The sequence below is a fragment of the Dama dama genome, chromosome X (genome assembly GCF_033118175.1).
Source record: "Dama dama isolate Ldn47 chromosome X, ASM3311817v1, whole genome shotgun sequence".
Lineage (NCBI taxonomy): Eukaryota > Metazoa > Chordata > Mammalia > Artiodactyla > Cervidae > Dama > Dama dama.
Window position 1 is genome coordinate 63757560 of NC_083714.1, and position 72089 is coordinate 63829648.

Genomic DNA, 72089 nt, shown 5'->3' on the forward strand with positions numbered 1-72089 from the left:
TGACTATTTTTTAAAATTGAGAATCAGATGCTTACTCTTCAGTTAGTTTACATTATGCAACAGAAATGGAATTCCAGTATATTCTAGATGAATTGCATTGAATCATGTTGTTTTAGGTAAATAAAGTCCTTTCATCCCTTTTTATGTGAAAGTAGCATACCAAATACTGAGTATTTGACTTTTTTATCATATAAGGGTAGTATTTACTCCCCAATTTCTATAAAATGAATCTTCATGGAGGAGTGGGGATTACAATTATTTATCCTTCAGTTTTTTAATGGCATCATCATTCAGTTTATAACAATGAAGTCAAGAATTTTACAAAGATTTTTGCTTCACCAAATACATGCAATAGTAGTGGATTTAAGTAACCACAGCTATAACTTTAGAGAATGTGACCTTTGTCCTGAATTCTCTTCACAAGTTCCATTCAGGTCTTCATTACTGGTAACTGAAGCCTTTTCTGAAAAATAAATGGTTTGGTATCTACCATTTCTGATATCTATCCTAAATAATGGGTATTTGGAAAACACAAAATGGTGATAGAAATCTTGAAACATATTAATTAATTTATTGAAATATTCCTTCTGAACAAAGCTCAACCAATCTCTTCACCCCATTAAGTTCTGTACTTTCATCCATTTTCATCAGTTTTACTGCATTTGAATGGTACTCAGTTCTAATACTAATCCCCAGCTGCTTCTGCAGATGAGAAAGTTGTGTTTTTTTTCTTTGTTTGTTTGTTGGTTTTTGCTTTGTTTTGTTTTTTACCAATTGCCATATGTTTACTGATTTTCTTCTATGGGATTTCTTTGGCAGAGAGGGATGTGACAAGAATATGACTGGATTATTTTTTAACTCTATTACAAAGACATTTTATATCAGTCTCAACTCAAAGCCTATTTTTGAAAAGTATGGCAAAACTAATTGAATATGGAGTAGCCAAGAAATATGGTCAAAGGTCTATGTTTCCATTGAACAATAATTCCATCTGTCTAAAACATAAAACAATAGGAACTTCTAGGCTGGGGACATTCCTAATCTGTGCATAGGGTTTGAAACAATACAAGTAAGAAATGACTCAAACAACAAAACAATGGCATGTTCTAAAATTCTTCACACTTTATAACTATCGTTTAACTCGTGTCTTGCAGGTTCTATCACTCATTCCCCCTGTTCTATTAAATGTTCATAAAATTTTGTCTGAATTGAGAAAGGTTAAATGTTGATGGAAATTAATTTATTTTCTCTACTGCCACTATGTGTATACAAATTTTCAGACACACACACACACAGACTTATGACCCATATCATAACCCTTTGGTGACTATTCAAGATTATTTACATTACTTGCTTTCTAGCTCTCTCTCTCTCTCTCTCTCTCTCTCTCTCTATATATATATATATATATATATATATATATATATATATATTAGTATTTAATATTAGTATTTAAAGGCTGAGTTCAACTTAATAAAATTTGGTGTGGTTTGCAACATACTAAAAGATCTTTTCACTGCCAATCTATCTTGCTTCTCCTACTCCTGCTGCCACCATTTACTTTTTCAAATACATTTCCACAACAGTTAGTACCCACAATTAGTATTCGATTTGCATAAGTATAGTTACTAATCTAACTTGGATCATCACCTCTAGATGATCTTTACTAAGGTAACATACTTTATTAGGAATGGAGCAGCAGAGGTTAAGAACCTGACTGAATAGTAAGTTTTGATGGAGAAGAGAAAGAGGAAAAATTTTCAGATATGAGGCTTTACTGGCGTAATATAATGAGATATGATTGTGGAATCCATACAGAGTGAGTTGTGGTAATGAAGCCTTTAAGCATTCCAAAGTCACATCAAGATTTCATCATAAGACAGTTTTTATAGAGAAAATATTTGTTAGCAAAGTGCTCAGATCTTGAAAGTACCAGGCACAGTGAAACAAAATGAAGAAAATACTGTCTTTCTCTGTTTCTGTGTGTGTTATGTGTATGTATGTATATAGATATATATTTCTCTTGACTATAGTGCTTGACTCTAGTGATGCTTTATGTCTATTACTTCTGATTCTCTTGTACTACCCTGTGAGTTAGGCATAGGTCTAATTGCATGTTTTTTGTTTTCTTGCTATTTTAAAAATGTGGTAAGCAGAGCACAAGAGAGCCTTTCTGAAGTCACACAGCTAGCTTATGGTAGAGCCAGTACTAAGCCAAAATTCTGAGCATACCTCAGTTTTCAAATTGTGCTCCAAGGTATCCTAGTGTTTCTGGGAAATTTTAGTGGTTGTTGCAAGAGGACACGAAAAAAAAAAAAAGAGGACACGAACAAGAGACAGTGACTGGGTTTGAATAGTTCTTACTTTCTCTCTCTGTATATTGAGAGGTCACTATTTCTAGTTTGTTTTAACTCAGATCTCTTCTTGCTTTTCTCTAATGCCTTTTGTTTCATCCTCTTCCCCATTTAAACTCAACTTGGCCTTCATTGTCCAGAAAAGTAAGGCTACAGCTGAAATATAGAGGAAAAAAATATTTATGTTGAACTTCTAAGGTCCCAGGTCGTAGTATAAATCCTGTATTTGGGGAGAAAACAAACAACAACAACAACAAGAAAAATATTTAGCCATTTCCCCTGACACAAGAGGGGGAAAAAGAGAAAACGCTAGGCTGCAGAAGAGGCAATAAGAATTTGGAGAGAATATAAAGTTGAAAATAACATTGGAACCCTCTTTGAGATCTGGGGAAGTAAGGAATCCTTTGGGTTTGGATTTCCCTAAAAGAAAAATACCTGGACCTCTCTCTAGTGAAACACAGAAGCTCACATAAGGCTCATGCAAAAGTATTCCTTTGAAGACATCATGTTATGAGAATTAACAGTATGTCATGTCAAATAATTGGAATACTAGAGAGAGTTGCTTGGATTTCCTGAAGTTTTGGAGTCGCCAAATACACACATTTTCCGTGCCCCCAGGGGACAGGTGTAGTAGGTAGCTGAGTAGGAGAGAAAGTCAGCTGACATACAAAGGCTCTTTGGAAGATACGAGAACAAGTTATAGCAGAGGACAAGTGTGGATAATCTAACAAGGAGTCAGTTAAGGACACCATTACTTCAAAATGATGCTAGCAAACAAGAGAATATAGCCAAGTATTAGAAGTAGTTGCATATCAGAAAGCCAAGACAAACCAATATCAAGAGTAAGGTTAATGTAACATTTTTTATAACCCTCTATTTTATATATATATACCACAGAGGCCGCAATTAACGATCCCTCATGCTGGCACAAAGAACGAAGATCCCATGTGCCACAACCAAGACCTGGTGTGGCCAAATAAGCAACTATTAAAAATTTTAAATGACTGGGAAAAATAATAAAAGTGAATGGTTTGTATGAAAGTAGCTTAATAACTATTTCTACCTTGAAGAAAACAGAAGCTTCAGTTGAAATTAGTGTTAATACTTACACACCTAAATTTATGGTGTTATAAAATTTAAACATGGCATTACTATATCAGATTTCCATATAAAAATTTACTTTTAACAGAGATTAACATCAAGGAAGAAAAAAAGAATAAACAAACAAACAAACAACAAAAAAAAGGTTGAGTCTGCATGAGATCAGTAGTCTGCCTTCTAGGTAAGAAAATGCACACATCAGCTCCTAATAGTACTCGTATATTTTCCTAAGCATTACAAGGATGGTAGAAGGTTATTATGCTCTCAGGCTGAAAAGATTTAATGTTAAAATGAAGTTGGCCTTAAAAGTAACCTAGAGTTAAAGGCTTCTGTAAAATTAGAGCTGGATGTATCTTAAGGATCATCAACTCAAGTTTACTGATAAGAAAACAGATCAAGATCAGGGATATTCCTTGGCCTCCTTAACCCTGTGCTCTGAGTTTATAGCTATTGATAATGAAGGACTTTAGTTGAAATATAGAAATGTCTGGCCTGGATTATATTCATTTTTTTTTAAAGGTAAGAATAATATCCCAAAAGATTGTCATTGCTTTAGAATATTATGAGAAGTGGATAATTGAATATAAACTATTTTACTATTTTGAAAACTGTTAATCGTTATACAAATGTGAAGGATCTCTATTAATACCTTAAATAAAGTTGGAAAAGACTCTTGAGAGTCCCTTGGACTGCAAGGAGATCCAACCAGTTCATCCTGAAGGAAATCAGTCCTGGATGTTCATTGGAAGGACTGATGTTGAAGCTGAAACTCCAATACTTTGGGCACCTGATGCGAAGAGCTGACTCATTTGAAAAGACCCTGATTCTGGGAAAGATTGAGGGCGGGAGGAGAAAGGGATGACAGAGTATGAGATGGCTGAATGGCATCACCGACTCAATGGACAGAGGTTTGGGTGGACTCCGGAAGTTGGTGATGGACAGGGAGGCTTGGTGTGCTGCGGTTCATGGGGTTGCAAAGAGTTGGACACGACTGAGTGACTGAACTGAACTTAACTGAAAGTTGTATAATGATAATGCACCACAATGCCTAGTTTAGAATCTCTCAGATGGAGGAAAGAATCTTTTTGTCAGAGTTAATGGTGCAAAATGAAAGTAAAATTATTCCTTTAACATATGGGGGCAGCTATTTTAAACACTGCAGCATGACTTTGACTACCCTCTTCATTAGTTTAGCCTGTGTGAAATCCACAAACATTATTAGTGGTCATAAAATTATTAAGCACACCTCAGAACAGACTACAGAATTGGCCCCTATAACCTTCATCAGTCCAACAGTCTGCTTCATATTGACCATAGCAATAGTAATTTTTAAGTTATATCCAAATTTGTCAGCTATTAATTTCAGATGACACTTTGATTTTCATTTTACTGCAAAGAACCAAAAGGAGAGCTTGACAAGATTTTATTACCCACCTTTGTAACCTTGAAGATGTCAATCAAATCTTTCATAACTCATCTTTGACACCAATATTCCTATGCTCTACAATAACAATATATGCCATAGAGTCAAAGAAAAAGTTAATGAAGGCAATTTTTTTTCCCTTTTTTACCTGTCAAACATGCAATTGGTTTGGAGATTTTTTTATTTTTAATTTGCTTTTGTTTTGTTTTCCAAATAATCACTTTTATTATAATTAATTTTGTTATATCTGTGAGTAAACACACAAAAATCAAACAAAAGGACACATCTAAAAATAACCTTTCTAACAAATGGATTTTCTCCACACTGTGTCCAGATGTTACTACTATGCATTTATTTCTTAGCTTGCTAAGAATCCTATTGGCCCTGGCCCTGGCACTGCCAAATGTGATCATAATCCACAGTTGCAAGTACAAGCAGAAGTCCTCAGAACACCCATCACCTCTTGATTTTGATGACTTTGCAACTTCATGGTAGTGCGAAGTGTGCAACTTCAGGACTTGGTTGATCTGCACATTTTCCCCCTTTAGGGTCTTTGTCTATCATACTGTAAAATATCTTTGTATCCTGCACCTTACATTACCTGTCTTTGGACCTTTCTTGAGGCCTGCTGAAAGCCTAATTGTTTTTGAGATATTGGTTTACCCTGTAGTGTATCCTGGATCAAACTTAGAGCAATATTTCATATGGCAGCTTTCCTTGACATTAAAGAAGGAAAATACAGTTTGTCCAGGAATCTGCTGCTTCACTAATTTTTATTTCAGAAGAAATATTTATTTTCATTATGCCATATTGATTGCATCAGCAACTCATTTCAATTTCAAGCATCTCACCCTGTTATTTAGATACCTTTAAACTGTAAAAACAAGACTTGAAAAACAAAAACAAAAAATAATACTAATCTCTTCTTTTTGAGATATCCTTAGATTCAGGGATTGCTATACATATCATATCAAGAGTTCATTATGTCATTTGACAAATATTTTCCCTGCTTCCCTCTCCTTATCAATGTCATCTAGAGATCCCAACTCCCCAAGGACTCCTGAAGAGTGAAAATTTCAAGTTACCATTCAAACTTCTCTTGAAATATCATTAAGAGCTCACTGCTAATGAATAACCATTTTGTCTTCTGTGTATTATGTTCACTCAAAGATCTCAATCTTTTCCTGGATGATTCTCACTGTGAAATTGATCTGAGTGAGCCCTGGTTTGCAACTGAATATGGGTTGCAATTGCCTTTGTTGAATCCATTCAAAAAGTTAGATATTTTATCCTAACTCAGGTCTCACAACACATAGGACATAGAAGACTCTGGAGTGTCTCTTGGACTTCAAGGAGATCCAACCAGTCATACCTAAAGGTAATCAGTCCTGAATATTCATTGGAAGGGCTAATGCTGAAGCTCCATTACAGATCTTGATGCTGGTAAGGATTGAAGGCAGGAGGAGAAGGGAACAACAGAGGATGAGATCGTTGGATGGCATCACCGACTCGATGGACATGAGTTTGAGCAAGCTCTGGGAGTTGGTTATAGACAGGGAAGCCTGTCTATGTGTGCTGCAATCCATGGGGTCAAAAAGAATCAGACACAACTGAGCGACTGAACTTAACTAAACTGTATAGTAATCTTTAGTTTCAAGTTTGATTTAATAACAAATTGGAACCATATTCTCTCTGGCACAGGCAGTTACATATACACTGTGCTTAGTCACTTAGTCTTGTTGGACTTGTTGTGACCCCATGGACTGTAGCCTGCCAGGCTCCCCCATCAATGAAGGGATTCTCCAGGCAAAACTACTGGAGTGGGTTGCCTTGACTTCCTCCAGGGGATCTTCCCAACCTAGGGATCGGACCCAGGTCTCCCGCATTGTAAGTGGATTCTTTATCATCTGAGCCACCAGGGAAGCCCAAGAATACTGGAGTGGGTAGCCTATCCCTTCTCCAGAAAATATCCTGACCCAGGAATCGAACCAGGGTCTCCTGTATCACATGCAGATTCTTTACCAGCTGAGCTACCACGGAAGCCCCAGTTACATATAGCTAATTCTGATTCAGTTTACTTCTTGGTCAACAGATGAAACAAAGGCAAACTCAGGTCAAATTCACCAAATTCTATAAAAATTATCAAATCTGAATTACTGTTGGGAATATTTTAAATATGGATCCTTTATTGAAGGCTCATATATGACCTCCATTTTTTCAGATTTATTAGCTCACTTCAACTATATTTTTAGACTAGATCACTCCTTGAACTGTCACAGAAATTAAAGACAAATTTATAAACATAGAGAAAAAAAATGCCACAAGAAGCTACAGAACTGGATTTTGAAGCATTAAACTAGTTGAATCTAAAAGATTCTACCATTATTTCCAAGAAAAAATATATTGTAGAAATGATTTTGTAGTCAACTTGTTCTATCTGACATTACTATGAATTTAATCAGTATGTGAAAATAATTGAAATTGTAAATCCTGTCTTTGCTGCCATGCAAATTTTCAATGACCCAATTAAAAATCATATTTCAACAATCTTATTTTTTAATTAAAAATGTAAATCAGATTCATTAATACAATCTTTAGAAGTTTCATGAGGAAATCTGGCATAGATTTTTTTTTTAAAGAGTTGTATTTTATTGTGAATGTTGGTTCTTTGTACATAGCCTAACATATGTTGCCAAAATGTGTTATCTGCCTAGGTGACTCTTTAGTAAAATCTGGCAAATTTTAAGAGAATCTTGACTATTTTACTTCAAATTTTGAAATCTGATTCTGAACTTAGGGTATTATTTTATCCACTTGTATATAACCCTAGATATTTTCAATGGGGCATTTTGTATCTTAAATGTAAAACATTGAATCTTATTTGAATTGTGTTTTATTTTCCTTACTATACATTCATAACTTTTAAAATGGAAATATATTAAATATATAACTGTGAATTTAAGCTATGCAATATGATTTGATACCTTTTTATATCATAATATCATTGACATTTTAGTCATATTTAGAACTTTTATCACATTAGGGTGTTGTTTTTGTTTAGTCTCTAAATAATGTCCAACTCTTTGTGACCCCATGGACTATAGCCTGTCAAGTTCCTCTAGGATTTCCCAGGCAAGAATATACTGGAGTTGGGTGCCATTTCCTTCTCCAGGGGATCTTCCTGACCCAGGAGTCGAACCTGTGTCTCCTCTCCTGCATTGTGGTGGATTCTTTACCACTGAGTCACTAGGGAAGCTCTATCACATCACGTATTTATCATTTAATTTTTTGTGTTTGAAACACTTAAGATCTCATCTCTTTGCAATTTTGATGACTATAACACAATGCTATTAATATTCACTATTTTCTACATTAGATCCCTAGAAATTATTTACTACTCATTGTAAATTTGTGGACTTCCCAAGTGGCTCAGTGGTGAAGAATCCACCTGCCAATTTGATCCCTTGGATCAGGGAGATCCCTTGGAGTGGTAAATGGCAACCAACTCCAGCATTCTTGCCTGCAAAATTCCATAGACAGAGGAGCCTGGTGGGCCACAGATCATCAGATTTAAGAGTCAGGCATGGTTAAGTGACTGAGAACACAGCTAAATTTGTACCCTTAAACAGCATGTCTTTTTCCCCCATCTTCCAGTCTCTGGTAACCACCATTTTGCACTGCCTTTTTGAATTTGACTTTTTACAATTTCATATGTAGTATGATACATACATATCCTCAAGATCTATTCATGTTGTTGCAAAAGGCAGGATTTGTATATTATCTTTAGTGAAACAGATCACCAGCCCAGGTTGGATGCATGAGACAAGTGCTTGGGCCTGGTGCACTGGATTTCTTAATTTTATATGGTTGAATAATATTCCATTCCATATCTTCTATATCCATTCACTTGTTGATGGGCACTTAGGTTGTTTCCGTATCTTGCCTATTGTGAATCGTATTTCAATAAACATGGAGATGCAGACATCTCTTTGATATTCTGCTTTTCATTTCATTTTGGTATATACCTAGAAGTAGAATTGCTGGAATATATGGTAGTTCTATTTCAATTTTTAAAAGATACTCCATACTGTTCTCCATAATAGCTGCACCAATTTATATTCCCACCAACATTGTACAGGGTTCCCTCTTCTTCACATTCTTGACAATACTTGTTATCTCCTGCCTTGATAATTTGTTGTTGTTGTTCAATCCATAAGTTATGTTCAACTCTTTGTGACCCCTTGGGCCCCTGGCATACCAGGATCCTCTGTCCTCCACTGTCTCCCAGAGTTTGCTCAGATTCGTGTCCATTAAGTCGGTAATGCTATCTAACCATTTCACCTTCTGCTGTCCCCTTCTCCTTTGCCTTCAGTCTTTCCCAGCATTAGGTCTTTTCCAGTGAATCGGTTGTTTGCATCAGGTAGCTGAACTTCTGGAGCTTCAGCTTCAGCATCAGTCCTTCCAATGAATATTCATGGTTGATTTCCTTTGGGATTGACTGGCTTGATATCGTGAAGTCAAAGGGACTCTCAAGAGTCTTCTCCATTCTAATACATGTGAAATAATATCTCATTGTAGTTTTGATCTACATTTACAGAATGATAAGTGGTGTTAAGCATCTTTTCATATACCTGTTGGCCATTTGTATATCTTCATATGAAAGGTGTCTGTTTAGTTCTGGTACTTATTTTTAATAGATTTTTTGTTTGAAAACATTTTATTATCAACTATCATTACTTGATGAAAGATGTTGGCTTGTTGGCTTAAAGCTCAACATTAAAAAAATAAATAAATAAATAAAAACTAAGATCATGGCATCCGGTACCATCACTTCATGGGAAATAGGTTGGGGGACAATGGAAACAGTGAGAGAGATAATTTTGGGGGGCTCCAAAATCACTGCAGATGGTGACTGCAGCCACGAAGTTAAAAGACACTTGCTCCTTGGAAGAAAAGCTATGACGAACTTAGACAGCATATTAAAAAGCAGAGACATTACTTTGCCAACAAATGTCTGCCTAGTCAAAGTGATGGTTTTTCCAGTAGTCATGTATAGATGTGACAGTTGGATTCAAAAGAAAGTGAACACCAAAAAATTGATGCTTTTGAACTGTGATGTTGGAGAAGACTCTTGAGAGTCCCTTGGACTGCAAGGAGATGAAACCAGTCAATTCTAAAGGAAATCAGTCCTGAATATTCATTGGAAGGACTGATGCTGAAGCCGAAGCTCCGATATTTTGGCCACCTGATATGAAGAACTGACTCATTAGAAAAGACCCTGATGCTGGGAAAGATTAAAGGAAGGAGGAGAAGGGGATGACAGAGGATGAGATGGTTGGATGGCATCACTGATGCAATGGACATGAGTTTGAGCAAGCTCCGGGTGTTGGTGATGGAAAAGGAAGGCTGGCGTGCTACAGTCCACGGGGTCACAAAGAGTCAGACATGACTGAGTGACTGAACTGACTGAACTGATCTTTACTTGATATTCCAGTTCATCATTATTATCTATGCTTCCTCTACTCTTCTTAGATCCATAATGTTACATTTGTTTGTTTTATTTTGACCATTTGGTTTTAAGATAGTTTTGAACAGTGCTTAATAGGCTTTGCATCAAGACAGTATTATACAGGCACAAAGACAGAAATCTAGACCAATGGAAGAAAATAGAAAGACCAGAGATAAGTTCACACACCTATGGACACCTTATCTTTGACAAAAGAGGCAAAAATATACAATGGAGAAAGGACAATCTCTTTAACAAGTGGTATTGGAAAAATTGGTCAACCACCTGTAAAAGAATGCTTCTAGAACATTTTCTAACACAATACACAAAAATAAACTCAAAATGGAAAAAGAGCTAAATGTAAGAACAGAAACTATAAAACTCTCAGAAGAAAACATCAGCAGAACACTCTCTGACATAAATCACAGCAAGATCCTCTATGACCCACCTCCCAAATTTATGGAAATAAAAAAAAATAAATAAAATAAGCAAATGGGACCTAATTAAACTTAAAAGCTTTTGCACAACGAAGGAAACTATAAGCAAGGTGAAAAAGGCAGCTTTCAGAATTTGAGAAAATGATAGCAAATGAAACAATTGACAAACAATTAATCTTCAAAATATACAAACACCTCATGCAGCTCAATACCAGAAAAATAAAGAACCCAATCAAAAAGTGGGCCAAAGAAATAAACAGACATTTCTCCAAAGAAGATATACAGATGGCTAACAGACATGAAAGATGTTCAACATCTCTTATTATCAGAGAAATGCAAATCAAAACCATAATGAGGTGCCATCTCATGCCAGTCAGAATGATTGCCATGAAAAAGTCTATAAACAATAAATACTGGAGATGGTGTGGAGAAAAGGGAACACTCTTACACTGTTGGTGGGAATGCAAATTAGTACAGCCACTATGGAGAATAATGTGGAGATTCCATAAAAAACTGGAAACAGAACTACCATACGAGCCAGCAATCCCAATGCTGGGCATACACACCAAGGAAACCAGAATTGAGAGACGCATGTATCCCAATGTTCATTTCAGCACTGTTTACAATAGTTAAGACACAGAAGCAACCTAGATGTCCATCAGCAGATGAATGGATAAGGAAGTTGTGGTACATATACACAATGGTATATTACTCAGTCATAAAATGGAACCCGTTTAAGTCAGTTCTAATGAGGTGGATGAAACTGGGTCCTATTACACAGAGTGAAGTAACTCAGAAAGAGAAACACCAATACAGTATATTGATGCATATATATGGAATTTAGAAAGATGGTAGGGACGACCCTATATGCAAGATAGCAAAAGAGACACAGAGGTAAATAACAAACTTTTGGACTATGTGGGAGAAGGCGAGGGTGGGATGATTTGAGAGAATAGCATTGAAACATGTATATTACCATATGTAAAATAGATGTCCAGTGCAAGTTTGATGCATGAAGTAGGGTACTCAAGGCCGGTGCTCTAGGACAACTCAGAGGAGTGGGGTGGGGAGGGAGGTGGGAAGGGTGTTCAGGATGGGGGGAAACAAGTACACCCGTGGCTGATTCATGTTGATGTGTGGCAAAAAAACCCCACAATTTTATAAAGCATTTAGCCTCCAATTAAAATAAATGAATTTATTTAAATAAAAAGAAAAATAAAAGATTATATAGATTTTGGAGTTCAATGGAATAAGAGTAAAATCCTTAGGCATGGAGACAGGCTAATTATTGACTATGTTATTTATCTGAGGAAAATTATTTAAACTTACTGAGCCTCAATTTCCATATCTGTAAAATTAATATTACAAAGCTCAGTTTACAGGTGTGTGTTCTCAATCAAAGTAATTTTGTACTTTTCACTTAGAATAGTGCTTGGGGCATAAACGCATGATACATAGTAACTGTTAATTTTAATATTATTAGTAAAACAAGTATTGGGGACAAGATATATAATTTCCATTAATGAAGTATTATGTTAAATTATAAAAATACAATACAGTAAACACATATGGCTAGCTTAGCCAATGCAAGCAGTTTACCAAATAAAAATTACTTTCAAAGAATCCACATACTGGTGTATCAAGGATCTAAAATATAAATTATTTGCTCATTTTTACTCCAAAGAAATATTTATTGAAGTCTTAGACTTTAAGAAGACCTGAAAAAGATGGTAACATATTCCATGTTAGGGGAATTTTGCCTCTTTACTCTCATTTTACCTGTTCATTCATATTTGACCCTTTAGCATTAGTAAGGTTTTGTGTATGTGTGTGTGTGTGGGGGGGGGGGTGGATAGTTTAACTGTTTCAAGTAAAGAAAACTCAACACATAGTTTAGTAAGGAAAATAAAAGAGATAGAAAGTAATATATGGGTTGATTAACAAATGAAAGCTCCAAGGGCAAAACTGCTTTCAGGAATAGCTATATTTAGGATTAAATGATGTTATCAGGATTCAGTTCACCTCTGTGATATGACTCAGCTGGGTTGCCTTTATACTAATGCTCTATGAAGTCAGAAGGTAGTGACACTGTAGTATGTACATCATCTCTGGCTTCTATCCAAGCAAAAAGAGTAACAGTCTCTTTCCAGATATATCCACAAAGTTTTAATTGCATGTGACTGGCTACAGTAGGGCAAATACCCATCCTTAAAATGATCACTGAGAGCAGAGGAATGCTTTAGGCTAATCAGCCTATAAACTTGAAGGTCAGGGATGGCCTCAATCTCATACAGAGCCTATGGATTGAGAATAAAGAAGAGGATAGTCCTCAAAGGAAATGGTAGATATTTTTTATACAGAAAGGCATTGAGAAAAAAAAATAAGAGAGATGTCTATCATAGAATGTGGAGAATACAGTCAATTATTATATAATGCCTTGGTATGGTGACAGATTGGTAACTAGATTTACTATGGTGGTTATTTTGAAATGTGTAGAAATATTGAATCACTATGTTGTATATCAGGAGCAAACAAACTCATAGAAAAAGAGATCATTTTTGTAGTTACAGGGGGTGAGGGTTGGGGGAGGGGAAATTGGATGAAAGCAGTCAAAATATACAAATTTCCAGTTATAAGACAAATAAGTACTAGAGATGTAATGAACAATAGGTAAAATATAATTAACACTACTGAAAAGCTATACAGGAAAGTTAAGACAATAAGTCTTAAGGGTTTTCATGACAAAGAAAAACATTTTATTCATATTTTTAAATCTATCTATATGAGATGATGGATATTCACTAAAATTATTGTAATCATTTCATAATGTAAGCAAGTAAAATTATGCTTTTAAATGAAATTTTAAAATTTCATAAACTTATACAGAACTGTATGTCAATTATATCCTGATAAAGCTGGAAGAGGAAAAAAAAATATTTTTAAGCTGAAATGTTTAAAGATATACACAAAGATGACTAAAACATCTAATGATCATATTGTTGTTGTTGTTGCTGTTCACTTCCTCAGTGTTCAACTCTTTGCAGCCCCATGGACTGCAGCATGCCAGGCTTCCCTGTCCTCCACTGTCTCCCTGAGTTTGCTCTAACAAATGTCCCTTGAGTCGGTGATGCCATCCAGCCATCTCATCCTCTGTCACTCCCTTCTCCTCTTGCCCTCAATGTTTCCCAGCATCAAGGTCTTTTCCAATGAGTCAGCTCTTCACATCAGGTAGCCAAAGTACAGCTTCAGTTTCAGCATCAGTATTTCCAACGAATATTCAGGGTTGATTTCTTTTAAGATTGACTGGTTTGATCTCTTTGCTGCACAGAGGACTCTCAAGAATCTTCTCCAGCACCACAATTTGAAAGCATACATTTTTTGGTGCTCAGCCTTCTTTATGGACAAGTTCTCACATCCATACATGACTGACTGATAAAAAAAACCGTAGCTTTGATTACACAGACCTTTTCCTTCAAAGGGATGCCTCTGCTTTTTAACAGACTGTCAAAGTTTGTCATAGCTTTTCTTCCAAGGAGCAAGTGTCTTTCAATTTCATGGAAGCAGTCATCATCTGCAGTGACTTTGGAGCCCAAGAAAATAAAGTTTGTCACTGTTTCCAATTTTTCCCCAACTATATGCCATGAAGTGATGAGACTGGATACCTTGATCTTGGTTTTTTGAATGTTGAGTTTTAAGCCATCTTTTTCACTCTCTTCTTTCACCTTCATGAAGAGGCTCTTTAGTTCCTCTTTGCTTTCTGCCATTAGGGTGGTATCATCTGCATACATGAGGTTGTTGATATTTCCTGGCAAACTTGATTCCAGCTTGTGGGTAATCCAACTTAGCATTTCACATGATGTACTCTCCATATGGGGCTTCCCCAGTAGTTCAGGTGGTAAAGAATCTGCCTGCAATGGAGGAGACCCCGGTTTGATTCCTGGATTGGAAAGTTCCCCTGGAGAAAGGAGAGGCTACCCACTCCAGTATTCTTGGACTTCCTTGGTGGCTCAGACAGGAAGAATCCACCTGCAGTGCAGGAGAACTGAGTTTTATCCCTTGGTTGGGGAGATCTCCTGGAGGTGGGCATGGCAACCTACTCCAGTATTCTTGCCTGGAGAATTCCCATGGACAGAGGACCCTGACTGGCTACAGTCCATGAGGTCGCAAAGAGTTGGACATGACTGAGCGACTAAACACAGCACAGCACTCTGCAAATAAGTTAAATAGGCAGGGTGAAAATATACAGCCTTGATGTACTCCTTTCCCAATTTGGAACCAGTCCATTCTTCCATGTCCAGTTCTAACTGTTGCTTCTTGACCTGAATACACGTTTCTCAGAAGGCAGGTAATATGGTCTGGGATTCCTATCTCTTAAATAATTTTGCAGTTTGTTATGATCCATACAGTCAAAGGTTTTAGTGTAGTCAGTGAAGCAGAAGTAGATATTTTCCAGGAATTTTCTTGCTTTTTCTATAACCCGACGGATGTTGGCAATTTGATCACTGGTTCCTTTGCTTTTTCTAAATCCTGCTTGTACGTCTGGAAGTTCTCAACTCACATGCTGTTGAAGCCAAGCTTGAAGGATTTTAAACATTAACTTGCCAGCATGTGAAATGAGTGAAATTGTATGGTAGTTTGAACATTCTTTGGCATTGCCTTACTTTGGCATTGGAATGAAAACAGACATTTTCCAGTCCTGTGGCTACTGATGTGTTTTCCAAATTTGCTAGCATATTCAGTGCAACACTTTCACAGAATTATCTTTTAGGATTTGTAATAGCTCAGCTTGAGTACCATCACCTCCACTAAGTTTATTCCTAGTAATGTTTCCTAAGGCATACTTGACTTCACACTCCAATATATCTGGCTCTAGTTGAGTGATCACATCATCATAGTTATCCAGGTCATTAAAACATTTTTCGTATAGTACTTCTGTGTGTTCTTGCCACCTCTTCGTAATATCTTCTGCTTCTGTTAGGTTCTTACCATTTATGTCCTTTATTGTGTCTATCTATATGAAATGTCCCCTTTGTATCCCCAGTTTTCTTGAAGAGATCTCTAGTCTTTTCCATTCTATTGTTTTCCTCCAGTTCTTTGCATTGTCCACTTAAAAAGGCTTTCTTATCCCTCCTTGCTATTTTCTGGAACTCTACTTTCAGTTTGGTACATCTTTCCCTTTCTCTTTTGCTTTTCCCTTCTCTTCTTTTCTCAGCTATTTGTAAAGCTTCCTCAGGCAATACTTTGCCTTGTTGCATCTATTTTTCTTTGGGCTGGTTTTGGTCACTGCCTCCTGTATAATGTTACAAACCTCCATCAATAGTTTTTCAGGCACTCTGTCTATTAGTTCTAATCCATTTAATCTATTTTTCACTCCACTGTATAATTGTAAGAGATTTGATATAGATCATATTTGAATGGCCTAGTAATTTTCCTTACTTTCTTCAATTTAAGCCTGAATTTTGCAATAAGGAGTTGATGATCTTAGTCACAGTCAGTTTGAGGTCTTGTTTTTGCTAACTATATAGAGCTTTTCCCAACTTCGGCTGCAAAGAATATAATCAGTCTGATTTTTAGTTGGGTATTTGAACACTTGGTGATGTTCATGTGCAGAATCACCTCTTGTGTTGTTGGAAGAGAGCATTTGCTGTGACCAGTGCATTCTCTTGGCCAAACTCTGTTAGCCTTTGCCCTGCTTCATTCTGTATTGCAAGACCAAACTCGTCTGCTGCTTCAGGTATTTCTTGACTTCCTAGTTTTACATTCCAATTCCCTATGATGAAAAGTACATCTTTTTTTTTTTTTTTTTTTTTTTTTGGTGTTACTTCTAGAAGGCCATGTAGTTCTTCATAGAACCAATCAACTTCAGCTTCTTCAGCATTAGAGGTTGGTGAATAGACTTGGATTATCGTGATGTTGAATGGTTTGTTTTGAAAAAGAACCAAGATCATTCTGTCGATTTTGAGATTGCATGCAAGTACTGAATTTCAGTCTCTTTTGTTGGCTATGAGGGATACTCTATTCCTTCTAAGAAATTATTGCCCACAATAGTAGATATTATGGTCATCTGAATTAAATTCAACCATTCCCATCCATTTTAGTTTGACTCCTAAAATGTCGATGTTCACTCCTGCCATCTCCTGTTTGACCACATCCAATCTACCTTGATTCGTGGACCTAACATTCCAGGCTCCTATGAAATGTTGTTCTTTAGAGCATCAGACATTACTTTTGTCACCATTCTATCCACAACTGGGTGTTGTTCCTCTTTGGTTCAGCCTCTTCATTCTTTCTCTAGCTATTTCTCCACTCTTCCCCAGTAGCATATTGGACACGTACCGACCTGGGGTGTTCATCTTCCAGTTTCATATTTTTTTTCCTTTATATACTTTTCATGGAGTTCTCAAGGCAGTAATACTAACGGGCTTGCCATTGCCTTCTCTAGTGTACCACATTATATCAGAATCAGCTAGGGTTCGTGCATACTCAATCACGTCCAACTCTTTGTGATTCCATGAACTTAGCTCTTCAGGTTCCTCTGTCCATGGAATTTTTCAGGCAAGAATACTGGAGTGAGTTGCCATTTCCTTCTACAGGGAATATTCCCGAACCAGCGATTGAACCTGCATCTCCTGCATTGACAGGTGGATTCTTTACCACTGTGCCACCTGGGATACCCAAATATTTTATATTAACACATATGTGTGGAATCTAGAAATATATTACTGATGATCCTACTTGTAGGGCAGCAAAGGAGACACAGATATTTTGGACATGGGGGAAACAGCGGGTGGGAAGATGCAAGAGAATAGCATTGAAACATATACATTACCATATGTAAAACAGATAGCCAATGGGGTTTGATGCATGACACAGGGAACCCAAAGCCAGTGCTCTGTGACAACCTAGAAGGGTGGGATGGGGAGAGAGTTTGGGGGAGGTTCAAAAGGGAGAGGACATATGTATACACAATGCCAATTCATGTTGATGTATGGCAAAAATCAACACAATACTGTAAAGTAATTGTCCTCTAATTAAAAATTAAAATATAAAAACATATTCATAAATTAATATTTTTAGGACCTACATCTTGTTAACCAAAATGTGGAAATGTTCATCAAAGACTGATCCCTTGATACAATGTAAATTCATACATTTTCTAGAGAAAAACTGTAGGAAATAAGATAATCACCATTATTCTTTATGGCCTCTAAAGAAAAACTAACAAAAGTGAGTGATGAAGGATTTATGTGTGTGACAGAATAGTAGACTACATATTTAGCAACACATCTACTTTTACAAAGTAACCAAAAATGCTGGATAAATAAATATTTTTAGGCAGTTAAATGCATTGTGCAAATGTCACGAAAGTAAAGGTTGTGGTTAGAGGGCAAAACTACTGAGAAAACATGAATCACCAAAGCTACATTGAAGCCAAGAACTGCTCTTGTGTTATTTGTCAACTTCTGGTTTCATGGATCAGAAGCAGAGGTGAAGAGACAGAGCTTAGGAACCAAACAAGGTAGGAAGTTGAATTGAGGTCCTCATATAAAGAAGGTATATCTTAAGGGCCATATCCTCAGTTTGATTAAATAAGAAAAAAAAAAAAAAAACATTTCTCATTGTAAGAAACAGTTTAAACACCTGATTGCTTTGAACGTGGCTTTTGAGAAAGGGAAAAAAAAATGTCCCAAATATTCTCAAACACAAGATATCCCTCATGTGAATTTAAGGTTTGAATAAGACTGTATGATCTCCAAAATCAAAGATGAGAAGGAAGAGTGATATCATAAATGAAGGACCAGGAAGCTCCAGGATCTTGTTCGTCCACCAAGCTGGATAAAATAATCTTATAGAAACTCCGATAAGCAGTAAGCAGTCAAAGAAACAGAAACCAAGAAAACACCAATTAAAAAAATCCACATAAAAGATGGCAGGGAATTTTGTGGCATTTTTACTCATCCATGCCCCACACTTCCCCTAGCATGGTGAAGTCTCAATCAGGTGGAGACAACAACTCACTTCCCAATTTACTCCCTCAAACAGAAGGGAGTAAAACAGATCTTATTTTCAGGGAGACATCAACCCTGAAGAGGTACAGGTGATGCCAAAACTCAACTTCTCTGTACACTGGTGCCAAATCAAATATTGGAGACAGAGTTTGGGGTGAAATAGAAAAAGATACCCCATTGATGGGGAAACAGGACTTGGCCCCAAGGCTGCTCTTGATGGTTTGTTTCTCTCTGGCCTCACATACCCTTTCTTCCCTAATTAACAACTATTTGAGTCTACACATTGGAATTCAGATGGTCATGGAGACTGAATGAAGGCTGTTTCCTATAATTAAAAAATGGTGTACACAGGAGTCCCACAGGGCCCTGCATGGTATCACAGGCATCAGTTTCCACAGGTAAAGGCTCTAAAACAACTGTCTTAAATATGCCCAACAAGGTGAAGAAAAATACAAATAATGAAAGAAAATCAGAAAAATGATATATGAATAAAATTAAAATACTAAAAGCATATAAAATTATAAAAAGTAACTGAACAAAAATTATAGAACTAATTGAAAAAAATCACAAGAGAAGATCAACAGCAGACTCAAACAGCCAGAATAGAGAATCAGTACACTTGAAGTTAGGTCATTTGAAATTATTGAGTCCAAGAAACCAAAAAAGAAAAGAATGAAGAAAAGTCAGCAGATTTTAAGGAATTTACAGAACACCATCAAGTAGACCAATATACATATCATGGAAGTCACAGAAGAAGAGAGAGAAAGGAGCAGAGGATTACTTGAAGAAATAATGACTGAAAATGTCCTAAAATTGATTTTTAAAAAAATGAATGTATAAATAAATCAGTTCAGCAAACTCCAAGTAGGGAAACCCAGAGATCCATGCTGAAACACATAATAATAAAGCTGCTGAATATTGATTTTAAAAAATCTTCAGCTGGGACTTCTCTGGTGATGCAGTGGCTAAGACTCTGTGTTTCCACAGCAGGGGTGCAAGTTTCATCCCTAGTTAGGGAACTAAGATCCTGCATGCCAAGCCTAAATAAATGAATAAATATCCAGGAAATAAAATTTTGCAGCATATTGAAAAAACTGTATGCCATAAGCATGTGTTTTATTTTTGGAATACAAGGGTAATGCAATATATAAACATCAATCAGCATAATATACCATGTTAACAGAATTTAACTCAGCCGGTAAGAGAATTTGCTCAGATGGTAAAGAGTCTGTCTGCAATGTGCAAGACCCAGGTTCGATCCCTGTGTTGGGAAGATCCCTTGGAGAAGGAAATGGCAACCCACTCCAGTATTCTTGCCTGGAAAAGCCCATGAACGGAGGAGCCTTGCAGGCTACAGTCCATGGGGTCACAAAGAGTCGTAGATATCTGAGCGACTTCACTTTACTAACAGAATTTAGGGGAAAATAATCCACAGGATCTTCTCAATTGATGCAGAAAAGGCATTTGACAATTTCAATACCATTTCATGATGAAAAATTCATCAGATTCGTAATGAAAGAAAAATTATTCAATATACTAAAAGCTGTATATGAAAAATCCTTAGATAAGATCAAATTTAATGGTGAAAATTTGAAATGGTTTTCCCTAAAATCAGGAACAAGACAAGGATGCCCAATTCTGCTACTTTCATTCAACATAGAACTGGGAGTTGTAGCCAGAACAGAAAGGTGAGAAAAGGAAGTAAAAGGCCTCCAATTTGGATAAAAAGAAGTGAAATGATCTCTTCACAGATGAAATAATTTTATATGTTAAAATTTCTAAAATATGCCACAAAACATCTATTAGCACTAATTAAAAAAAATCAACACTCTGAAAGACCGAAAATAAATATAAAAAAATTCATTTCTATACACTAACAATAAAAATATGAAAAAAAATTTAAGAAATCAGTTTCATTTGCAATAGTAATAAAAAGTAAAATACTTAGGAATAAACTTAAGAAGGTGAAAGACATGAATACTGAAAACTAAAATCAGTTCTGAAGGAAATTAAATAAGACATAAACAGTTGGTAATACACCTCTGTCTATGGATTGTATGACAATATTTTTAAGAATGGTAATTTTGACCAAACCAATTGATGTATTCAATGAGATTGCCATCAAAGTTCCAATGGATTATTTTTTTTCAAAAGTAGAGAAATTTATTCGGAATCTCAAAGGACCTTGTGTAACCAAAAGTATTTAGAAAGAAAAGAACAGAGTTATAAGACTCATACTTCCTGATTTTAAAACCAAAGCCATGGTAAAAAAAAAAATAAAAATCTTGTGTTATTGGCATGCAGACAAATATATAAAGAGAAGAAAATGGAATAGAATAGAGATCCCAGAAATAAACACATACACTGCCAAGTGATATTCAACACGGGTGCCACACAATCCTATCGGGGAAAGGGCAGATATCCATGTGCAAAAAAATGAAGGTTAGCATTTTACCTTATACCACATATAAAAATTAATGCAAAGTAGATCAAAGATCTAAATAAAAGTACTAAAAGCATACAACTTGTAGGAAAATATAGGGGAAAATCTTCATGGTATTGGATTTGACTATGACAACAAATCCAATTGAATTGCAAAATTCAGACTTAAACTGAAGAAAGTAGGGAAAACCACTAGGCCATTCAGGTATGATCTAAATCAAATCACTTGCAGGTACACAGTGGAAGTGACAAATAGATTCAAGGGATTAGATCTGATAGACAGAGTGCGTGAAGAACTATGGATGGAAGTTTGTAACATTGTAAAGGAGTCAATGATAAAGCAAAATGGCTGTCTGAGGAGCCCTTACAAATAGCTGTGAAAAGAAGACAAGTGAAAGGCAAAGGAGAAAAGGAAAAATATATCCATCTGAATGCAGAGTTCCAAAGAATAGCAAGGAGAGATAAGAAAGCCTTCCTAGACATCAATGCAAAGAAATACAGGAAAAAAATAGAATGGGAAATTCTAGAAATCTCTTCAAGAAAATTAGAGATACCAAGGGAACACTTCATGCAAAAATGGGCACAAGAATGAAAATGTTTGCTTAAAACTCAACATTCAGAAAACTAAGATCATGGGCATCCAGTCCCATCACTTCATAACAAATAGATGGGGAAACAACGGAAACAGTGACAACCTTTATTTGGTGGGTGGGGGGGGGGGGGTTTCAAAATCACTGCAAATGGTGACTGCAGCCATGAAATTAAAAGGTGCTTGCTCCTTAGAAGAAAAGATATGACAAACATAGACACCATATTAAAAGGCAGAGATATTACTTTGTCGACAAAGGTCCATCTAGTCAAAGCTATGGTTTTTCCAGTAGTCATGTATGGTGTAAGAGTTGGACCGTAAAGAATGCTGAGCACTGAAGAATTGATGCTTTTGAGCTGTGGTGTTGGAGAAAACTCTTGAGAGTCTCTTGTACTACAAGGAGATCAAACCAATCAATCCTAAAAGATACCAGTCCTGAATATTCATTGGAAGGACTGATTCTGAAGCTGAAGCTCCAATACATTGGCCACCTGATGTAAAGAGCTCACTCATTATAAATACCCTGATGCTGGGAAAAATTGAAGGCAGGAGGAGAAGGGGATGACAGCAGATGAAATAGTTGGATGGCATTAGCAACTCAAAGGACATAAGTTTGAACAAGCTCCAGGAGATGACCAAGGACAGGGAAGTATGGCGTGCTGCAGTCCATGAAGTTGTAAAGAGTCAGACAAGACTGAGTGACTGAACAACAAATGACAAAAAGACCATGGGCAACATAAGAAAAGTAGACACTGTAAAGAGAGTGAAAAAGCAGCCCACAGTACAGGAGAAATTATTTGCTAATTGTATGTCTTATAAAAAGTTTATCCTCAGAGTATAAAAAAATATGTAATTCAAGAACAACAAAAGAAGCTTAGTTGAAAAATTGGTATATTTTCTTTCCGAAGAAGATACACTAATGGCCAATAAGTAGATGAAATAATCTTCAACACTGATAGTCATTAAGTAAATGCAAGTCAAACCCACTTAGAATGGCTACTAAAAAAAAGAAAGAAAAGAAAACAATAAATGTTGAGAATGTGAAGCAGTTGAAATACTTGTGCATTGCTATTGGAATTGTAAAGTGGTAAACCTCTGTATAGCATTTCCTCAAAAAATTACTGTGTGATTCAGCATTTTCCCTTCTAGGCATATGCACAAATGAGTAATAAGCAAAGGCTCAAATAGATATCTGCACACTGATGTTCATAGCATCATTATTACAATAGCCAAATGGTAGGAACAACTCAAATATCCTTCAACAATGGATAAATGCATTTTTATGTACATACATACAATGGAATATTATATATATATGCAATGAAATATTATTCAACCTTAAAAAGAATGAAATTCTGTTACATGGTAGGATATGAGTGTTCATATTGAAGACATACTAAGTGAAATGTCAGACAAAGAAGGAGGGATATTAGATGTTTTCACTTGTATGAGGTACTTAAACTAGTCAAATTCATATAGACACAAAGTAGAATAGTGGTTACCAGGGTCTAGGTGGAAGATGGAATGGAGGTTTAGTTTTATTTTATTTTATTTTATTTTATTAGTTGGAGGCTAATTACTTCACAACATTTCAGTGGGTTTTGTCATACATTGATATGAATCAGCCATGGATTTACACGTATTCCCCATCCCGCTCCCCGCTCCCACCTCCCTCTCCACCCGATTCCTCTGGGTCTTCCCAGTGCACCAGGCCCGAGCACTTGTCTCATGCATCCCACCTGGGCTGGTGATCTGTTTCACCATAGATAGTATACATGCTGTTCTTTTGAAATATCCCACCCTCACATTCTCCCACAGAGTTCAAAAGTCTGTTCTGTATTTCTGTGTCTCTTTTTCTGTTTTGCATATAGGGTTATCGTTACCATCTTTCTAAATTCCATATATATGTGTTAGTATGCTGTAATGATCTTTATCTTTCTGGCTTACTTCACTCTGTATAAGGGGCTCCAGCTTCATCCATCTCATTAGGACTGGTTCAAATGAATTCTTTTTAATGGCTGAGTAATATTCCATGGTGTATATGTACCACAGCTTCCTTATCCATTCATCTGCTGATGGGCATCTAGGTTGCTTCCATGTCCTGGCTATTATAAACAGTGCTGCGATGAACATTGGGGTGCACGTGTCTCTTTCAGATCTGGTTTCCTCAGTGTGTATGCCCAGAAGTGGGATTGCTGGGTCATATGGCAATTGTCAAAATGGCTATTCTACCCAAAGCAGTCTATAGATTCAATGCAATCCCTATCAAGCTACCAACGGTATTTTTCACAGAACTAGACCAAAGAATTTCACAATTTGTATGGAAATACAAAAAACCTCGAATAGCCAAAGTAATCTTGAGAAAGAAGAATGGAGCTGGAGGAATCAACCTGCCTGACTTCAGACTCTACTACAAAGCCACAGTCATCAAGACAGTATGGTACTGGCACAAAGACAGAAATATAGATCAATGGAACAGAATAGAAAGCCCAGAGATAAATCCACCAACCTATGGACACCTTATCTTTGACAAAGGAGGCAAGGATATACAATGGAAAAAAGACAACCTCTTTAACAAGTGGTGCTGGGAAAACTGGTCAACCACTTGTAAAAGAATGAAACTAGAACACTTTCTAACTCCATACACAAAAATAAACTCAAAATGGATTAAAGATCTAAATGTAAGACCAGAAACTATAAAACTCCTAGAGGAGAACATGGGCAAAACACTCTCCGACATAAACCACAGCAAGATCCTCTATGACCCACCTCCCAGAATATTGGAAATAAAAGCAAAACTAAACAAATGGGACCTAATGAAACTTAAAAGCTTTTGCACTACAAAGGAAACTATAAGTAAGGTGAAAAGACAGCCCTCAGATTGGGAGAAAATAATAGCAAATGAAGAAACAGACAAAGGATTCATCTCAAAAATATACAAGCAACTCCTGCAGCTCAATTCCAGAAAAATAAATGACCCAATCAAAAAATGGGCCAAAGAACTAAATAGACATTTCTCCAAAGAAGACATACAGATGGCTCACAAACACATGAAAAGATGCTCAACATCACTCATTATCAGAGAAATGCAAATCAAAACCACAATGAGGTACCATTATACGCCAGTCAGGATGGCTGCTATCCAAAAGTCTACAAGCAATAAATGCTGGAGAGGGTGTGGAGAAAAGGGAATCCTCTTAGACTGTTGGTGGGAATGCAAACTAGTACAGCCGCTATGGAAAACAGTGTGGAGATTTCTTAAAAAACTGGAAATGGAGGTTTAGTTTTTAATGGGCAAAATGTTTCAGTTTGTTATGATGAAAAAGTTCTGGGATAGACAGTGATTATTGTTGCATGACAATCTGAATATACCTAATGCTCCAAAATTGTACACTTAAAATGACAAATTTTATGTTTTGTGTATTTTATCACAATAAAAATCAAAGTTGAAGCCCTAGTTTACACTTTCTATATTGGAGGTGCTCCCCAAAACCCAACATGAATAATCAACATCTTCTATACTGGAAAGCATTTTAACTTTCATGTCAAAATGTCTCACAGATAACATTTCAACAAACATAAGTTCATAGGGGGGTTTCCCTGATAGCTCAGTTGGTAAAGAATCTGTCTGTAATGCAGGAGACCCTGGTTCAATTCCTGGGTCAGGAAGATCTGCTGGAGAAAGGATAGGCTGCCCACTCCAGTATTCTTAGGCTTCCCTTGTTTCTCAGCTGATAAATAATCTTCCTGCAATGGGGGAGAACTGGGTTTTATCCCTGGGTTGGGAAGATCCCTTGGAGAAGGGAAAGGCCACCCACTCCAATATTTTGGCCTGGAGGATTCCATGGACTGTATAGTTATGGGGTCTCAAAGAGTCAGACATGACTGAGATACTTTCACTTAAGTTCATAATAAAAAAGTAAATAAAAATGAAGCAAACTAAAAAACCCACATAAGTAAATACAACATCCTATGTGAGAATCAGCAGAAAAATATTACATTGAGACACCAAAGACTGTAAACTGGAGTCACTAACTAGAAGATACTGCAACTATCTAAAATGAACATATGGTACATATAAGGATATAGTTTAAACAAAAATGGATAAGAAAAAATAGATATGATGCTGTCAGTAGGCTTAAGAAATCTATATAAATACTAGAGAAAATATATTTATTTCAGTGTACAAATGTAAGAGGGACACTTTCTTAATGACTAAAGAGTCAATCCAACATGAAGTTTGACAACAAGAAATAAGTAGTCACCTCTTAACAAAGCCTCATAATAAATGTAGAAAATCCTGACAGAATTGAAGGAATAAATAGTCAAAAACACAACTATGATTGGGGAACTTAACTTCTATTTTTCTCTACTTTTTTTTTTCTGTTCCCTGTCAATATTTTATAGAAAAATCAGACAAAAAGTGAAGATATAAAGCAGCTAAACAACATTATCCACCATCTTGACCTATATGATATTTAAAGATCACTACTTTTACTTTTAACAAAACATTTTGTTTTCCAGAGAACACATCACTTTCCCGAGGTAGACAATGTGAAGCCAGGAAAAAAAAAATCTCGAATAATTTTAAAAAGTTAAAATCATACAAAATATGTTCTGTGATCACAATAGAATTAAATTTAAAAGATTGTCTTTTCATTTTGTTTATGATTTCTTTGCTATGCAGAAGCTTTCAAGTTTAATTAAGTCCCATTTGTTTATTTTTGCTTTATTTTCATTACTCTAAGAAGTGGATCAAAACAAAAAACAAAATCTTTCTGTGATTTATGTCATAAACTGTTATGCCCACCTTTTCCTCTAAGAGTTTTATACTATGCAGCTTTACATTTAGATCTTTAATCAAATTTAAGTTTATTTTTGTGTATGCTGTTAGGGAGTGTTCTAATTTCATTTTTTACATGTAGCTGTCCAGTTCTCCCAGAACCACCTATTGAAGAGACTGTCTTTTCTACACTGTATATTCTTGCTTCCTTTGGCAGAATTTAGCTGACCTTGGGTGTGTGGATTTATCTTTGGAATTCCTAATCTGTTGCATTCATCTATAGTTTTGTTTTTGTGTCAGTACCATACTATTTTGATTACTGTAGCTTTGTAGTATAGTCTGAAGTGAGGGACCTTGATTCTTTCAGTCAAAAAATGAGTGGAAGGTCTAAATAGACATTGCTTCAAAGAAGACATACAGATGGCCAAAAAGCAGATGAGAATATACTCAGCATCACCAATTATAAGGAAATGCAAATAAAAACTACAATGAGGTATCACCTCACACCTATCAGAATGGCCATAATCAAAAAATCTATAAACAATAAATGCTGGAGAGGGTGTATAGTAAAGGGAACCTTCCTGCTCTGTTGATGGAAATGTAAACTGGTACAGCCACTATGGAGAACAATGTAGAAGTTCCTTTAAAAATTAAAAATAGAGCTTCCATATGATCCTACAATCACTCTCCTGGATTTATATTCAGAGCAACCCATAATTTTAAAAGATATACACAATTCAATGTTCATTACAACACTATTAACAATAGCCAGGACATGGAAACAACCTAAATGTTCATCAACAGCCAGTGGATAAAGATGTAGTACATATATGCATACATTCAACAGAACATCAATGAGTCACAAAAAAAGAGTGAAATAATGTCTCTACAGAAACATGGATGGACCTAAAAATTGTCATATGATTGAAATAAGTCAGACAGAGGAAGACAAATATAATATGGTATTGCTTATATGTGAAATCTAAAAAAAAAAAAGGATAGAAATAAACTTATTTACTAAGCAAAAATAGAGTCACAGATGTAGAAAATAAACTTATGGTCACTAGGGAAGGAATATGGGGGCTAAACTGGGAGTTTAGAATTGACACATACACATTACTATATATAAAATAACTAACTGATAGGGACCTACTGTAAGCACAGGGAAATCTACTCAATACTTTTTAATGGCCTATGTGGGGGGGGGGGACTTAAAAAGAGTAGATATAAATATATATAAGTGTTTCTCTTTGCTGTACACTGGAAACTAAAGCAATTTTGTAAATCAACTATGCTCAAATAAAAATTTTCAAAAATTCAAGAAAAATAAAATATTTAGGGAAAAACTCAGCAAATTCTGAACTCCTTGGGTTAGAGACAAAATTACAAGTGAAATCAGAAGTGTTTCAAACTTGAAAGCAATGAAATTAATGCATGTCAAAATTTATGGTTTGCAGATAAAGCAATGTTTAGGGGAAATTTTATGGCTTTAAACGCTGAAATACATAAATAAAACATGATATCAATAAATGATATAACATCCTACATTACAAAGGCAGAAAAACTAAATTCAAAATAAGAAAAATAAAGGAAGTATGGTGATATGGGTAGAAATCAATTATGTAACAACCAAATAGACTATGATTACTTGAAATGACTGACGAAATTTAAAAACCTTTAGGTTTAAAACCTGGAGAAATTATAAAACCTGGAGAAGGAAATGGCAACCCACTCCAGCATTCTTGCCTGGGAAATCCCATGAATGGAGGAACCTGGTGGGCTACAGTCCATGGAGTTGCAAAGAGTCGTACACGACTGAGTGACTCTCACTTAGCCGGACTAATAAGTAATAAGGAAAGAGAGTACAAATCGTCATTACTTAGGATGAAATGGGGCTTTTCATTGCAGAATCTACATCCATTAAATGAAAAAGAAAAAAAAAGACTTTATGCTAACAAATTAGACAATTCATATGAAATGCATGCATTGTCTTAAAAAACAATGAAGTGACAGAAGATAAAATTTAAATTCTTAATAGTCTATCTGGTAAAAGGTTGAATTTGTTATCACAAACCTCTTCACAAAGAGACTTCCAAGACCACATAGCAAACATTTAAGAACAGATGGCACCAAATTTCCACAAATCTCTTCAAAAAAGTATAGGAGGTGAACACACTTTCCAGAATATTTTATTTTATATTATAACCTTATTTTGTTTTATCCTGAAGAAGTTGTTACAATAAAAGAAAATTATAGATCAATGCCTCCCATGAACATAGATACAAATCATTTACTAATTAGCATATTGAATCTAACAATATTTTTAAAAGATATTGTAGTTTAACTAAAAGCTTCCCAGGTGGTTCAGTAGTAAAGAATCTGTCGGCCAATGCAGGAGAGGGTTCAATGCCTAGATCAGAGAGATCCCCTGGAGAAGGAAATAGCAACTGACTCCAGCATTCTTGCCTGGAGAATCCCATGGACAGAGGAGCCTGGCAGTCTTAAGTTCATAGGGTCCCAAAGAGTCCAACATGCCTGAGCGAATTAGCATGCACACAGGCATGGTATGACTAAATAGATTTATCCCAGAAATGTAAGATTAGTTCAATATTTCAAGTAGAGGATAAGACACAGTTCTAATTTCTGGAGTTGAAAGATAAGCTAATCTAAAACAGAAGACAAAAATATACAAGTTTGTAGATAACGTATCTTAAGTCACTTGAACTGTTCATCAAGATGGTAAGAATATATACTATTTTTAAAATTTGTTTAAAAAAAGACTCATTTATCCTAAACTAAAAGAATAGAGCTAGACATTTATAAAACAAATTACAAGAAATTTGATGCATGCATGTTCATGTTTAGTTACTCAGTTGTGTCTGGTTCTTTGTGACCCCGTGGAATGTAGCCTGCCAGTCTCCTATGTCCATGGGATTTCCAGGCAAGAATACTGGGGTGGGATCACATTTCCTTCTCCAGGTTATCTCCCTGACCCAGGGGTTGAACTTGCATTTCCTGTGTCTCCTGAATTGGCAGGCTGACTCTTTATCACTGAGCCACATGGGAAGCTACAATAAATTTCATCAAATGGGAAATACATACTTTTGAAAATGAACATCCAAAAATTATTAATTTGACTATACATTATAATTTAATTCTTATAAGCTTATGTCTTAAAAAACTCAAAGAATTTGCATTATAAAGAACATATTCCCCAATGAAAACACAAGTCAATAATGCAATATTCAAAGATGACATGATTATGTATGCATATAGGCCAGTGGAGTCGATATACTTAATTATTATATTTATTAAAAATATAGCATATTTGTGGCATATAAGGTCAATATAGCAATGCCTATTTTATTTCTTTACACCAGCGACTGTTGGAATATTTTAAAGTTGTCACACTCAGTAACAACAAAAATACATAGGCGTTTAGGGGGAAAATGCAAGAAAAGTAAAACCTTTTTTAAGAAAGCACTAAACTTTAAAGAGATCTAAAATAAATGTACAGATATACTCTATTTGTTAATAAGAAGATAATGGAAGATCTGTTCTACCTAAATTTATCTGTAGATTTAATTACAATAAAATCCAAAGGGCACAGTTGTGCAATTGACAACATGATTCTAATGTGTAGGGAATTTGTTGTTTTAGTTGCTAAGTCATGTTCAACACTTTTGTGACCCCATGGACTATAGTCCACCAGGTTCCTTTGTTCTTGGGTTTTCTAAGCAAGAATACTGGAGCAGGTTGCCATTTCCTTCTCCAGGGAATCTTCCTGACCCAGAGATCAAACCCACAGCTCCTACTGCGTCTCCTACATTGCAGGTGGATTCTTAACTGCCGAGCTACCAAAGAAGCATGTATGCTATAGACCAAAAATGACAAAAGTTTTATAAAGAAAATATATTTGATAAAGCTCTTGCCCTACTGATAATCCAAACTTACTATAAAACCAAAGTATTAAGATGAAGTGGTATTGGGAAAATAAATAAGATAATGCAAACCCATCTCTGTTAGACTCTGTGATAAAAATTCGTGAAACTTTTCAAAAAGATGTTCAGTTCATAATCACAATTCCAGAAAAAAGTCACCACTGCAGACCATTTTGATATCTTAGTTTATGGCATGGGCATATATTAATCTTTTCTAATCAACTAGAAATTAAATATTCCAGTAACTGTAACTCTAGGATCTTTGTGTTCTCTATATGACTTTGAAATCTATGACATATTTGCTTCTTGCTCAGACTTAAGAAGAATAAAAGAATGACTTTGGTAATGCTGAAATTTGCTACATTGGCAACTTCCTCTGAAACAAATCATTTTTTTTTTCTTTTCCATTATAATTTATTACAAGATTCTCAATATGGTTGCCTGCGCTATACAGTAAATCCATATTGTTTATGTTTTTCATATATGATAGTTTACATCCACTAATCACATATTCCCAATTTGGCCTTCCCCCTCATTTCCCTTTTGGTAAACATAAGTTTGTTTTCTACATCTGTGAATCTGTTTCTGTTTTGTAAATAAATTCACTTGTCCTATTTTTAGGTTCCACATATAAGTGATATCATGCAATATTTGTGTTTCTCTGTCTGACTTAGTATGGTAATATCAAGATCCAGCCATGTTGCTCAAATGGCATTATTTCATTGTTTTTCATGAAGAATCTGCCTGTTATGCAGGATACTTAAGAGATCCAGGTCAGATCCCATGGACAGAGGAGCCTGGCAGGCTATGGTCCACAGTGTTTCAAAGAGTCAGACATGACTGAAGTATATATATGTATACACATACATACATGGCATCTTTTCTATCCATTCATCTGTTGATGGGCACTGAGGTTGAATCCATATCTTGGCTATTTTAAATAGTGCCATTGGGAACATTGGGGTGTATGTATCTTTTTGAAGTAGAGCTTTTATCTTTTCTAGATGGGAAAAGGGATTGCTGAATCATATTATAACTCTATTTTTAGATTTTTCAGAAGCCTTCATATATTTTTCCACAGTGGCTGTATCAATTTACGTTCCCACCAACAGTATAGACTGAAGTAGGAAATAACAACCGGCTCTAGTATTCTTGCCTTGAAAATTCCATGGACAGAGGAGCCTGGCAGGCTATAGTCCATGGGGTTGTGAAGAGTTGGACATGACTGAGCACACACACACACACAACAGTATAGGAGGGTTCCCTTTTCTCCACACCATCTCCAGCATTTATTATTTGTAGATTTTGAAGATGGCCATTCTGAATTATGTGAGGTGATAACTTGTTGCTGTTTTGACTTGCATTTCTCTAGTAATGTTGAGCATCATTTCATGTGCTGGTTGGCCGTCAGTATGTCTCCTTTGAAGAGATGTCTATTTAGGTCTTCTGCCCATTTTTTTAAATCAGATTTTTTTTGTTATTGAATTGTATGAGCTATATGTATATTTTGGAAATTAAGCCTTTGTTGTTGGCATTGTTTGCAAATATTTTCTCCTATTCATTTGTCAATGGAACAGAATAGAGAGCTCAGAAATAAACATGTACATCTATGGTCAATTACTCTGACAAAAAGATCAAGAATGTACAATGGAGAAAAGAAAGTCTCTTCAACAAGTGGTGTTAGGAATGTTGGACAGCTACGTGCAAATTAAAGAAGTTAGAGCACTTTTTCACACCATACATAAAAATAAACTCAACATGGCTTAGAGACTTAAATACAAGACATGACACCATAAAACTTCTAGAAGAGAACATAGGCAAAACGTTCTCTGACTTACATCATACCAATATTTTCTTAGGTGTGTCTCCCAAGGCAATAGAAATAAAAGCAAAAATAAAATAATGGGGCCTAAACAAACTTATAAGCCTTTGCAGAGCAAAAGAAACCATAAATAAAATGAACATATAATGAATGAATCTTACTTTTTAACAAACAGATCTTGAATGGGAAACAGCCATGTGAGCTCACCACGCTGCTGGATTGTATTGTGTTTTTGATTCATTCAGCTCCTAGACTTTTATTTGAGTTTGGCACTAAGTGGTGCCAATTACCTCTTTTTGATTGTCCTGTAGTGATTACCTGTACTTCAGGAACATGAATAAGACTCTGGCATCTCTTTTCACAGAGGTCACCAAAAAACTATCTGATAATGAATTTTTTTTTTTGCTTGAATCACAACTATGTCTCCAAATGATTTCAAGCTTAACAATCTCAAGAGCTCTTCAGAGCTTACTGAAGTTTGCATCTATAGAATTATTTAGAAATGCCTTTGGGAATAAAACCTATTAAGTTTTAAAGGAACTGTGAGAATAATTTTATGTGAATAGAATGTTTTAAAATAATTATACAAGCCAACATAATGGGGCATATCATTTAGAAGTCATGCATGGTATATCGTGACAAGGACAACAGAATTGAATTTCTGCATTCCAAACTTTACAGTCACTACATAAAAATCATTACTTCTGTTTAAAAAATGCTTTGAGCAAAAGCTCTAATGTTTCAAATGATCCTGCAAATTTCATTTCTATATACTTTTTAAGTTGTTTAGTTCTGAGTCATCAGTCTAAAAGTGTGTTTAAACACTGCAGGTAACCATTTCCCATGGAACAAATAGGAAGGAAATTGGGCTATGGTGAGGGCACCCAGCAGGATTCTTCTACTGCCAACTCAGTGTCAATGTAAACTGATTTCTTTAAGAAAGACACTCAGGGAAAAGAGAACAGCTTGCAGGGAACATGTTCTGCATGCACGAAGGAGAAAAGAGATAGGATACAGGACACTTGGTGATAATTATGAAGAAGGATTTTTAAAACTACAGAGAAACAATGTAGCTACAGCAAAACAATATTGTAGCAGGTGAAACCTGTAAAACTAGATTTCCATGCAGCAGCACAAAACAGATAAGACATGAGTGATCTGCCCTATTCTCTTTCTTTTATGCAAAATAATTGCTAGCTCATAAATTCCTAATGGTTTCTTTATCATCATTCATGTTACTCAAATTGCTATTTGCTAAGTGAAAAGTTTGAGCTAAATAATAATAACAAAATAGTGCATTGTATAACAACTGCAGAGAAATATATGCACTAAGAAAAATCCTATAGCAAAAAAATTCTGAGCATGTAACTGGAAGAAACATAAGGAACTCAGGAAATTGAGATATATTTGTGCTTACAAACTTAATTAGCTGCATGCTTATTAAGCAAAGCAGTATACAGAAGGGAACATTATTGCAAAGGGTAAAATCTTCCAGCTCAACCTTGAACATCAAAAGGCAGCTATTTCAGTGAATGAAAGCTATGCATTCTTCCACTTTGTGAAGAATACACTGTGGAATAATATAATCATAGTACAAGTGAGCTACGATTTTTTTTTAATTAGGCATTTTATTTTGAGATAATTTTAAGTTCATGTGACTGTGTGTGCATGCTATTGGGTCTGACTTTTTTCGACCCCATGGACTGTAGCCCACCAGGCTCCTCTGTTCATGGGATTTTCCAGGCAAAAATACTGGAGTGGGTTGCTATTCATGTGCAGTTGTAAGAAATAACACAGAGATACATCCCAATACTCTTTCCCCGAGTTTCCACAATGTTAAAGCTTGCAAAGCATTGTTCAACAGCAAAATCAGGATACTGATTTTCTTCATTTTCTAAATTTATTTTTAATTATAAGATAATTTTTTACAATATTGTTGGTTTCTGCCATACGACAACGTGAATCAGCCATAAGTATACATATGTCCACCCTGTCTTAAGTGTCCCTCCCACCACCCACTCCCATTCCACCCCTCTAGGTTGTCAGAGAGCACATGTTTGAACTCCTTGTGTTATACAGTAACTTCCTGCTTTGTTCAGTCTCTAAGTCATATCTGACTCTTTGTAACCCCACAGACTACAGCATGCCAGGCTTCCCTGTCCTTCACCATCTCCCGGAGATTGCTCAAACTCATGTCCATTGAGTTAGTGATGCCATCCAATCAGCTTTCCACTAGCTATCTATTAATATTTTACATATGGTAACATATATGTTTCAGTGCTATTCTCTCAATCCATCCCACCCTCTCTCCCCCGGTTGTATCCACAAGTGTGCTCTCTATATCTATGTCTCTATTGCTGCTCTGCAAATAGGTTCATCAGTATCATTTTTCTAGATTCCATATATGTACATTAATATACAATAATTTTTTTCTCTTTCTGACTTATTTAACTCTGTATAACAGGCTCTAGCTTCATCCATCTCACTACAACTGACTCATTCACTTCTTATGATTGAGTAATATTCCATTATTTTATATATATATATAATATATATATATATAATATATATATATATACCATATATATATATGGACAAAGAGAAATAAACACTATTTTTAAACATTCTACAAAATAGGTATATATATATATTATATATATATATATAATATATATATATATATGGATGGAATATATATATATATACCACAACTTCTGTTTCCATTTATATATTGATGAAAATCTAGATTGCTTTCATGTTCTGGCTTTTGTAAATAATGCTACAATTAACATTGTTATACATGTGTCTTTTTGAATTATGGTTTTCTCAGAGTACATTTGCAGTAGTGGGGTTGCTGTGTCATATGGCAGTTTTATTCCTAGTTTTCTAAGGAATCTCCATAGTGGCTGTTTCAATACACATTACTTCCAACAGTGCAAGAGGGTTCCCTTTCCTTCACATCCTCTCCAGCATTTATTGTTTGTAAATTTTTTGATGATGGCCATTCAGATTGGTGTGAGGTGATACCTCATTGTAGTTTTGATTTGCATTTCTCTAATAATAATTGATTCTGAACATTTTTTCAAGTGTTTGTTGTTCATCTGTATGTCTTCTTTGGACAAATATCTGTTTAGGTATTCTGCCCATTTTTTAATTGAGTTGATTGTTTTTCTGATATTGAGCTGCATGTGTGGCTTTTATATTTTGGAGATTAATCCTTTGTCAATTGCTTCATTTGCAATTATTCTCCTATTCTGAGGATTGTCTTTTCATCTTATTTTTAGTTTGTTTTGCTGTACAAAAACTTTTATGTTTAATTAAGTCCCATATGCTTATTTTTATTTCTATTACTCTAGGAGGTAGGTCAAAGAGGATCTTGCTGAGATTTATGATAAAAAAAAATGTTCTATATTTTCCTCTAGGAGTTTTAGAGCATCCAGTCTTACATTTATGTTTTTAATCCATTTTGAGTTTATATTTGTGTATGGTGTTATGGAGTGTTCTGATTTCATTCTTTTACACATAGCTGTCCAGTTTTCCCAGCAGCACTTATTGAAGAGTCTAACCTTTTTCCATTTTATATTATTACATTCTTTGTCAAAGATAAGTTGACTATAGGTGCATGAGTTTATTTCTGTGCTTTCTATCTTGTTCCATTGATCTATATTTGTGTTTTATGTGCCAGTATCGTACTGTCTTGATGACTATAGCTTTGTAGAATAGTCTGAAGTCAGGAAGGTTGATTACTCCAGCTCAGATTTTCTTTCTCAAGATTGTTTTACCTATTTAGATTTTTTTGTGTGTGTTTTCATACAAATTGTGATTTTTTTGTTCTAGTTGTATGACAATGTTGTTGGCAATTTGATAGGGATTAAATTGAATCTGCAGATTACTTTGGGTAGTATAGTCACAGAATCATGATATTGGTAATAATAGAGAAAACGTCCATCATCACAAGTATCCTTCACCCTTTCTTAGCCACATGCATTAGTATAAACCCTTATTTTTATTCCTGACTGCTGGCAACCACTAATCTCTTCTCCTTTCCTATGACATTGTCATTTCAATAATGTTACATAAATAAAAAATTAAAAATATGCAATCTAGCTGGTTGGCTTTTTTTTTTTTTTTATTTAGCATAATTCCCTGGAAATCCATCTAAGTAGATGTTTGTATCAATAACTGTCTCATTTTTATTGTTGAGTAGTACAGTGGGCCACTGAAAAACATGAACTATTTTTCCCCCCACTAAACACAAAGTACATAATCTGTTATTGTTTGAATCTACAAATGCAGATCCTTGGATAGGGAAGAACCAGGATACAAAAGATCTTTGTATGGCATTCTTGTATGGGTAGGGCTACCCATAACATATATCTGGATTTTTTTTGACTGTGTGGCAAGTCAGTGCCCCTAATCCCCAAATTGTTCGAGTCAACTGTGTATGTATCATGATATGGATGTACTGCAGCGCCTCACTGGTGGCTCAGTGCTCAAAAATCTGCCTGCCAATGCAGGATACATGGGTTCAATCCCTGGGCTAAGAACAGCCCTGGGGAAGGAAATGGCAAGCCACTCCTGTATTCTTCCCTGGGAAATCCCATGGATAGAGGAGCCTGGTGGGCTACAGTTCATGGGATTACAAAAGAGTTGGACATGACTTAGTGACTAAACAACAACAACAACAAAACGGATGAACTATAATTTGTTTAATCATTCCCACATTGATAAAATAGTTGGATTGTTCCTACTTTTGGATTTTCATTTCATTTCATGAATAATGCTACTATTAACATTACAAGACAAAGATACTATTAAGGTTACAAGTTTACCCAGTTTTGGATTTTTCATTACCCAGTTTTGGATTTTCATTTCATGAATAATGTTAGCATTAACTTTATAAGACAAATATCAGATATTAAAAGAAACAAGGGAAAAAAGAAAAATAACATACAAGGGAAATCCCATAAGGTTATCAGCTGATTTCTCAACGGAAACTCTACAAGCCATAAAGGAATGGCACAATACATTTAAAGTGATGGAATGGATGAACCTACAACCAACAATATGCTATCCAGCAAGACACTTGATAATATTTGATGGAAAAATAAAGTTTTTCAGACAAGCAAAAGTTAAGATAATTCAACATCACTAAACTAGTGTTGAGGAAAACTCTTGAGAGCCCCTTGGACTGCAAGGAGATCCAACCAGTCCATCCTAAAGGAGATCAGTCCTGGGTGTTCATTAGAAGGACTGATGCTAAAGCTGAAACTCCAGTACTTTGGCCATCTCATGCGAAGAGTTGACTCACTGGAAAAGACCTTGATGCTGGGAGGGATTGGGGGCAGGAGAAGGGAACAACAGAGGATGAGATGGCTGGATGGCGTCACCAACTCGATGGACATGAATTTGAGTAAACTCTGGGAGTTGGTGTTGGACAGGGAGGCCTGGCGTGCTGTAATTCATGGGGTCGCAAAGGATGAGACATGACTGAGTGACTGAACTCAACTTAACTGAACTGAAAACTAGCTTTACAACAAATGCTGAAGGAACTTCTCTAGGCTGGAAACACAAGAGAAAGAAAAGTTTACCAAAAAAAAAAAAAAATCAACCTAAATCAATTAACAAAATGGTATATGCAGATGACACCACCCTTATGGCAGAAAGTGGAGAAGAACTAAAGAGTCTCTTGATGAAAGTCAAAGAGGAGAGTGAAAAAATTGGCTTAAAGCTCAACATTCAGAAAACTAAGATCATGACATCCGGTCCCATCACTTCACGGCAAATAGATGGGGAAACAGTGGAAACAGTGGCTGACTTAATTTTTCTGGGCTCCAAAATCACTGCAGATGGTGATTGCAGCCATGAAATTAAAAGACGCTTACACTTTGGAAGGAAAGTTATGATCAACCTAGACAGCATATTAAAAAGTGGAGACATTACTTTACCAACAAAGGTGCGTCTAGTCATGGCTATGGTTTTTCCAGTGGTCATGTATGGATGTGAGAGTTGGACTATAAAGAAAGCTGAGCTCCAAAGTATTGATGCTTTTGAACTGTGCTGTTGGAGAAGACTCTTGAGAGTCCCTTGGACTGCAAGGAGATCCAACCAGTCCATCCTAAAGGAGATCAGTCCTGGGTGTTCATTGGAAGGACTGATGTTGAAGCTGAAACTCCAGTGTTTTGGCCACCTGATGCAAAAAGCTGACTCATTGTAAAAGACCTTGATGCTGGGAAAGATTGAGGGTGGGAGGAGAAGGGGACAACAGAGGATGAGATGGTTGGGTGGCATCACCGATCAATGGACATGAGTTTGGGTGGACTCCGGGAGTTGGCGATGGACAGGGAGGCCTGGTGTTCTGTGGTTCATAGGGTCACAGAGTCGGACACGACTGAGCTACTAAACTGAACTGAATAGGATCACAGACATCAATACTTACCTTAAATGTAAATGCATTAAATGCACCAAGCAAGAGACATAGACTGGCTGGATAGATTAAAAAAAAAAAAAAAAACAAGACCCATATGTGTGTTGTCTACAAGATACCCACCTCAGACCTAAGGACACTTACAAACTGAAAGTAAGGGGATGGGAGTAGGTATTTCATGCAAATTGAAATCATAAGAAAGCTGGAGTAGCAATACTCATGTCAGAAAAAAATAGACTTTAAGACAAAGACTGTTATAAGAGACAAAGAAGGACACTACATAATGAACAAGGGTTCAATTAAAAAAATGGCAATTATAAATATATATATACACCCCACATAGGAGCACCTCGACACATAAGACAAATACTAACAAACATAAAGGGAGAAATTGACAGTAATACAATAATAGTGGGGGGCCTTAATATCCCACTTTCACCATGGACAAATCATTCATACAGAAAATCCATAAGGAAACACTTCCTTAAACGACATCCCAAATCAGTAGACTATACATTCTTCTCAAGTGCACATGGAACATTTTTCAGGACTGACCACATGCTGGGCCACCAGTTAAGTCTTGGCAAATTTAAGAAGACGAAAATCATATCAAACATCTTTCCTGTTCACAACACTATGATATTAGAAATGAACTACAAAAACAAAAAACAACAACAAAAAGAAAGGCTCTAAGAAACACAAACACATGGCAACTAAATGATATGCTACAAAACAACAATTGGATCACTGAAGAAATCAAAGAAGAAACAAAAAATACCTAGAGACAAATAAAAACACAGTGGTCCAAAATGTATGAGATGCAGCAAAAGCAGTTCTAAGAGGGAAGTTTATAATAATAAAATCTTACCTCAAGAAACAAGAAAAATCTCGAACAACATAACCTTACACGTAAAACAACTAGAACCTAAAGCCTAAATTTATTACAAGGAAGAAAATCATAAAAATCAGAGAAGAAATAAGTGAAATATAGACAAAGTAAACAATCACAAAGATCAATGAAACTGAAATCTGGTTCTTTGAAAAGATAAAATTCATAGCCTTCAGTCAGAATGATCATCAAGAAAAAAAGGGAGAGAACTCAAATTCATAAAATTATAAATCAATTTCAAGTTAAATTTTTGTATAAGGTGTTAAATTTATATAGAGATGCCTTTTATTTTATTTTGTTTTGCTTTGGTTTTGATTTGGATTTTTACTCTTGGTAGTGTGTGTTTTTGTGTGCATGTGCATTAGTGTGTGTACATTTTCTATTTACTTGCTTATTAGTTTTTCTTTCTTTCTTTTTTTTTTTTTTTTTTTCTTGCCTATGTAGGTTCCATTGTTCTGGCACCAGTAGTTCAAAATTATATATTTTCTCCATTGAATTGCTTTTGTACCTTTCTCAAATATCAGTTTGGAAAATTTAGATGGATTTTACATTTCTGGATTACCTTTCCTGTTCCACAGATCTATTTGCCTATCTCTCCACGAATATAACATCGCCTTGATTAATCTAGCCATAGGTCATCCCAATATCAGGTAGAAAAATTCCTCTTACTTAATTTTTCTTATTTCAAGGTTTTGCTTTAGCTATTCAAGGTTTTGCGCCTTTCAATCGATTTTAGAATAGGCTTGTTTTTATGCTATTAAAAAAAAAAAAACTAAAGACTTCAATTTATCTGGGACAATTATAAATTATATCATTTTTAAAATTTCATTTTTCACGTGATAATTGTTACTGTATAGAAATATGATGAATTTCTGTTTGTTGATCTTAAGTTCGGTGAACTTGTTGAATTCATTAGTTCTAGGAGTTATTTTTGTAGTCATCTTGGGATTTTATGAACAGAAAAGCATGTCACCTACACATAGTGATAGTTTTTTTTTTTTTTCCCCCCCTTCCCTATATGTTTGATGTTTTTTTCTTGTCTAACTACTCTGGCTAAGACCTCTAGCAGAATATTGAAAATAAATGGTGAGAGCAAACCATTTTCTGATCTTAGGCTGGAAGTGTTCAGTTTTTCACCAGTAAATATGATGTTAGCTGCGGGACTTTTAATTTCAGGGGCTGCAGTCACCATCTACAGTGATTTTGGAGCCCCCCAAAATAAAATCTACCACTGTTTCCATTTTTCCCCCATCTATTTGCTATGAAGTGATGGGAGAAGGTGCCAATGTCTTAGTTTTTTGAATGTTGATTTCTCAAACAGCTTTTTCACTCTCCTCTTTTACCTTCACCAAGAGGCTCTTTAGTTCCACATTGCTTTTTGCCATAAAGATGGTGTCATATGCATACCTGAGGATATTGATATTTCTCCTGGTAGTTTTGATTCCAGCTTTTGATTCATCCAGCTTGGCATTTTGCATGATGTACTCTGCATGTAAGTTAAATAAGCAGAGTGACAATATACAGCTTTGACATTCTCCCTTCCCAATTTTGAAATAATTTGTTGTTCTATGTTTGGTTATAACTGTTGCTTCTTGACCTGTAAACAGGTTTCCTAGGAGGCAGGTAAGATGATCTGATATTCCCATTCTTGAAGAATTTTTCACAGTTTATTGTGATCCACACATTCAAAGGCTTTAAGTGTAGTTAGTGAAGCAGAAGGGGATGTTTTTCTGCAATTCCCTTCCTTTATCTATGATCCAACAGATGTTGGCAATTTGATCTCTGGTTCCCCTGCCTTTTCTAAATCCAACATCTGGAAGTCTTAGTTCATGTACTTCTGAAGGCTTCTTGTAGATTACCTGATTTTGTAGGATTTCACTTTTTAAAATTATACTTGTTTATAGTATATCATATTGTATAGTCTTCTTGTGGTTTCTCTAGATAGTTCTATATACATACATAACATATCACGGACTAATGATATTTAATGGTTTACCTATTTAAGTGAAGTATGGAAACTGCTTTAATTTGAGTCCCTTTACCCTCTTCAACTATTACATTTTTTGTCTCTGGTATTTTCTCTACATAAGTCAAACACACAGTGCATGTTATTTCTGCTTCAACAATCAGATATGCTATAAGGAATTCATTGGAAGAAGGAAAACCCATTATAATTACATCTACCTTTATTCATTGTATTGTTCTCCTTTATTTTCTCAATTTACAAACCTTTTTATCATTTATTTTGCTTGAAGAACTTTCTTTAGCCATTAGTCAAAATAAGATTTGCTAGGGACAAATTATCCTAGTACTCTTTTATCTAAGAATAACTCTTTGTACACTTTATTTCTGAGAAATAGTTTCATTGATTATTGAATTCTTAGTTAAGTATTCTTTTCTTTCAGTATTTGAGAAAATGTTGTGTCATTTCTTTATGGTCTTCAATTCAGGTGAGAAACCCACTGTCATTTGGATTGTTATTTTTCTATTGGTAATGTACCATTATCCTCTGGGTGCTTTCATAATTTATTTTCTTTTTATTTAGTTTACATAACTTTAATTATTACATGTCTTGGCATGGATTTAATTGAATTTATACTGTTTAATGTTTATTTGGCTATTTGAATCTATAGGTTTATATCTTATTAAATTTGGGATGTTTTAGTCATTATTTCTTCAAATACTTCTTCAATAATAATAACTTTCTTCTCTAATTTCAGGGCTCAAATTGTATGAATATTAAATCTTGGATTTTATCACAGGTTCCTGAGTTTCTGCTCATTTTTATTTTTCTGTCTACTACTTTTGCTGTTAATATCATGGAAATTTTGTACCTCTGTCACCATTCTAACTGATTTTAACTACTGTCATTCCTTATACTGAGCCTTTCTGGTAATTTTTATTTTGGTTATTTTATTCTTAAATTATTTGTTTCCATTGGGATCTTTTTATAACATATTTATTTTGTGATGTACTGTACCTTTTATTATTTTCAAATAAATCATAATTACTTATTGACATAATTTTATCATGGCTGCACTAAAATCATGGTCAGTTAATTTCAATGTTTGCTTTTGTTCAGTTGCTCCACTGTTTCTGACTCTTTGTGAGCCCATGAACTGCAACATGCCAGGCCTCCCTGTCCCTCACCATCTCCCAAAGTTCAATATACGATGTATTTGTTTACTGTTAATTTTGTTTTCTCATTTAGGTTGTGATTGCCATTATTTTTATAGACTACTGATTTTTTATTGTACTTGGATACAATTTTGGAGATTATGTTAGGAGACTTTTCATCATATGTAAATCATCTATTTTACCAAACAGTCATTGTTTCTAGCTTTGGCATATATAATTTAGCAGATCTCCTGAACTTTGCTAATATCCTTACTGTAGGTAGATCTGGCCTGCTGCTCTCATTGGTTGTAGGAAAAGAATGGATTGGTCCATAGGCTCTACTGGTGATGATGCTGGGAACCTATTGGATCTTTCACCAAGTTTAGGATGTTTTAAGACATTGAAAGTGAACATAGAAGTTGCTCAGTCCTGCCTGACTCTTTGCGACCCCATAACTACACAGTCCATGGAATTCTCCAGGCCAGAATACTGGAGTGGGTAGCCTTTTCCTTCTCCAAAGGATTTTCCCAACCCAGGTATTGAACCAGGGTCTCCTGCATTGCAGGTGGATTCTTTACCAGCTGAGCCACAAGGGAAGCCCAAGAATACAGAAGTGATCAGCCTATCCTTTCTCCAGTGGATCTTCTCTACCTAGGAATCAAACTGAGGTCTTCTGCATTCAGACAGATTCTTTACCAGCTGAGCTATCTTCAAAAACTTCTATGTCTGTCAATGAGAATGGAGAGGGGAATGACCTGACCCTTAACTGGTTCCACTATTGCCACTGCTGCATGCAGATAATATTCACCACTACCAGCAGTTTTGTGGCAGGAAATGGGTTGATGAACATAGATAGGCTCTGCTGGGGATTCTGGTGTAGGAAGATAGGTCTGCTGTTGCTGGCTGATGCGAAGCAGTGATTGGTTTGTCCTTGTAGACTCTGCTACTGATAGTTTAATGGCAGATTTCCCTACTTCTGCTAACCACTGTGAAGTGGAAATTGGATAGCTTTACTGTATTTTGCTATTTTATTTAGTATTTTGTGAACTTCCCTGGTGGCTCAGACGGTAAAAACATTTGCTTGCAATGCAGGAGACCTGGGTCCGATCGCTGGGTGGGGAAGATCCCCTGGAGACGGAAATGGCAACCCACTCCAGTACTCTTGCTTGGAAAATTCCATGGATGGAGGAGCCTCATAGGCTACAGTCCATGGGGTCGCAAAGAGTCGGACACAGCTGAATGACTTCACTTTCACTTTAACTGTATTTTGCTACTGAGATTGCTGTATGTAGATTACCCACTGCTCCCATTAGCTATGAATCTGCTTCCCAAGTCTCCACTAGGCTTTCCCTTTCCAGCTACGTGTCCAACAAGATCCGGATTTTCTTCTTTCTTTTTGTTTTTTGTTTGTCTATCTATGCATTGTGGCTGACAGTTTCAGGATGCTCTGTTGTCCAGTACCACAAGTTTGAGAGATAAAAAATAAAATAAAATAAATCACGGGGAATATACTGCAGTGTTGTTATGCAACTCCTGAGGACCCAAGTCTTCTTACTCCTTTAAAGTTATTTTACAATTGTTTGTTGAATAACTTTCAGGATATTTACTTGTATTTTGAAGCAAAGAGGAGTAAAGCGATCTACTCTATCTTATTCTAGAACTGAAAGTGGATGATTTTTACAACATATTTCTCTGCTGATATTTTCTAATTTTTCCTTTATTTCAAAAGAATTCACAGGTGCTCGCTGAAGAATTTTCATGATGACTTCTGTTAAAATCTTTTTCAGAAAATGTCAAATTCGGATTCACCTTTTACTGGTATTTTTCTATTTGTCTTTTCTCATTTATATTGTGTTTTCTATGGTTCTTGGTTTGGCAAGTGTTTATGATTGTATCCTAGACACTCTTGGATATCATATTATGTAATAGTGGCCCCATTTAATCCCCCAGTGAAATGCAAGGGTCAATTGTCTTTGCATGTGTTCAGCTTTCCTCTGTGCCCTGCTGATACACACCAGGAAAAGTGAAGTGCTGGTTAATAATGCTTCATTGCATACTTTTCGGGGCAGAAGGATGAGTTAAGCTTCTCCCTTCAGCACAACTGATACCTTCCCAAAGAACGGAGGTCTTCATCTCACACGCCTTCACTGCTTTTGAGTGAGAAGTTTGTAAGATCAGCTTCTTACTTGACCCACTGACACTAGGGAGTGGAGTATGATTTGTTGCTGTAGAGTGGGGATAAAAACTGAACCCACCAGCCCAGGTGGGATGCATGAGACAAGTGCTCGGGCCTGGTGCACTGGGAAGACCCAGAGGAATCGGGTGGAGAGGGAGGTGGGAGGGGGGATCGGGATGGGGAATACATGTAAATCTATGGCTGATTCATATCAATGTACGACAAAACCCACTGAAATGTTGTGAAGTAATTAGCCTCCAATTAATAAAAATAAAATAAAAAAAATAAAAAAACAGATGGGCATAACAAAAAAAAAAAAAAAAACTGAACCCCTTACTTGGCCTTGTGATGAGAGTGGAGACAAAGGGGAAGCGTGCCAGTTAGTCCCACCTCCCACCACCACATTCCACTTCATTGATGCCAGGTTGGGAAAGAAGCTCAACTAGCCTTCACTGATTGAAGGGAAGTAGAGAAGCAGAGCACTCACAATTCTGATTTGTGTGTCACTGATGCTGAATGCTCCCCGAGACTCAGCTCTCTATTGGGCCCTGCTGACTTTCATGGGAGACAGAGGACCAATAAGCACATTCTCTCTCAGTGTCCTTTAGCTAGAAGGTTGTGGAAATTTAGCTCCCTGCCCCCACCTCGGGCTCTGTTGACACCAGGAATAAACTGGAGTGCTAACTAGCTTCATTTCCCACTACATTATTCAGTCTCACAGTCATTCCAGGCTGAGGTATATGCACAGCCCCTCAATGAGAACCACTAATGCTGGGGTCAGGATGAAGCAGATTGTATACTAGCTTTGCCTTGTTAACTCACTTCACTGACAAGTGAGAGTAGATGTTCAGATTGATGTTGAACTCCACTTACCACTACTCTAGCAGGGAAATCTAGCACCACTTGCTTCCACTGGGTGAGAGATAAAAGATCAGTTCCTATACTCAGCTTCATATTACCCCAGAAAGGGAATACAAGAGTTCCCTGCCTTCAATGAGAGAGGAATAAATGATTAGCTCCTTCCTAAGCCCTGTCAACACAATCCAATGGGGGAAATCAGAATATCATCTACTTCTGCCAAACAAACTGTTTGGACTCACCCTGCAGGTACTACCATGCAGGGGAATTAGAGCACCGAAACATGCTACTCTGTAGCATGGTTACATATCATCTCCTCATTCACCCCATTGAAATCATGGAGAGGAGGGAATTTTTTCTGCTAGTAAGATTGGAGTAGTAGGACAGTTATTGTCAAAAAGGTTTTCCATTATCAGACTGCCATTTTCAAGGTCCCTAGGCTAGGAAGAATAAGCTTTCTTGAAGTTCTTTTGTGTTACCTGCTAGTATTTTGAGTTGGAGGCTGTTGCAGCACCTTTTCAGAATATGTGGATGCCAAAAAGCAAAACTTGAGAAACCACTACCATGTTGTATCTGAAATTCTGAGCTCCCTAAGTAGCCCAACTTCTTTCTACCTGTTGGAATTTTCTTATGCTTACTTATTATATCTGAGGGGCTTTTTGTTTTAATTGTAAGAATAAGTATCTGGGAAGAATGGCCTACTCTATCATGCTCAGAATTGGGTCTGTTGGAGCACTTTGATTAGAAAATTAACATGTGGGAAATGATTTGACATTGAAAATTCATTACTTAAAAATTTTACATGATCTCTACTTAATCTGCTTAGCACATAATTTCATCAGTACTTTAACATTAAAAAAAAAATACTCTGAGTCTCAGTTTATTAAAGACTGTTCCTTTCATTGGTGAATACTTCCACAATTTCATGAATTTGAGAATCTCTTTTTGATTCCTCTTTTTTTTTTATGACTAAAGCATCTTCTCATTGTACAAATGAATGGCTATGCCTATGCTCCTCTGTTCTGCCATTTGTGTTTTACTGCAGCTGAGGTGGCCACATTAGTTAATAGACAAAATAATAAGGAAACTATTTTTTATGTTTTTATTTATATATATTGCTTTTAGCAATAAAAATGAAATGCATATTCTTTCTGTAACATACCTACTGTGTCCACCCATATAAACTGGAGTAGAGTTTTAATTTTAGAAATTAAAAAAAAAATTTCCTCAGTCTCCCCTAGTTTTTTCAAAGGTATAGAGAGACATATATAGAGAAAAATAAAATGTATTTTAAAATGCCCACAAAGTGAACTTTATAATCATTTCCCATAGTAAATATATAATTTATAATAGTATAACCAATTGTAGACATATGTGATGTTTCACATATGAAGTAGATACTGAAATCATTGAGATTTGTATTGAAATAAGGAAAATCATTTGAAATTAATTTTCTTTAAGCTTAAAAAAAATGTACATTGCTGATAGATACTTATTCAAGCCTTATCCAGTGATTCCTGTGGGTATAATGTTCCTTGAATGTACAGAAAGTACTCTGGGAGCTTATGTTGGTGTTTTATGTCCACAAAAGAAATATTGAGTGTACTGAAGAAATTATTGACTAAGTTACGCTGGCATTTTGAATAGCATAACGTTGTACATATATTCATGCTGAAACACTTATTTTGAAGACATTATAACCATATTGCCAATATTCAGTTATTTGTGGCAATGAGAACTGTGACTAGCAAGGATGAATGAAAGCAAGGATGCTTAAAATTGTCATTTTTAACTAAGGGATTTTAAAACACACACGTGCTTGCACATGCACACTCATTTAAAAATTACAAAATATTTATACAAAATTCCCCAAAATAATTCTGGTATGATTCCTTTTTACTACAGAAAGAGCACGTTTGCAAAGATATCTCATTGCACTTGAAGCAGCTGCCATAGCCCTCATCATATATACCTCCAGAACCAACAAACAAAATAAGTTGGATAAGTCAGGCTGAGAAGCCAGAGAGTCATTCAGAGTTACTATAGGTGGTTTTCTTAGCTGATGAACATCAACATTTTCTGCAGGTTTACGCTGCAGATGGCCTACATTGAGCAAATAGTAGCAGCCAGGGGGTACCTCTTCCCCCATCCAACTCCTACTTTGTAATGAGGATACAGGTGGCATAGCTGGTGAAGACTGCAATCTCTCTCTTCCTGCATAGATATATGTTGTAGGAAAGCTGTTACAATGGACTTATTAGCTGAAGTCAGCTTTCATGCTCTCAGCTTTCTGAGATGAAAGATACTGGTAGACTCAGAAACTGGTGAGCACTATCAGATCTTATTTTTCCTGACTTGAGATTATAGACAATCCATAAAGAGCAGTATCACTAGTTCACCCCCTCTTCTCCACACATATGTAGACCCTGCTACATAGATAAGATCTGGGTAAGTCCACCATGAAGAGTGGTTTCTCCATTCTACCTCCTCCACCTGCAGCTAAAACACTCAGATTTCCTATCTAGGGTAGTGTAGCAGCAAGTCTTAAAGATTGACAATATCCTGGTCCTGTAGAAGGGCCTGACTTCAGTTGAATAAGATTATGAAATGATTTATGTCTAGTATATAAATTTAATAAGAAAAAAATAAAGCAATGAATTAGGTAAAGTTACCATGAGAATGATACAAATATTACAGATAGATCATAAGTTTAATTAGGAGGTCAGAGGAAAAACAGTCAAAAATAGTTAATCTAAGATGAAAGCCATTCCTGATGTTCAGAGAGATTATGAAAATGAAAAGATATGACTTCTATGGAGCAACATCTGAGACTACATTCCATAAGAGAAATAGACTTGACTGAACTAGCCCAGCTCAGTAATTACATAACCAAATATAGAACCACAAAACCAAGTTTGAATGAGCAGTACAGCGGATTAGTAACTAGAGTGACAACAGTATATTTTTTAAATGTCTAATTTTCTGAAAAGTATGAAGCATGCAAAGAAATAGGAAGTTCTGATCCATACATGTGAAAAATAGCAGGCAGTAGAATTCACCTTGAGGGACCCAAATGTTGAACTAAGCAGAAAACTGATCGCAAGCAACTAGAAAAGATATGATCAAAGATCTAAAGAAAACCATGCTGAAAGAATTAAAGGAAATATGATAATGATTTCTCATTAAATAGAGAATACCAATAAATTTACAGAAATCATATAAAGAAATGAAATAGGAATTCTGGAGTTAAAATGTATAGTACTCAATATGGAAAATTCAGTAGAGAGATTGACAATAGATTTGAGCTGGCAAAAGAATGTGCCAGTTTAAATACACATCAATGGAAACTATGTTGTCTGAAGAAGAGAGAAAAATGAACAGCACCTCAGTGAAATGTGGAGAATCTTAAAGTGCACAAAATACAAAATACAGGGACTACAAAGGAGAGAAGAGACAGAAGGAATTAAAATGTATATTTGAGAGAATAATGACTTAAAACTTCTCACATTTAATGAAAAACATTAATCTAATACATACAAGAAACCCAACAAAGTTCAAGTAAGATAAACACAATCCATAGCTATAAACAAAAAGTAAAATATTGAAATGCAATGAAAGTAGAAATTCTTGAAAGCGGTAAGAGAAAAATAAGTCATCAAGTACATGGGAACTCTAATAAAATTTATAGCTAACTTATTATCAGAAATGATAGAGTACAGAATGCAGTGGAATGACATATTCAAAGTGGCAAGGAAAAAACCTGTCAAGTAAGAATCTTACATCCACCAAAATTAATTTTCAAATATGAAAGTGAAACAAAGATATTTCCAGAAAAACAAAAACTGAAAACATGTTGCAAGCAGATTCACATTACAAGAAAAACTAAAAGAAGTTGTTCAGGCTGAATCAAATCACCTCAGAATACATTTCAAATCTGTATGAAAAAATAAAAATTACTGATACATGTATTCTTGTAGGTAATAATAAAAGACAGCATAATTACATATTTTCACGTTTTTTCTCTCACTGATTTTAAAAGATTTCAGAAAACATTCTGTGTATGTAGCATTCTGTGTGTACAACTGTACTGTCAAGTCTATAACACATATAAATGTAATGTATTTGAATATAACAGCACAAAAAGATGGGCTGGAAAAAAAGCTGTACTGCAATAATATGTGACCAGATAATAAATCAAATCTATAGGGGAAAAAATGAAGAGAAATGGCAAATGAGAAGAGTAAAATAGAAATATCTACAAATATGTACTTGTCTTCCTGTCTCCTCTAAGGTTGTTTAAAAGACAAAATTGTATAAAGTAATTATTATAAAAATATTGTTGGGCTCATGAAATATGTTGACATAGTATATATTACAATAATAGAATATAACAAGAGTTGGAGAGGAAGTAGAGTGACTAAGAGTAAAGATTTATATTTCACTGTGATGTTAGTGCAAATTGTAAATATGATTTGATAAATTAAGATGTATACTGTAAATACTAGAGCAACCACTGAAAAAGAAATCCCCCATATTTAGCTTATAAATATTTTTTCCATTTATTTTTATTAGTTGGAGGCTAATTACTTTACAGTATTGTAGTGGTTTTGTCATACATTGACATGAATCAGCCATGGATTTACATGTATTCCCCATCCTGATCCCAACGCCACCTCCCTCTGCACCCGATTCCTCTGGGTCTTCCCAGTGCACCAGGCCCAAGCACTTGCCTCATGCATCCAGCCTGGGCTGGTGATCTGTTTCACCCTAGATAATATACATGTTTCGATGCTGTTCTCTCGAAACATCCCACCCTCAACTTCTCCCACAGAGTCCAAAAGTCTGTTATGTACATCAGTGTCTCTTTCTGTTTTGTATATAGGGTTATCATTACCATCTTTCTAAATTCCATATATACGCGTTAGTATACTGTATTGGTCTTTATCTTCCTGGCTTACTTCACTCTGTATTATGGGCTCCAGTTTCATCCACCTCATTAGAACTGATTCAAATGAATTATTTTTAATGGCTGAGTAATATTCCATGGTGTATATGTACCACAGCTTCCTTATCCATTCGTCTGCTGATGGGCATCTAGGTTGCTTCCATGTCTTGGCTATTATAAACAGTGCTGTGATGAACATTGGGGTGCACGTGTCTCTTTCAGACCTGGTTTCCTCCATATGTATGCCCAGAAGTGGGATTGCTGGGTCATATGGCAGTTCTAATTCCAGCTTCGTAAGAAATCTCCACACTGTTCTCCATAGCGGCTGTACTAGTTTGCATTCCCACCAACACTGTAAGAGGGTTCCTTTTTCTCCACACCCTCTCCAGCATTTATTGCTTGTAGACTTTTTTTTTTTTTTTAAGAATTTATTTATTTATTTATTTTTAACCTTTTTTTTTTTTTTTTTTATTAGTTGGAGGCTAATTACTTCACAACATTTCACTGGGTTTTGTCATACATTGATATGAATCAGCCATAGATTTACACATATTCCCCATCCCGATCCCCCCTCGCACCTCCCTCTCCACCCGATTCCTCTGGGTCTTCCCAGTGCACCAGGCCGGAGCACTTGTCTCGTGCATCCCACCTGGGCTGGTGATCTGTTTCACCATAGATAGTATACATGCTGTTCTTTCAAAACATCCCACCCTCACCTTCTCCCACAGAGTTCAAAAGTCTGTTCTGTATTTCTGTGTCTCTTTTTCTGTTTTGCATATAGGGTTATCGTTACCATCCTTCTAAATTCCATATATATGTGTTAGTATGCTGTAATGTTCTTTATCTTTCTGGATTACTTCACTCTGTATAATGGGCTCCAGTTTCATCCATCTCATTAGAACTGACTCAAATGAATTCTTTTTAATGGCTGAGTAATATCCCATGGTGTATATGTACCACAGCTTCCTTATCCATTCATCTGCTGATGGGCATCTAGGTTGCTTCCATGTCCTGGCTATTATAAACAGTGCTGCGATGAACATTGGGGTGCACGTGTCTCTTTCAGATCTGGTTTCCTCAGTTTGTATGCCCAGAAGTGGGATTGCTGGGTCATATGGCAGTTCTATTTCCAGTTTTCTAAGAAATCTCCACACTGTTTTCCATAGCGGCTGTACTAGTTTGCATTCCCACCAACAGTGTAAGAGGGTTCCCTTTTCTCCACACCCTCTCCAGCATTTATTGCTTGTAGACTTTTTGATAGCAGCCATCCTGACTGGCATGTAATGGTAACTCATTGTGGTTTTGATTTGCATTTCTCTGATAATGAGTGATGTTGAGCATCTTTTCATGTGTTTGTTAGTTATCTGTATGTCTTCTTTGGAGAAATTTCTATTTAGATCTTTGGCCCATTTTTTGATTGGGTCATTTATTTTTCTTGAATTGAGCTTCAGGAGTTGCTTGTATATTTTTGAGATGAATCCTTTGTCTGTTTCTTCATTTGCTATTATTTTCTCCCATTCTGAGGGCTGTCTTTTCACATTGCTTATAGTTTCCTTTGTTGTGCAAAAGCTTTTAAGTTTCATTAGGTCCCATTTGTTTATTTTTGTTTTTATCTCTAATATTCTGGGAGGTGGGTCATAGATGATCTTGCTGTGATTTATGTCGGAGAGTGTTTTGCCTATGTTCTCCTCTAGGAGTTTTATAGTTTCTGGTCTTGCATTTAGATCTTTAATCCATTCTGAGTTTATTTTTGTGTATGGTGTTAGAAAGTGTTCTAGTTTCATTCTTCTACAAGTGGTTGGCCAGTTTTCCCAGCACCACTTGTAGAAGAGGTTGTCTATTTTTTATTGTATAGTCTTGCCTCCTTTGTCGAAGATAAGGTGTCCATAGACACATGGATTTATCTCTGGGCTTTCTATTCTGTTCCATTGATCTATATTTCTGTCTTTGTGCCAGTACCATACTGTCTTGATGCCTGTGGCTTTGTAGTAGAGCCTGAAGTCAGGCAGGTTGATTCCTCCAGTTCCATTCTTCTTTCTCAAGATTACTTTGGCTATTAGAGGTTTTTTGTATTTCCATAGAAATTGTGAAATTATTTGTTCTAGTTCTGTGAAAAATACCATTGGTAGCTTGATAGGGATTCCATTGAACCTATAGATTGCTTTGGGTAGTATAGCCATTTTGAGAATATTGATTCTTCCAATCCATGAACACGGTATATTTCTCCATCTGTTTGTGTCCTCTTTGATTTCTTTCATCAGTGTTTTATAGTTTTCTATGTAGAGGTCTTTTGTTTCTTTAGGAAGATATACTCCTAAGTATTTTATTCTTTTTGTTGCAATGGTGAATGATATTGTTTCCTTAATTTCTCTTTCTGTTTTTTCATTGTTAGTGTATAAGAATGCAAGGGATTTCTCTGTGTTAATTTTATATGCTGCAACTTTACTCTATTCATTGATTAGCTCTAGTAATTTTCTGGTAGAGTCTTTAGGGTTTTCTATATAGAGGATCATGTCATCTGCAAACAGTGAGAGTTTCACTTCTTCTTTTCCTATCTGGATTCCTTTTACTTCTTTTTCTGCTCTGATTGCTGTGGCCAAACCTTCCTAAACTATGTTGAATAGTACTGGTGAGAGTGGGCACCCTTGTCTTGTTCTTGATTTCAGGGGAAATGCTTTCAATTTTTCACCATTGAGGGTGATGCTTGCTGTGGGTTTGTCATATATAGCTTTTAATATGTTGAGGTATGTTCCTTCTATTCATGCTTTCTGGAGAGTTTTAATCATAAAAGGATGTTGAATTTTGTCAAAGGCTTTTTCTCCATCTATTGAGATAATCATATGATTTTTATCTTTCAATTTGTTAATGTGGTGTATTACATTGATTGATTTGTGGATATTAAAGAATCCTTGGATTCCTGGGATAAAGCCCGCTTGGTCATGGTGTATTATTTTTTTAATATGTTGTTGGATTCTGTTTGCTAGAATTTTGTTAAGGATTTTTGCATCTATGTTCATCAGTGATATTGGCCTGTAGTTTTCTCTTCTTGTGGCATCTTTGTCTGGTTTTGGAATTAGGGTGATGGTGGCCTCATAGAATGAGTTTGGAAGTTTCCCTTCTTCTGCAATTTTCTGGAAGAGTTTGAGTAAGATAGGTGTCAGCTCTTCTCTAAATTTTTGGTAAAATTCATCTGTGAAGCCATCTGGTCCTGGGATTTTGTTTGCTGGAAGATTTCTGACTACAGTTTCAATTTCCTTGCTTGTGGTGGGTCTGTTAAGATCTTCTATTTCTTCCTGGTTCAATTTTGGAAAGTTATACTTTTCTTGGAATTTGTCCATTTCTTCCAAGTTGTCCATTTTATTGGCATAGAGCTGCTGGTAGTAGTCTCTTATGATCCTTTGTATTTCAGTGTTGTCTGTCGTGATCTTTCCATTTTCATTTCTAATTTTGTTAATTTGATTCTTCTCCCTTTGTTTCTTAATGAGTCTTGCTAATGGTTTGTCAATTTTGTTTATTTTTTCCAAAAAACAGCTTTTATCTCTGTTGATTTTTGCTATGGTCTCTTTAGTTCCTTTTGCATTTATTTCTGCCCTAATTTTTAAGATTTCTTTTCTTCTACTAACCCTGGGCTTCTTCATTTCTTCCTTCTTTAGTTGCTTTAGGTGTAGAGTTAGGTTATTTATTTGACTTTTTTCTTGTTTCTTGAGGTAAGCCTGTAATGCTCTGAACCTTCCCCTTAGCACTGCTTTTACAGTGCCCCATAGGTTTAGGTGTTTTCATTTTCATTCATTTCTATGCATATTTTGGTTTCTTTTTTGATTTCTTCTATGATTTGTTTGTTATTCAGAAGCATGTTATTTAGCCTCCATATGTTTGAATTTTTGATAATCTTTTTTCTGTAATTGAGATCTAGTCTTACCGCACTGTGGTCAGAAAAAATGACTGGAATTATTTCAATTTTTTTGAATTCACCAAGGCTAGATTTATGGCCAAGGATGTGATCTATTCTGGAGAAGATTTCGTGTGCACTTGAGAAAAAGGTGAAGTTGATTGTTTTGGGGTGAAATATCCTATAGATATCAATTAGGTCTAGCTGGTCCATTGCGTCATTTAAAGTTTGTGTTTCCTTGTTAATTTTCTGTTTAGTTGATCTATCCATAGTTGTGCGTGGGGTATTAAAGTCTACCACTATTATTGTGTTACTGTTAATTTCCTCTTTCATACTTGTTAGTGTTTGCCTTACATATTGTGGTGCACCTATGTGGGGTGCATATATATTATCTTATAAATAATTAAACAAAGTATCACAAAGAGTCCATTCACTTATTGCAAAATAAAGCTGTAAATGAGGAAAAGAGGGGGAAAAATGAGATATATAGTAAAGAAAAAAATTGTCAAATGTTTATTCAACCATATCAGTAATATTATATGCACATATTTTAAACAATTCAATCAAAATGCAGAGATATGTTTGGATTAAAATATAAGATTCAACTGTATATTGGTATTGGAGATGCACTTTAACTTAAAAGATACAGATAGATCAAAAGTAGAAGGAAGAAAAATATACTCATGCAACAACAACCATAATAAAATTGGAGTGTATATACTGATATCAAATGAAATAGCCTGTAAGATGAAAATTTTGCTGGTGATAAAAAATAATATTTTATAATATTTTGTTGATAACAGCATCAATATACCAGGAAAGTATAAGAATTATAATTATGCAGGCACCTAATCCTCAAAATACATAAAATGATAAGCAACAAAGTTGAAAGGAAGGATAAACAATCCAATAATAATTTTATGTGTCAATAACTCACTTAAGTAATGGATAGAAGACCTAGGCAGAAGATCAACAAGGGTAAATAAAACATTAATGGCAACATAAACCAACCAGATTAGTAAACCTAGCGCCTAGTGTCTCAGTCAGTAAAGAGTTTGCCTGCAATGCAGGAGACCCTGGTTTGATCCCTGGGTTGTGAAGATTCCCTGGAGAAGGAAATGGCAACCCACTCCAGTATTCTTGCCTGGGAAATCCCATGAACAAAGGAACCTGGTGGGCTACAGTCCATAGGGTCACAAAAGTCAGACATGACTGAGCAATTAAAACTACTTACTTACCCACAAATATTTATAGAATACTTCATCCAACAATGGTATAATAGATATTTGTCTCAAGAACATACTCAGTATTCTCTAAGGTAGACCATATAGTAGACTATAAAACACGTCTCAAAAATTTGAAAGTTTGAATTTCTTTTTCCATTTATTTTTATTAGTTGGAGGCTAATTACTTTACAATATTGTAGTGGTTTTTGCCATACATTGACATGAATCAGCCATGGATTTACATGTATTCCCCATCCCGATCCCCCCTCCCATCTCCCTCTCCACCCGATCCCTCTGGGTCTTCCCAGTGCACCAGCCCCGAGCACTTGTCTCATGCACCCAACCTGGGCTGGTGATCTGTTTCACCCATGATAATATACATGTTTCAATGCTGTTCTCTCGAAACATCCCACCCTCGCCTTCTCCCACAGAGTCCAAAAGTCTGTTCTGTACATCTGTGTCTCTTTTTCTGTTTTGCATATATGAAATTAAACAAAGTATGTTCTCTGAACATGATGTAACAGAAATAAAGATCAATAACGGAAATAAAATTGGAATAGTCACAGAGATGTAAAAATTACATGGTGGTGTTGGTTCTAGTGGTTTAGTTGGTAAGCCATGCTTGACTCTTGCAATCCCATGGACTGTAGCTGGCTAAGCTCCTCTGTCCATGGGATTTCCCAGGCAAGAATACTGGAGTGTCTTGTCATTTCCTTCTCCAGGGGAACTTCCTGACCCAGGGATCAAATTTGTATCTCCTGCATTGCAAGTGGATTCTTTACTGCTAAGCCACCAGGGATCTTCCTAAATAACCAATGAGTCCAAGAGGAACTCACAAAAGAAAGTAGAAAAAAATCACTGAGGTGAATGAAAATTAAAACTCAGTGTACCAAGTATGGGTTAAGCTAAAGCAGAATCTAGGGGTAAAAAATGTGTAGGTTCAAAGGCTTATATCACAAAAACATTTTCTCTAAAGAATACCTCTCAAATAAATAACATAATCTTCCTTCATAAGAGACTAAAATAAGAAAGGTAAACCAAAACTAAAGAAAGCAGAAAGTAAGAAAAAAGCATGGATAGAAAGAAATATAAAAATATGGAGAAAATCATTGAAAAAATGGTTTTCAAAATGATCAACAAATAAAACAAGCCAAGAAAAAATAAACTAAAAATCATTTCCTAATATCAGGAATGAAATGTGAGATCACTATTTAACAGAATTAAAATGATTGTAACAGAATATCAGGAACAATCATATATGATCAACCTAGAAGTAATTGAAACATTGCTAGTATATACAAATTACAGAAATTGATTCAAGAAGAAAGATAAATCTAAATATAAAAATAAAATTGTTTAGTAATTTAAACTTTATTAATACAAAGAAAGGGATAGGAACCAAGGTCTGCACATAAATATTTAGCTATTTAAAGTGTTAACAGAAATATTTTAAAAAGATTAGCACCAATTACTCCCAAACACTTAAAATAAACTACAGAGCATAGAATCATTCACAGATCATCCTATAAGACAAATACTACTCTCATATCTCAATAAGAGAAAGATATGACAAGAAAATAAATATGGTACAGTATTTCTTAGGAAAATAAATACAAAAATCTTCAACAAAACATTGGCAATTTGAAAGTGCTACACTCAATAAGCCAGCAAATTTGGAAAACTCAGCCATGGCCACAGGGGTGGAAAAGGTCAGTTTTCATTCCAATCCCAAAGAAAGGCAATGTCAAAGAATGATCAAACTACCACACAATAGCACTCATCTCACACACTAGAAAAATAATGCTCATAATTCTCCAAGTGAGGCTTCAACAGGATGTGAACCAAGAACTTCCAGATGTTCAAGCTGGATTTAGAAAAGGCAGAGAAGTCAGAGATCAAATTTCCAATATCCATTGGATTATAGAAAAAGGCGAGAGTTCCAGTAAAACATCTACTTCTGCTTTATTGACTATTCCAAAGCCATTGGCAGTGTGGATGACAACAAACTGTGGAAAATTCTTAAAGAGACGGGAATACCAGACAACCTTACCGGCCTTCTGAGAAATCTGTATGTAGGTCAAGAAGCAACAGTTAAAACTGGACATGGAGCAATAGACTGGTTCCAAGTTGACAAAGGAGTAGTACATCAAGGCTCTATATTGTCACCCTGCTTATTTAACTTATATGCAGAGTACATCATGCAAAATGCTGGGCTGGGTGAAGCACAAGCTGGAATCAAGATTTCCAGGAGAAAAGGCAATAACCTCAGATATGCAGATGGCACCACTTACGGCACTTTCCACTTACAGCAGAAAATGAAGAGGAACTAAAGAGCCTCTTGATGAATGTGAAAGAGAAGAGTGAAAAAGCTGGCCTAAAACTCAGCATTCAAAATACTAAGATCATGGCATTCTGTCCCTTCACTTCATGGTAAATAGATGGGGAAACAGTGGAAACAGTGTCAGACTAAATATTGGGGGGCTCCAAAATCACTTCAGATGGTGATTGTAGCCATGAAATTAAAAGACACCTCTAATGAGGTGAATGAAACTGGTGCCTATTATACAGAGTGTAGTAAGTCAGAAAGAAAAACACCAATACAGTATACTAACACATATATATGGAATTTAGAAAGATGGTAATGATGACCCTATACACAAGACAGCAGAAGAGACACAGATGTATAAAACAGTCTTTTGGACTCTGTGGGAGAAGGTGAGGGTGGGATGATTTGAGAGAATAGCATTGAAACATGTATATGATCATATGTGAAACAGATCATCAGTCCAGGTTCAATGCATGAGACAGGGTGCTCAGAGCTGGTGCACTGGTATGACCATGATGGATTGGATGGGGAGGGAGGTGGGAGGGGATTTCAGGATGGGAGCCACATGTACACCCATGGCTGATTCATGTCAATGTATGGCAAAAACCACTACAATACTGTAAAGTAATTAGCCTCCAATTAAAAAAAAAAAAAGAATAGAACAGGCAAGGTAATATAATAGGTATCATTACCTATGATGATGATTGTTACCTATATTATCTTCCAAAGGCGAATGGACAACCTCTTGGCTTCAGTTTTTTTATTTATTTAAATTGGAAATATAATTGCTTTACAATGTTGTGTTAGTTTCTGCTGAAACAATAATTAGCAAGAATTAGCTATATTTACACATATATTACCTTGAACTTCCAGACGTTCAAGCTGGTTTTAGAAAAGACAGAGGAACCAGAGATCAAATTGCCAACATCCACTGGATCATCGAAAAAGCAAGAGAATTCCAGAAAAACATCTATTTCTGCTTTATTGACTATGCCAAAGTTTTGACTGTGTGGATCACAATAAACTCTGGAAAATTCTGAAAGAAATGGGAATACCAGACCACCTGACCTGCCTCTTGAGAAATCTGTAGGCAGGTCAGGAAGCAACAGTGAGAACTGGACATGGAACAACAGACTGGTTCCAAATAGGAAAAGGAGTATGTCAAGGCTGTATATTGTCACCCTGCTTATTTAACTTATATGCAGAGTACATCAGGAGAAATGCTGGGCTGGAGGAAGCACAAACTGGAATCAACATTGCCGGGAGAAATTTCAATAACCTCAGATATGCAGATGACACCACCCTTATGGCAGAAAGTGAAGAATTACTAAAAAGCTTCTTGATGAAAGTGAAAGAGGAGAGTGAAAAATTTGTCTTAAAGCTCAACATTCAGAAAACTAAGATCATGGCATCTGTTCCCATCACTTCATGGCAAATAGATGGGGAAACAGTGGAAACAGTGTCTGACTTTATTTTTCTGGGCTCGAACATCACTGCAGATGGAGATTGCAGCCATGAAATTAAAAGATGCTTGCTCCTTGGAAGGAAACTTATGACCAACCTAGACAGCATTTTAAAAGGCAAATACATTACTTTTCCAACAAAGGCCTGTCTAGTCAAGGCTGTGGTTTTTCCAGTTGTCATGTATGTATGTGAGAGTTGGACTATAAAGAAAGCTGAGTGCAGAAGAATTGATGCTTTTGAACCATGGTGTTGGAGAAGACTCTTGAGAGTCCCTTCGACAGCAAGGAGATCCAACCAGTCCATCACAAAGGAGATCAGTCCTGGGTGTTCATTGGAAGGACTGATGTTGAAGCTGAAACTCCAATACTTTGGCCACCTGATGCAAAGAGCTGACTCATTTGAAAAGACCCTGATACTGGGAAAGATTGAGGGCAGGTGGAGGAGGGGCAACGAAGGATGAGGTGGTCGGATGGCATCACCAACTTTATGGACATGGGTTTGGGTGAACTCTGGGATTTGGTGATGGACAGGGAGGCCTGGATTTCTGTGGTTCATGGGGTGGCAAAGAGTCGGATATGACTGAGCGACTGAACTGATACATATATCTGTTCCCTTTTGAGCCTCCCTCTCACCCCCAATCCCCATCTGACACTCCTAGGTCATCACAGAGGAGAGAACTGAGTTATGTGTGGAATATAACAGCTTCCCATTAGTTATCTGTTTTATATATGGCAGTCCTACTCTCTCAATCAGAATAATTTTCTTAGATGTGATGATATTGGTGCTTTAGAGAATATTGTTCTTATTCTGCTGAAATGCATGTTACAGTACTTAATTATGACATGTCATGATGTAAATAAAGTGTTAGTTATGAAACGTTATGATGTCTGCAATTTTCAAATGGTTCAACATAAATACTTACTTTGAAGTGTTTGAATCACCATTATAAACATACATACATAGCGGGAGAAAATGAGCAGAAACTGCAAAATGCTAAGAACTGTGTGATCCAGGTGGAGGGCATACAGATGTTCATGGCACTGTGCTCTCAACTTTCTGTCTGCATTGAAAAAATGATCATAATAAAATGTTAGTGGGGAAAAATAAATACATAAATAAAAGACACTTGCTCCTTAGAAGAAAAGCCACTGCAAACCTAGACAGCATATTAAAAAGCAGAGACATTACCTTGCCAACAAAGGTCCATCTAGTCAAAGCTATGGTTTTTCCAGTAGTCATGTATGGGTGTGAGAGCTGGACCATAAAGAAAACTTAGCACCAAAGAATTAATGCTTTTGAACTGTCGTGTTGGAGAAGACTTTTGAGAGTCCCCTCAACTGCAATGAGATCAAACCAGTCAATCCTAAAGGAAATCAGTCCTGAATATTCATTGGAAAGACTGATGCTGAAGCTGAAGCTCCAATACTTTGGCCATCAGATGCGAAGAACTCACTCATTGGAAAAGACCCTGGTGTTGGGAAAGTTTGAAGGCAGGAGGAGAAGGGGGCGACAGAGAGTGAGATGGTTGGATGGCATTGCTGGCAATGGACATGAGTTTGCACAAGCTCTGGGAGTTGATGATGGACAGTGACACCTGGTTTGCTGGAATCAATGGGGTCACAAAGAGTTGGACTGGACTGAGCAACTGAACTGAACTGAATCTATTAATGCATTAAAAGGGTCATATACCAAGACCAAATAGGATTTATGCCAGAAGAGAAGATTAAAGGGTAAAAACTATCAATATATGCATCATATTAATAGCATAAAAGGAAAAGTAAAGCACAATTACTTGAATAAATGCAAAAAGAAGATCTGAAAAAATCCAACCCCATTTCATGATAAATACACTTAACAAGTTTAGAGTACAAGGGAAATTCCTCACCCTGATCAAAGGTATATAAAATAAACTCACAACTAACTTTATAATTAATGTTGTTATTCAGTCACTAAATCATTTTCCTAGTAACTAGTGAAATTGAGCCTCTTTTTATATGTATACTGGTTATTTGGACGCACATTTTTCTGAAGGATTTGTTAAAGTATTCTGCCCATATTTCTATCGGTCTTTATCCTTTTTTTTTTTTCCTTTCTTTCTTTTTCTTATGAAATTCAAAGAGCTTTTTAAAAGCATTTTGAATATATGTTTTCTACTGAGTATAGGTATAAAAATACCTTCTCACGCTACAAAATTTATATTTTCATTCTCTGCACAGTGTTCTTTTTTTTTTTCTTTTCCCAAGGCATAGTTGATTTACAATGTTGTAATAGTTTCTGGTGTACACCAAAGTGATTTACATATATATATATATATATGTGTGTGTGTGTTTATATAATAGCTAACATCTGCTAATCCTAAACTCCCAATACATTCCTGTCCCAGTCCCTTCTTCTCCTTGACATCCAGAATTCTGATCTCTATGTCTGTGAATCTGTTTCTGTTTCATAGATATGTTCATTTGTGTCATATTTTAGATTCCATGTATTGGTGACATGTAATATATTTGACTTTCTCTTTCTGACTTACTGCATTTAATATAATAATCGCTAAGTCCATCTATGTTGCTGCAAATGGCAGTATTTCATTCTTTATTTGTGGCTGGATGGTATTTCATTGTATATATGTAACACATCTTCATATCTACTCACCTGTCAATGGATATTTAGGTTGTTTCCATGTCTTGGCTATTGTAAATAGTGCTGCTATGAACATAGGGGTGCACGTATCTTCCTGAACTGTATTTTTGTCCAAATGTATGCCCGGGAGTCATATCATTGGATCATACTGTAATATTATCTATAGTGTAACTCTAGATTTTTTGAGGAAATTTCATACTCTTTTCTGCAGTGACTGCACCAATTTACATTCTCACCAACAGTGTAGGAGGATTCCCTTTTCTCCATATCCTCTCAGCATTTGTTATTTGTAGACTTTTTAATCATGTCCATTCTGACAAGTGTGAGGTGGTACCTGACTATAGTTTTGAGTTATATTTCTCTATTAATGAGTTTGAACATCTTTTCATGTGTTTATTGACCACCTACATGTCTCCTTTGGAGAAATGCTTATTTAGGTTTTCTACCAATTTTCCTATTGGGTTGTTTGGCTATTTTGTTTATTGAGTTGTATGAGCTGTTTGTATATTTTGTGAATTAAGCCTTATTTGATTTGTTACTCTATTGCTTAAAACATTTGCATTCATATTCTGGAGACATATTTTCTAGAATCTCTCTTTTTTCCTCAGATTTTGGGCTCCAAAACAAACTGCCCCATAAATGAGATGAGAAGTATTCTCTTTGTTTCTTTTTCTTTGAAAACATTTAAGAAAGATTGCTATAATTTTTTTTGACTAAAATGTATGAAAAAACTCACCATTTAAGTCATATGAGCCTGGTGTGTTTTTGTTTGTTTACTTTACTTTTTAGTTTGTTGGAAGGAAAGTATCTTATTAGCAGTTGATTCATTTAATAGATGCAGAAGTACTCTGGTTTCTATTTTTAATAGTTCTGTAAAAATTTTTAAGGATGATAGTCATGTCATTTAATTTGTCAAAATGGTTGATATAATTTTTTCACAATATTATTTTATCCTTTTTATATTTGTACAATCTATAGCAATGTGCCTTTATTTAATTTATGAAATAAGTGATTTTTGTTTCCTCTATTCATTTCTTTCTTGTTGTTGTTCATTTATTTTTATTAGTTGGAGGCTAATTACTTTACAATATTCTAGTGGTTTTTGCCATACATTGACATGAATCAGCCATGGATTTACATGTATTCCCAATCCCAATCCCCCTTCCCGCCTCCCTCCCCATCCCATCCCTCTGGGTCTTCCTAGTGCACCAGCCCCGAGCACTTGTCTCATGCACCCAACCTGGGCTGGTGATCTGTTTCACACTTGACAATATACATGTTTTGATGCTGTTCTTTCAAAACGTCCCACCCTCACCTTCTCCCACAGAGTCCAAAAGTCTATTCTGTACATCTGTGTCTCTTTTTCTGTTTTGCATGTAGGGTTATTGTTACCATCTTTCTAAATTCCATATATATGTGTTAGTATACTGTATTGGTCTTTATCTTTCTGGCTTACTTCACTCTGTATAATGAGCTCCAGTTTCATCCATCTCATTAGAACTGATTCAAATGATTTTTTTAATGGCTGAGTAATATTCCATGGTGTATATGTACCACAGCTTCCTTATCCATTCGTCTACTGATGGGCATCTAGGTTGCTTCCATGTCCTGGCTATTATAAACAGTGCTGTGATGAACATTGGGGTGCACATGTCTCTTTCAGATCTGGTTTCCTCGGTGTGTATGCCCAGAAGTAGGGACCCTCTCACACTGTTGGTGGGAATGCAAACTAGTATAGCCACTATGGAGAACAGTGTGGAGATTTCTTTAAAAACTGGAAATAGAATTGCCATATGACTCTATTCATTTCTTGAATTATCTTTCCAGAGTCCCATCAGTTTTATAAATATTATAAGACAATGTTTGCTTTACTCATGCTATATGATAAAAAAAATAACAAACATTGTATAATAAATGTTTTTCTCTCCCTCGTGTATTTGTAGATTGTCTCTCTTTCAGTCTCTAGGTCAGCTAAGCTTAGTCTAGTCTGCAAGTAGGAATTGCTTTTGATCCATGTTTCTCCTCACTTTTCTTAAACTAACAAACACTGTGAGCATATAATACTTTTGTTTGAATACAAAAGTGCAAGTGGGAGAGTGGAACATTGCTATTCTTTAAGACTTAGATTTAGAAGAGACATAATGTTGTTTCTACCCACATTCTTAGCTGGAGAAAGTAATAAGATCAAACACATTTTTGTGGTGGGGAACTAATTCTTGCTCACAGAAGGCACTGTAAAATCACAAAGCAATAGACATGGATACATAATTCTGTTATGTGATAGAGAGGAACTGGCAACAGCAATGTAATTTATCACATTATTCTTATCAAAGAATTAAATTTTAGCCTTGTTTATGCTGTTGAACATTTATATTTTGTTTTATGGATTTGCACTTTTATCTTTATTAATGCCTTCCTTTTACTTTTTTTAGAATTGATTTGTTATTTTTCTATAATCCATGGTGTAGAATAGATTATTCAATTTTTAGGCTTCTATATGTACATTGGGCTTCCCTGGTGGCTCAGATGATAAAGAGTCTGCCTACAGTGCAGGAGACCTGGGCTCAATCCCTTGGTCAGAAAGATCCCCTGAAGAAGGAAATGGCAACCCACTCTAGTATTCTTGCCTAGGAAATCCCATGGACAGAGGAGTCTGGTGGGCTACAGTCCATGGGGTCACAAAGAGTCAGGCACTACTGGGCAACTTTCACTTTCATATATGCATTAATATGAATGTATGCACATGAAAGAACATACATTTCCCTCAAAATGATTGTTTACCTGTATTCCATAGCTTCTGATTTATTGTATTATTATTATTACTCTGTTCAAAATAGTTTCTTATTTCTCTTGAAGTTCCTAATTGGCCTTTAATTGTTTGATCATTTGAGTGAGTATACAGGTCAGTTTCCTAGCATTCTATGATTTCTAATTATGCTTTTCATTATCAATGTCCAGCCTAATGTTACTAAGTAAGAGAATACTTCTGAGTAATATTAATTACAAGATTTACTTTAAGATATAACATGTAATCATTTTTTTAAATGTTGCATTTGGACTTGAAAATATGTGTATTATGAATGTGTTAGGTCATGCATTCTGTATATTTCTTTATTCTAAGTTTGTTACTGTATTGCTTATTTCTTCAACCATAATGTTTTATTGTTTGTTAGTTTTGTAAGCTACTGAGATAGATGTGTTAAATATCCAAGATTCATCATGAATTTGTCTATTTTTCCTTTTGTAACTATAATTTCTATCTTTCTTTACCTATTTTGAGCTGCTATTACAAGAAATAAGTTTCAGAATTAATTATTTTTCTTTTGAACTAATAATTTTATGACTATAAAATGTCAATCAGTATCTCTAGCAATGATTTTCCTAAATACATATTGTATTATACTGAATGAGCTTTCTTCTTTTATTAATATCCTTTCCATTATTTTTTACATCTCTGAATTATTCTGTTAAAGATATGTATCTTTTAGGCATCACAGTTTTTTAAAAAAATTCTTTTTTTAAAAATTATTTTAAATCTGATAATCTTAGATTTTACTTAGTTTATTTACATTTAATGAAATTGCTAATATATTTGGATTTGTATGTGCTATCATACTGCTTATTTTCCATTCATCATATTTGCTATGGCTTACCAGTCTACTTTTTCTTGCCTTTTTTTTTTCCTTCTTAAAGTTTTATATTATTCCTTCTATTAACTTTATATCTATTTGTTGTTAGTATTATTTTAGTGGTTATCTTAGAGATTACAACATGTATTTATTAGAGTCTAATACAAATTATTACTTTACTCTTTTCCTAATAATGTTAGAACTTTAGATTACTTTTTCTCTTTTTACCACATTCCTGTTTTTTATATTATTCTTCATAGATTTTAATTAAATTTAACAACTTTCAATATAATGCACATAGCATATAATTCACAAATTTGAAGTATACAGGATAAGATGGCAGAGGAACAGAGGGACATGGAGTACATCTCTTTCTGTGGATGCTTCAGGAATATAGCTACAAATACAGAAGTTCCCATAGAACACCAGCTAAGTACTGCCAGGAGTCCTTGACCACCAGAAAGAAATATATAGATCCACACACAACTCTATAGGATGTAAGTGGAAGGGAGAAGGAGGAGGAGAGGAAGCAGAAGTGGAGCTGTATCCTGGGTAGGGGAGATGAAGCAGGGGGAGATTTCACATCTGGGGCAATTCATTGGGACAGAAGGGAAGCATTTGATACTGTCAGAGGAGGATGAAGCAGCTGATCTGTGACAGTCTAAATGGAGTGAGAGCCACATGGACAGACTGTGCCATGGCCCTATGTACTCTGGACAGGGACACAAGTCCGCCAGAATGCTTGGCGGCTGGCAGCTGGAGCATGAGGATTGGAAAGCAATTCTGGGCAAGGATTGTTGGTAATTGTGGTGAGACACCTGAGAGGATGGGAGAGAAAAAAATCCCTGGTGGAAAATGTCTTTGGAGGAAAGCCAGGTGGCCATGGAGGCAGGGCACTACTTCTGAGTCATGTGTAGGGAGTGGAGCCTGTACTGTAGACTCTCTCACCCCACACGCTGGTGCCAGCAGCTGAGCAGAAAGACCCAAGCAAGGATGGCCCTTTGAGTGCCTTCTGCATTGAGCAATAGAGAACGACCAACTAGGGAGACCCTTTAAGCACCAGCTGCCAGACGCTAGAAAAAATTCCTAAGAGAGCCATATCTACTGCACTTGTGTCTGCTGGCTTCCCTGCACACCTGGAATCACCAGGGTCCCTGTGATCTAAGCAGCTGCACCACCTCCATGCCTAGTCCTCACTGGGACAGACCCAAGTCCTCCAAGGCAGCCTCAGGAACAAATTCCCATGGATGACCCACATGCATAGGTGTGGATAAAACCACAATTGAGTTCCAAGGGTGGAGTGACTAAGGAAGTGGGTTGAAAACCTTTCCACAATCTGTACAAGTTGCATATTAAATCTACACGATCCACTAGATAGACACTGTGTCAATGGAATACATAAAAGGACAATGAGTGTTTCCACAAAAGAAAATGCCCTAGCTCTGGCAGCTGTGGACATTGGAGGCAAGCACATGGAGGAGTAGGGACAGACTAGAGTCTGAGCTGTCCTACATAATAGCAGGTCCCAGCACTGGAGTGCCTTCTAGGGAGGCAGAGGTAGGCTGTGGCTAACAGTGGGAGGAAAGGATGCAGACAGTTGAGACCCAAGAAAAGCATTTATTATTATTCTTATGTTTTGATTAATTCTATAGTTGGTTCTGGATTTTTCTTTTTGGTTTTCTTTTATTGTTCTTTCTTTCTCTACTCTTTTGTCTGCTGTTGTGAGTGTTTTGTTGTTATTACTATTATCAAAATTTTGGCTTTTAGGAGCTCATTTTAAAATTATACTTTTTATTTCTTTTATACATTTGTATTTCTATTTTGTCTTTCTGTAGATTTGTGGTTTTGTTTTCTGTTTGTTTTTAATTCTTTCCTTGTACTTTTTCTTTACTATATATAAATTTAAATAAAATATTTATATTTAATTGCCTTTCTATTGTTTTGTCTTTTTTCCACCATATTTGTTTGTTTTATTTTCCTTATTCCTGACTTGGCACTCTGATTTGGTCTTGTTTTCTGTTTTAGTCAGTTTTGTTGTTAATTGATTGATATAATTTTTGCTCATCAGATAATCATCTGTACTTTGCTGTTGTTGTTTGGTCTGTTTTTGTTTTTGTATGGGTATATGTGTGTGTGTATGTTCCTTTGTTTTTGTTTCTATTTGTCTGAATTTGCTTTGACTATTCGTCTGGGTTTCCATTTTTGTTTCTTGTTTTTTCTTTGTTTTAATTCTCCTCATTGTCATAAAAATGGCTGTGGGATCTTGGTTTCCTGACCAAAAGTCAGGCCTAAGCCTCTTGGGTGGAAGTGCCGAGACCAGGACTCTAGACCACCAGACAACTTCTGACCCCAGGGAGTGTTAATCAGTGAAAACATCCACAAAGATCTCTACCTGAATCTAAGACCCGGCAGCACCCAATTTCCTGCAGCAACCAGTGCAGGATACCTTACCCAAACAATAGGCAAGACAGGAACACAAACCCAATCATCAGCAGACAGGCTCCAACAGACATCCCAAACATACCATCAAAACATGGCCCTGCAAATCAGAGGAAAACAAAACAAAACAAAACAAAAAACCCTCACATCCTCTCACTAGAAGGCAGGTCCAAGTCCCTCCCAAGGAATACGACAAGACTAAATTTTGTCATCCTGCCTATTTAACTTGCATGCAGAGTACATCATGCAAATGCCAGGCTGGATGAATCACAAGCTAGAATCAAGACTGCCGGGAGAAATATCAACAACCTCAGATATCCAGATGATACCACTCTAATGGCAGAAAGTGAAGAGGAACTATAGAGCCTCTTGATGAAAGTGAAAGAGAAGCATGATAACGCTGGCTTAAAATTCAACATTCAAAAAACTAAGATCATGGCATCCAGTTCCATTACTTCATGTCATATAGATAGGGGAAAAATGGAAACAGTGACAGACTTTATTTTCTTGGCCTCACAAATCACTGAAAATGGAGACTGTAGCCATGAAATTAAAAGATGTCTGCTCCTTGAAGAAAAGCTGTGATAAACCTTGACAGTGTACTAAAAAAGCAGAGACATCACTTTGCCAACAAAGATCCGTGTAGTCAAAGCCATGGTTTTTCCAATAGTCATGTATAGATGTGAGAGTTGGACCATAAAGAAGGCAGAACACTGAGGAACTGATGCTTTTGAACTGTGGTGCTGGAGAAGACTCTTGAGAGTCCCATGGACAGCAAGGAGATCAAACCAGTCAATCCTAAAGGAAATCAACCCTGAATATTCATTGTAAGAACTGAAGCTGAAGCTCCAATACTTTGGCCACCTGATGTGAAGAGCCTACTCATTGGAAAAGACCCAGATACTGGGAAAGATTGAGGGCAGGATAAGGGGGTGACAGAGGATGAGATGGTTGGATGGCATTATTAACTCAATGGACATGAATTTGAGCAAATTCAGGGAGACAGTGAAGGACAGGGAAGTCTGGTGTGCTACAGTCCATGGGAATGCAAAGAGTCAAACATGATTAAATGACTGAACAACAATAGCAAAACCATTGTATATCATATATGCATTTCTAGTTTAAAAAAATAATTCTCTTTTAATTGTAAAAGCATAAAAGATTATATTACATATTAATAGAAGGGTTTCACTACAGAAGTGGGTGGAAATGTGACAAAAAAATGTAATGTATAAAGAAAAAAATAGAAAAGAAACCAGAACAAGAAGAAGTTTGAAAGGGAGAGAAAAGGACAAAGCAACAATAGAAGAAGGCAATCAGGAGTGAAAGAACACATTTTTCTGGATCAGGAATATTGGAAGATGCTTGAAGAATGAAGTAAACTACCAAGAGTACTTTGATTCCTAGCAGGGTGACTCATTAGTCAAATTTTATATAAGTACATGGAAGAACCTTTCCTTGATTCTGTAATTGATTTGTTCTAAGTCTAAATCAATATGTGGCCATCAAGAAAAATGTGCTCTGAACTGAAAGTCTGTGCTAGGTGAAACCTGGGGCTTAGAGATTCTTTAGTAAACCGTGTTCCCCAATAGAGTCAACAGAATTTTCAAATATTTTGGGAAAATTAGAATAAAAAAAAAAAAAGAAGAAGTTTGCTTCTTTGTTTCTCTGTGACTTGAGGAGAGTGTATTTGAGTCCCCAAATGATTATTAAGGACTTTTGGATAAGGTTTGAAATAGGCCTTCAGAAGAATTATAAAATTAAAAGACTCTAGAGTCTTTTATGTTAAATGACTTTAAAGTTATTTCAAATTATTTCTACTGGATCTATTCCTAAAATTATAACATTATAGTGCATTGAAATAAGATGACAACAAAACAGTATTACTGAGAGTGAAAAATCGAGGCAACGTTTTGCCACATTTGTAGCAGTATTGTATGAACTAAAATTTGCAATAATGGCATTAATTTTCCAAATTGTAATGTGAACATTTCTCAGTTTTGTTATTTTTATTAATGAGATTACTTTCTATAATGCTTTTCTTACTATTTCACATTACATATATGGAGAGTTTTGAAACCGTGCATTTATTATTTACTTTTTTATCAACACCTGAAGAACAATGTTGTTCTAAAGATGCACTTTTTAAATTAAGAAAATTTAAATTTAAATTAGGAAAATCTCCAAGATAGATATTTTTCTTGTTATCTCTTCTACATCTGAATTAACTGAACATGCATGCAATTCCAGTTTATCATCAGTTTGAATATGCATTCTTCTGTGTTATATGATTTTACAGTGGGAATTAAACATGACTTTTGCCCCAATAGATTATGAATGTGCTCACATAGTTCCAAAATCTGGATAAAATGAGATAATTTCATCAGTTCTCTGGCTATATTGCAGTAGCTGTCTGTTGATTCACGGGTAGGTGAAGCCTCAATGTAACGATAGATTCTAACCTGAGAAAAAGAGGTATACCTTCTTATAAAAATTAATAAAAAAGTTGGTCAAAATAAATTTAACTTTGTTAATAATTCAGTTAAAATAAAAATTCAGCCCAAAAGGGTTTTATAAAGCCTCTAGTATGCATTTAATACTATGCCAAGTATCATGAGAAATCAAAAGAAATATGAAAATAGTAACACTAATTGTGTACCAGGCCCTGTGTTAAGCTTATTATATCATTGTATTCCTTTTATTTTCAAGCAACTCTATGAAGTAGAAAAAATTATCTTTATTTTAAAGATGTACAACTTGAGGCAATTAAAATGACCTTTCCCAACGTCATACAGCTAATAAGTAGCAGAGTCTGGATTCAAACTCAGTCAGTCTGGAGAGGCAGTATGAAACAGTGGATTAGAACAAACTCAGTTGGTCTGACTTTAGAGCTTGAGTTATGATGTACTATATTCTTGTAGCTTCAGTCATAAAGGCAATCTAGCCAGATATATGAGACTAGAGTCCAACCAGCAGAGTATGACCAAGTGGAATATCATGTTGAACAGGCAGATATTAATATGACAGACTAAGAATAGATAATGGACACTGGAATTCCCTGATGATCCAGAAGTTAGGAGAGTATGCTCTCACTTTGGTAACAGTCATTGGCTCTGTCAGAATGACTTTGTGGTCTGCTTTATTTGTGAGAACTCTCATGATCAATTATTTTTTTTTAAAGTGACAGGATGGAATATGATGGAATTATTTCATGTCTTGAATTTTATCTTCCCTCCTTGTACTAACATCTAATGTGGAGCTAGTTTCTTTCCAAAGACATATTTCTCCTCTCATTACCCAGAAACCAATGATAAACCTGGATTTAAATGCATTATCCTGATCTACATTTACAACCAATCAGTTTCCAAATACTGATGCTTAATTTTCCCTCTCATACCTATTCTTTATATTACATTCCTACTGCCACAGCACAGATTTGGGTCCTTAGAGGAAAAGCCTTTCTAATGTTCCTTTATAGGTCTTCCTACAGGTATAGCCCGTATCTATCCTTCTTCCCCACCCAACCTAATCTACACCCCATTAATGAGCATTTTTTAAATACTCCTTTTGCATGCAACTATCCAAGATAAAAATCTTTCTATGTAGAATTATACTAATAGTACTAAAATTATAATTTCTAGAATTTCAGTTAAGAAATTC